Source organism: Zootoca vivipara, chromosome 11 (assembly GCF_965207765.1).
Source record: "Zootoca vivipara chromosome 11, rZooViv2.hap1.1, whole genome shotgun sequence".
NCBI classification, from domain to species: domain Eukaryota; kingdom Metazoa; phylum Chordata; class Lepidosauria; order Squamata; family Lacertidae; genus Zootoca; species Zootoca vivipara.
Genome location: NC_142594.1, coordinates 39,683,767 through 39,755,855, shown reverse-complemented (window position 1 = coordinate 39,755,855; position 72,089 = coordinate 39,683,767). Strand labels below are relative to the sequence as shown.

At 44.7% G+C, this 72,089-nt stretch overlaps 1 protein-coding gene and 1 long non-coding RNA gene across 3 annotated transcripts; one reads left to right on the top strand and one right to left on the bottom strand.

Moving 5' to 3' along the window:
* Positions 1-35,120: 35,120 nt before the first annotated feature.
* Positions 35,121-71,699, bottom strand: JCAD (junctional cadherin 5 associated). Of its 2 annotated transcripts, XM_035129234.3 has the most exons (4): positions 71,520-71,699; positions 47,933-48,290; positions 40,553-44,247; positions 35,121-37,235 (listed from the first exon to the last, which is right to left on the bottom strand). In XM_035129234.3, exons 2-4 carry the CDS (start codon positions 48,229-48,231, stop codon positions 37,201-37,203), a joined length of 4,029 nt encoding a protein of 1,342 aa, XP_034985125.3. In that variant the 5' UTR covers positions 48,232-48,290; positions 71,520-71,699; the 3' UTR covers positions 35,121-37,200. The 2 variants fall into 2 exon arrangements, with proteins under 2 accessions (XP_034985125.3, XP_088509541.1); XM_088653415.1 differs by lacking the exons at positions 47,933-48,290; positions 71,520-71,699 and adding an exon at positions 44,733-44,849.
* LOC148684273 (uncharacterized) lies at positions 46,480-50,443 on the top strand. Its single transcript, XR_015946264.1, has 2 exons — positions 46,480-46,630; positions 50,253-50,443. It is a non-coding gene; the product is annotated as an uncharacterized LOC148684273 (long non-coding RNA).
* Positions 71,700-72,089: the final 390 nt, after the last annotated feature.

Below are 72,089 nucleotides of genomic sequence, written 5' to 3'. Positions count from 1 at the left end.
CTGCTTGGGTTGGGGACTCTGGGATACAGTAATATAATTGGAGAAGGAACTAAGCAATCTCCAATGCAAGACTAATTTCCTCTGAAACTGAGTAATAAGGTGAGATGGTGACTTTCATGTGACTGCTTTTGTACATAATTACAGTACTAAAAAGATATGCCTCGGTCAAGTTCCATAACTGTTTTTCTGAGTTGTGCACTCATTTTACTAAGACGCCGTATTAACTCTCGATACTTTATTCTTATGTTTTCATCTATTCCTGATCCTTTTTGGATCCTCATAAGCTCAGGTTTTGATTAGTTTTCCTAGAAATTCCTTTCCTTTCCTTAAACAGAACAATAAACTCTACCTTCCCTTAGTTTTAAATGCTTGCTAAACAGAAAACCATGTGAGGGTGGTTTTTGAAAGATTTCCTGCTCTCCTGGCATTTTTTAAAAATGCCTCATCACAAGCAAAAATATTTGGCTCTGAAGTGAGACCTGAGGTCTAAGCACACACACTGTTTGGAAGTTCATTGGGGGATCTTGGCTTTGAACGTCATTGTCTGATGGTGGGATCTAACCTAGAGGACTATCACAGAATTATGTGTGTCCAGGTCCCCAGAGCTTCTTTGAGCAGAGGAAGGAACATGTGACACTGATTTATGTGATTGGAGCTTGGCATCCTGCACTTGCAACAGAGGTAACATTCTTTTTCCTGTGCTGCAGGTATTGTTCTTCACATACATGTCCATCTATGGCCTAGGCCTTGACATGAGGTCAAGCCCCACCTCCCTTCTGACTGAGATTCCTGGTTGCCTTGTACAAGATGAGAAGAGCTTTGATCCAGGCACTGTGCTTAGGGTATTGCTTTGGCTGTGCATGATTCAGCAACCAATTTCCCTGGACAAACCACATTTTCTAGTATCTCCCTCTAATAAAAATGCCTTTGGCTGTAGTGGAGTTGCAAGTTCATCTGATGGGGAGAGCCAGGACAAACAGGTCAGTGGGGAGGTCAGTGGAGAAATATTGTCCAAATTGACCCTAATTAAATCTCAGGAGAACACTGCATGCAAACGCATCCACACATGTGGACACAAAACAACATTGCAGTCTTTCCTTCCATACTAAAGGATGCCAAGTGCATCTGGGGTGCAGTTAAGTACATCCAAATCCATTGTGAGATTAAATGTCCTTTGAAACATGTTAAGGGGTTTGTTGTCGTTGTTTTAGTTAAGGAAATTGGTTATGGTAGATTTAACATACATCAGGCCTTTGAGCCATCATGAGGGGTTCCTTGATGTCAGAATCAGTCTGTTATAAGAACTCTGTTTTCATTTGTGAATTGTTGGAGGGTATGTTCCTGACTTAGGGACGTGGGTGGCGCTGTGGGTTAAACTAGAGCCTAGGGCTTGCTGATCAGAAGGTTGGTGGTTCGAATCCCCGTGACAGGGTGAGCTCCCGTTGCTCGGTCCCAGCTCCTGCCAACCTAGCAGCTTGAAAGCACGTCAAAGTGCAAGTAGATAAATAGGTACCACTCCGGTGGGAAGGTAAATGGCGTTTCCGTGTGCTGCTCTGGTTCGCCAGAAGCGGCTTTGTCATGCTGGCCACATGTCCTGGAAGCCGTATGCTGGCTCCAATAACACGAGATGAGCGCCGCAACCCAGAGTCAGTCACGACTGGACCTAATGGTCAGGGGTCCCTTTACCTTTACCTTTATGTTGCTGGCTTAGCCAAGAGCTCTGTTTTGGTTGGAGGAGTTGATACTTGCAGGTTTAGGATGAGATCTCCTGAGACCCTCTCTGAAAATTGCTGGAGCAGACCTGCCCATTTCTACATAGATGCAAGTGTCAGAAGTCCATTATTTTTAACAGCTTGTGTTACAATATAAAAGCTGATTTATTGTCAGAGCAGTTTTCCAACGTCATAAAGGAAATCATCAGGGATTGCTTGTTTTTTTTCTTTTTTGTTACCGCTACATAAATAACCTCGTGGGCAGATGCATATTTGTGTTCATTTACTTAAACATTACTATTTGTTATATCAAACCGTCCTAACACGCAGTCACGCAAAGAAGAGGGTGACTTGGTGTGTTGAGCAACGCCTGGCCTGAAGGCACCGAACAATCTATAATGTAACCAAACACCAAAGAACAATCGAACCCCCAGTGCGATTATAGAGTTACTATCAAAATAGAACCAGCTTGAACATAGAAAGGGAGGAGTATTTATAACAGTTTACATTTGGCCAGAATGGGATAGGAGTCTCTCCTAGATTCCATGTTTATGCAGAAAGGGAGGCCTTTGTTCCTGGTGGGCGATTCCAAAGCTTATATCCTACCGGTAATTAAAATTGATCGAAGTGTTGTGACTTTATGGAAGCCCCTGAATAAGTAGATATACAGAGAACTTCAGGGCATCACTTACCTTGGTACAAATTTTGAATCCAGCAAAAAAATGCTGGACTGGCTCAGTAGAGATGTATGAGATGAAGGTCTTGCAAAACTCTTGAAACCTTCCCTGCATCTTACTAGCTGATGAAAAGTCACATTGATTGATCTTAACAATTCATCAATTAAAACACTGTAGTCATACTACAAAGCCCATGATGCAGTCGGATAACAAGCAAATCACATGTCCAAGAATATATATGGAATAGATATGTATATGGAATGTATATGGAAACTTGAATTAAAGTGAATATTTCGAAGGACAGCATCCCACAAGTTACTAGCTGAACCTTGATTTGGCCAACAGATTTTCTTTGGAAATCTGGTGCCAGCATGGAAATGGAATGCCTCCAGGAGAAATTAACACATCCTTAGTCTGGAACGTTTAATAACTCCCAATGAATCCAATATTTAGCTGATGGTAACAGGGCACAATCTGGGCGCTGACATTTAATGTTTGTCAACATCTCATTTTGTTGTCGTTGGCTGCCTAAGGCAGAAACCAGAGGACATTTGGAAACAAGTGATGTGGAATTGCATTGCTGGTGACCTTTTGGATCCTCTGCTGGGCTGTGAGATAGAGAAACTATTAGCAGCACACTGAGCAGAATGTCCACCTCAGCCATGAAAGGTCTGCAGTGTATTAGTCTGACCTTCTCATCTGATGACGGAAAGGGCTCAGGTCATGTTCTCAAGAAATAAAGGACTAGATAAAAGACAGTCAGCTTCGTTGAAGTCATGATACTGGCAACACACTCCTGGTTACTCTGAAGACTTTTCTAATTAAGGCCATAAAATGTCACAAGGGATACTGGAAGTGCTGCTCAGTCATCCAGTCAGTCAGCTTGTTTGTAGCCAAAGGCTATTGCATTGAAAGGGCTGTTAAAGACGGACTTTATACATTTCAGATTGACATACTAATTCAAGGGTCTACCTGGGCTAAATTTCCTTTGCTAAGTGGTGTATGTTGTTTTATGTAAGAAGAGCAAAGATCTCAAAGCAAGGTAGGGAGCCAGCCATTTCTACAGGCTCTGATAAAGGGTATCTCGCAGGTATATTTAATAAATCCCATTGGGTATATTTAATAAATCAATGGGTAGCATCCAATGAAGTTACATTCAGAGGAGGCCCATTGAAATGGACGGACTTAGTTATGACTAGGGGTGTATGGGGTGTTAGGGGAGGGGTAGTATCTCTGGTGGTTGGAGGATATGGGTGGTGCTGTGGTGTAAACCACTGAGCCTCTTGGGCTTGCCGATGAGAAGGTCGGCAGTTCGAATCCCTGCAACAGGGTGAGCTCCTGTTGCTCTGTCCCAGCCAACCTAGCAGTTTGAAAGCACGCCAATGCAAGTAGATAAATAGATACCGCTGCAGCGGGAAGGTAAACGGCATTTCTGTGCACTCTAGTTTCTCTCACAGTGTTCCGTTGTGCCAGAAGCGGTTTAGTCATGCTGGCCAAATGACCTGGAAAGCTGTCTGCGGACAAACGCCAGCTCTCTCAGCCTGAAAGCGAGATAAGCACCACACCCCATATTCACCTTTGACTGGACTTGATCATCCAGGGGAGCTTTACCTTTTTAATATCTCTGATGGGGTACATGTTTTGCTCCTACTGGGGTAGTTTGTCCACGTTTGGTCCCTCCACCCTGCACTCAGCTCTCACCTGTAACTCTTAGAAACTATCAGCATGTGATAGCAGACACAGGGCCGTCTTAAGCATATCTGGTGCCGTGGTGTGAAGATCCCTCCAGTGCCCCCCCCCGCCCTGTTTCCCAGCGCGGCTGTTTGGTGGGCGCAACGTGCATCACAGCTGCCACAGGCGTCGCAGTGGCCCTGCACCACCCAGCCTTGTCGTAGGGCCGGCCCTGAGCAGACACACACCCTTGGAAATGGCTTCAACCTTTGGTGAGTTAGGGACTTCTCCTGCATGCGAAGACAGGCTCCGGAGGATTGAGCAGACAAGACCAATAGTGGGTCCCATGGTCAAGAAAGTGATTTCTGCACATGCTGTAGAGAAAAGTGAGGGGCAGCTGGGGCTCATTGACCTGGGAAGGTAGCCCATCTGGCAAAAGGAAAACTCTGATCCTAAACCTCTGCTGCCTTGCAGGATATCTTCGGGAGAAGAAAAGGCTAAGGAGTAAACGCAAATGGAGTCCCTAAGGCAGAGTCCCTAAGGCGGCTGGATGGTGTCTTGTACACCTCCTTCTGGAATCTCCTGCAGCCAAGCTGGTGCCAAACATATTGCTCTGTTTTCCTTTGGACCACGTCAGCGAGGCTGAGAGGAGGGTCTTGTCATCCGGGCAGCCCAGGACCTCCAACACACTGCCCAAGCTTGTGCCCCAGGGAGGCGCTTCAGAGCTGCTCCAAACCCCAAACCCCAGAGGCACACTCCATTGTCTCACGAGACAGACGGGTGCCAACAACAGTTAGCTTCCTTGCTTTCAACTGGTCTAATGCAAATAGGATTTAATCAGGTGCTTCCAATGGTGCTAAATTAAAAGTATTTAACTTTGGTTAGATTATACTAATTATGTTGCCCTAGCCAAAAAACTACAGTTGGCAGGTAAATGCTAGCACAAGGTACAGATTCACTACCCAGCAGCAGCAAGGTGAATCTTGACACAAGCAAACCAAATCTTTTTTGGGAAGAGCTTGCATCCCATAAGTTTGCATGCAAAGGGTCACAGTTTTTACCACTGGCATCTCTGAATAGGGCTGGGAAAGGTACTGGCTGCATCTGAAAGCCTGGAGAACTGTTATCAGGCAGTCTGGAGAACTGTTATCAGGCAGTTATCTGGAGAACTGTTATCTGGAGAACTGTTATCCTGGAGAACTGTTATCAGGCAGTCTAAGCCAGGGGTAGTCAATATGGTGTCCTCAATGCTGTGGAATCTAACTTCCACCACGGTCACCTGGGGCTGATGAAGATTGCAAGCTATGACATTTAGGGGGCACTGCATAGGCTACCCAGCGGTGCTGGAGGAGACTCTTGAGAGTCCCATGGACTGCAAGAAGATCAAACCTATCCATTCTTAAGGAAATCAGCCCTGAGTGCTCCCTGGAAGGACAGATCGTGAAGCTCAGGCTCCAATACTTTGGCCACCTCATGAGAAGAGAAGAATCCTTGGAAAAGACCCTGATGTTGGGAAAGATTGAGGACACTAGGAGAAGGGGACGACAGAGGACAAGATGGTTGGACAGTGTTCTCGAAGCTACGAACATGAGTTTGACCAAATTGCGGGAGGCAGTGCAAGACAGGAGTGCCTGGCGTGCTATGGTCCATGGGGTCACGAAGAGTCGGACACGACTAAACGACGACGACGCATAGGCTACCACCCTGATGTAAACAGTGCTGAGCCAGATGGACACATGGCATGATTTGGTTCAGGGGTCTGCAATTTTTTTTTAGCCGTGGGCTGGTCCACTGTCCCTCAGACCTTGTGGTGGGCTGGAGAAGCGGCACCGGGGGGGGGGGGAGCTGGAAGAAGCAGTGAGGGGGGCAAGTAGTCCTCCTCCCCAGCCCCAGCCGCTGTGTTTACCTTCCCAGGGGCTGCCACCACTGCTTCTTCTTCTCATGGGTAGGCAGAGGGAGCTCGTCTGCTCTGCTCTCTGGCCCACAGGAACACCAGAGCAGCAGCGGCAGCGGAGGGAAGATGAGTGGCGTGAAAGGGCTGGCTCCAGAGAGGGGCTGCTTAAAATGGCGCTCAGCCAGCTCAGCCCAGCCTCCTTCCTCCTCTAGGCAGGGCGGGGGAGAAGCCAGGAGGAGGGAGGGAGGAGGCGCCGCCACCGTGTGTGTGTGAGGGAGACGGGGGGGGGGATGGAATGGCTCAGCAAAAAAAATGGCGCAGCCCGAACAAACAAAATCTCCACGCCAATCCATGGACCATCCGCAGGCCAGATACTGAAGGCAATTGGGCCTGATTAGGCCCCCGGGCCTTAATTTGCCGACCCCTGGTTTGGTTCAGTATGTACTGCATTGGCTCCCAGTACGTTTCCGAGCACAATTCAAAGTGTTGGTGCTGATCTTTAAAGCCCTAAACGGCCTCGGTCCAGTATACCTGAAGGAGCGTCTCCATCCCCATCATTCTGCCCGGACACTGAGGTCCAGCACCGAGGGCCTTCTGGCAGTTCCCTTGTTGCAAGAAGCCAAGTTGCAGGGAACCAGGCAGAGGGCCTTCTCGGTAGTGGCACCCACCCTGTGGAACGCCCTCCCACCAGATGTCAAAAAGAAAAATAATTACCAGACTTTTAGAGGACATCTGAAGGCAGTCCTGTTTAGGGAAGCTTTTAATCTTTAAGAAATTAGTGTATTCTAATATTTCTGTTGGAAGCCGCCCAGAGTGGCTGGGGAAACCCAGCCAGATGGGCGGGGTATAAATTGTTGTTGTTGTTGTTGTTGTTGTTAATTATTATTCAGGGCAACTTCCTATGTATGCAGGAGGAGAAGACAGGCAGAGTGGTTTTGGAGACAGTCATACTGCTAAGGAAAAGTTTCAATCCCCCCCCCCCCGGGTTTCACATGATAAAAGAAGGGTACGTGCATTCATTTTTACATCTGTTCAGCTTCACATCAGGTGCTTTGGGGTTTTCTTCATCTTTAAAGAAGCCAATATTAAGCCTCAGGGCAAAGCAAAGTTTAGTTCTGAATTTGCTTAAATAAGAAAAAAAGGAAAAGAAAGCAGACAAGTGCAAATGGGCCAAGACTCAGGGGAGACTTATGTTAATTGAACCACACACAACTGTGGCTCTGCATTCTTTTATATTTTCTCACACAGCCCTGCAAAACCAGGGAGGAAATCCTGACCAAACCAGCAGGGTGTTGCAAGTGCACTGCTGTTTTCAGTGGTCTGTGACTTATCAGCCTCACCAGAGATGCAAATTCCGTATTTGGAGCAAAACCTAGGGCCAAAAGTATACATGACTTTAAATGTGTCTTTGCACTGAACCTGGAGTGAAAGGTCCTAGAATGGATAATTAAACAGCCAGTCTGTGAGCACTTAGCCCTAGTTATGGCATATTCATCCAGTGTGAATTGACTGGCAAAATCTTTCTATTTCTGTTTCATCGTACCCTCTGAAATTTATTTTTCACCCAATCTACCAAAAGAAGCACTAAATACACAGTGAGCTGCCCTTTCTCCTTTCCCATCTCTGTTTCTGCCCACCTGCTGCAAAATCTCATGGCCCTCCTCCTGAGCCAGATAAAAACAAGGCAAGAAGGAGAAGAGAGAAAGTGACAGGCTGAGACAGAGGGGCCACTTAAATGGAGATTAGCAAAAATAACAGACAATCATGAACATCTGCTTCTGCCATTATCCCATTATGGGAATAATTACAACATGGGGCTTCTACTGCAGGAAGAACAGTTCAAGGTAATACACTTTCCACTAACATTTGCTAAAGAAAAGACAAGGGTTTTCAGGGCCTGAACTTATTCTGTGCAGACTGTTTCAAATCTGTCTGTTCTCTAAGTGCATTGATCAGATCTTTTACAATAACCAGTTGCAACATCCGAGGCTGGCACGATGCTGCATTTCGATGCAAACTTGCTTTCAGCCCTTATGCAAACCTGATCATTTCCCCCATTCCATACCAATCTCTGTAATTTGGAGGAAGGAGCAGGTGTCCCTTAGGTGTCAAAAATTAAGATGATAATAATAATAATAATAATAATAATAATAATAATAATAATAATAATAATAATAATAATTTATTATTTATACCTCGCCCATCTGGCCGGGTTCCCCCAGCCACTCTGGTTGGCTTCCAACAAAATATTAAAATATTAAAATACAGAAATCCATCAAACATTAAAAGCTTCCCTAAACAGGGCTGCCTGATGTTAAATAGAGCAATCCTCAAGGAATTCTCTTGACAATCATTGCTGAAAACAGAACTGGAACACAAAGGTAAAGAGGTGAAGGCAAGACCTTGCATCTGCGTTCATCAATAAGCCTAGAAGTTCTGGGTTTTGTATTATTTTACGAAAGGGGTGTCAGAAAATCTTTCATAATGTCTGACTCCCCTTTCCCCTTTTGAACAGATTGTTATGACGCCATACATTTTCCGGATATGCAGCAGCTCCGTGTTCAAGGGTGCCAACTTGAATAAAACATTTGGGGGGGGGCAAGGTAAGCCCTGCCACGCATAATCAATCACAAGACATGGTGTGCGCACACACTATTTGAATGGAAATGCCCGTCAACTTTGGGGACCCAGCCCCTCAAACATTTTATGGGGAGGGCGAAGGGACCTTGGCTTCTAGGAGTTGGATCCTATGTCCATGTCAACAAGCGAAGAGACCCAGGTGCCCTGCACCTCAGCACAGGCTGCGCATGCTGGATGTCAACTCCCAAGTGGAACTTATAAGAAATGTGTGCTGGGTGCTGTGCTTCAATTTCCCTGCTGCCATGCTAAACAAAAATCAGCATACAGGGTACCAGTACCATGAATGTCCACACAATATTTATGTCACAAGGTTTATATACAGTGGTACCTCGCAAGACGAATACCCTGCAAGACGAATTTTTCGCAAGACGAATGCGTCTTGCGATCTGATGGTGACTCGCAAGACGAATTTGTTTTGCGAAAAATTTGTCTTGCAAATCACGGTTTCCCATAGGAATGCATTGAAATTTAATTAATGCGTTCCTATGGGCAAAAAAAGAAATTTCAATGCATTCCTATGGGAAACCGCAATTCGCAAGACGAATTTTTCGCAAAACAAATTGACTCGCGGAACGAATTAAATTCGTCTTGTGAGGCACCACTGTATTGCGCAATTTAAAATGACACACACACACACACACATGGTTTACATAAAACATTCATAAGAAAATACTGGAAAATCCAGCAAACTATTCTGAGCATGATCCTATAGTCGTGTGGTATAGAGGCAAAAGTGTTGAACTACTGTCCTGGGAGACCAGGGCTCGAATCCCCACTTCGCCATAAAACTCAAGGGGTGACCTTGGGCCAGTCACTGCGTCTCAGTCTAATCTAGGCTTGTTGCAGGGATTAAAAGCAATAAATAAGCTTGCACATATAAACCAGCCCTATTTTTCTGTTGCATGTGCAAGAAATAACCGCTAAACAGTTCATTCTATACTATCACACCCCTGTCAGCTGCCAGTTCTGCTAAAGCACACCTGGGCTGCCTTCTCCTCCCCTGCACTGAGCATGCATTAAGCAGAAGAGGGAGAGAGATCATGGATTGGGTCTGGGTGCCTTGTAGCAACGGATCCATGCCACCAGGAAGCCAGCCGGCTGTTTTCCCTTCCTGGGATGACTAACATCATGATCATGAAGATGTCAAACAGACTTTGGAAACAGTCCAGTTGGGTTCAGAGAACCACCATTTGCACACACCTCTCTAGTTTCAAACAACAACAACCTTCTCTGCAGAGAGAAGGATCTGCAAAAGTTCCTTTACTCTTAAATTTTAAAAGAAACAGCATCAATACCCGTTTCCAGTTCCCCCAGCCCTACTCCCAACAGCAATAAGCCACCGTGCTGCAGAAAGCTTTCCAACTGTGCAACCCCACAGGCAGGATGGCAGGCCCAGCCATGGACAGATTTCGGCTGCTGGCATGGAGGTTGATATGAGTCCCTTTAGTGCAACGCCATAATTCAATATCTAACTCTGGAAATATGTCAGCACAAATGAATTCAGTATGACGGCATTGCCTCATGAGGTCTCTTCTAAAATAAACAAATGCCAAAATAAATGAGGTAGTCCGTGAAGATAGCACAAGAACCCTTTTTTGTTTTGTTTTGTTTTAAACAGACTGGCTCATTCTGTCAGAAAGACTTGGGGATGAATCAGCATCGTAGCAAAAAAAAACGCAGAACAGACAGGAGCATCTCTGGTTGAAGGAATCTGGACAGGACACCTCACCATCTGAACTTAATAGAATCGAAGGTCCGTAAAGGAAACCATCCCTGAACCACACCAGTTCCAACAACACATCCACTGCCATCGTTGTTCCAACTGCTTTCTGGACCCTTTAACTATTAAGATCCTTCTACCTGCCATCATCTTCTTTTGTAGTTACAGGTAGGTAGCCGTGTTGGTCTGGATCGAAGTAAAATAAAAAAATTCCTTCAGTAGCACCTTAAAGACCAACTAAGTTTTTATTTTGGTATGAGCTTTCGTGTGCATGCACACTTCTTCAGATACAGTGAAATGGAAGTTTCCAGGCACTTATGTAGAGAAGTGGTGGGGAGGGGTGGGGATGGGGAGGGGGGATCACTCAGAAGGGTGGTGGAAATGGGTGATTGACTGACTGATAGCTGTTGATGACCGCAAACGACTGCAAATGGTTTTGCATGAAAAAGCAAGGGTTGAGATGGCTGAAGATCGCTTATCATGTATAATGAGATAAGAACCCGATATCTCTGTTCAAACCAGGTCCCTCCATGGTTTTGAGCTTGGTGATAAGTTGCAATTCAGCAACTTCTCTTTCCAGTCTATTTCTGAAATTCTTTTGTAGTAAGACAGCTACTTTGAGATCTTGTATAGAATGTCCTGGGAGATTGAAGTGTTCTCCTACTGGTTTTTCTGTCTTCTGGTTCCTGATGTCAGATTTATGTCCATTTATCCTTTGGCGTAGGGTTTGGCCTGTTTGTCCAATATAGAGAGCTGAAGGGCACTGTTGGCATTTGATGGCATACACAATGTTAGAGGATGAGCAATTAAATAGTCCTGAGATGGTATGTTGGATGTTGTTGGGGCCAGTAATGGTGTTGTCTGGGTGTATGTGGCAGCAAAGTTGGCATCTGGGTTTATTGCAGGCTCTGGTACCAGTGTCCATGTTAAGTCTGGTGGTTGTATTATTGTGGGTGAGGAGTTGTTTAAGATTGGGTGGCTGTCTGTAGGCAATGAAAGGTCTTCCTCCCAGAGCTTGAGAAAGGGAGCGGTCATTGTCCAGGAGAGGCTGTAGATCTCTGATGATGCGTTGTACTGTTTTAGCTTGGGAGCTGTATGTGATGACTAGACAGACCCAAAAAAGAAAATAACAGAACACCACTAGTCATCACATACAGCTCCCAAGCTAAAACAGTACAACGCATCATCAGAGATCTACAGCCTCTCCTGGACAATGACCGCTCCCTTTCTCAAGCTCTGGGAGGAAGACCTTTCATTGCCTACAGACAGCCACCCAATCTTAAACAACTCCTCACCCACAATAATACAACCACCAGACTTAACATGGACACTGGTACCAGAGCCTGCAATAAACCCAGATGCCAACTTTGCTGCCACATACACCCAGACAACACCATTACTGGCCCCAACAACATCCAACATACCATCTCAGGACTATTTAATTGCTCATCCTCTAACATTGTGTATGCCATCAAATGCCAACAGTGCCCTTCAGCTCTCTATATTGGACAAACAGGCCAAACCCTACGCCAAAGGATAAATGGACATAAATCTGACATCAGGAACCAGAAGACAGAAAAACCAGTAGGAGAACACTTCAATCTCCCAGGACATTCTATACAAGATCTCAAAGTAGCTGTCTTACTACAAAAGAATTTCAGAAATAGACTGGAAAGAGAAGTTGCTGAATTGCAACTTATCACCAAGCTCAAAACCATGGAGGGACCTGGTTTGAACAGAGATATCGGGTTCTTATCTCATTATACATGATAAGCGATCTTCAGCCATCTCAACCCTTGCTTTTTCATGCAAAACCATTTGCAGTCGTTTGCGGTCATCAACAGCTATCAGTCAGTCAATCACCCATTTCCACCACCCTTCTGAGTGATCCCCCCTCCCCATCCCCACCCCTCCCCACCCCTTCTCTACATAAGTGCCTGGAAACTTCCATTTCACTGTATCTGAAGAAGTGTGCATGCACACGAAAGCTCATACCAAAATAAAAACTTAGTTGGTCTTTAAGGTGCTACTGAAGGAATTTTTTTATTTTACTTCTTTTGTAGGACACTTTGGCATTAATCCAGGACAGAGGCAGTCAACACTATCACTTCCAGATGTTGTGGACCACAATTCTCATCGTCCCTGAACATTGGCCCTGGAAGTTGTAGTCTGCAACATTTGGGGGGCATCCGATTGCCAACCCTTGAGGTAGGAGCTTAGATGCTGGTGCTTAGAAGTCTCAGCTGCTTCTTGTGACTAAATTGCAAATTCATCTGTGTTCAAGACCCTTCTGACTTCTTACGCTTTGATGGTGCTAGAATGCACCCTACTCGGATTTATTTATCTATGATATCGCTTGCACTTTCTAGGCTATTTCATGTATATAATGAATAAGGCTGTGTGAATTTATCCATTTCACTTCTCAGTTTCTCGTTATTCCAGTTCTAAGCTCCATTCGGCACATTATCACCCCAAAATGCCCACATTTTAGCATGCATTTCTCCCCATATACAAATGTTTGTATGCAAATTTGCCTAACATAATGCATTCTTGTATGTTATTTTCACAAAGATGGGCATGTTTATGCACACTTTCTCCAGTACAGTATATGCTTTTTTTGTTGTTACACATTTTATGGCTGGAGAGGTACATCGCAAAATTCAGAAGTGTGATTTTCATAGGATAGCTGCATTTCAGTACATGCATCATTTGGAGAAGTGTGAAGTAAACAAAACTGAATTCCTCCCCATCCCTTGCTTAGGGTTGCCAGACTCAATAGAGGAGAGGACTTCTGTGCCTTTAATTGCCCTGCTCTCTTTTGAGTCTGGAAACCTTAAAGAGAAACCAGCAGACCCTTTGTTTAATTTCCAAGCAAAGGGTCTGCTGGTTTCTCTTTAAGGGTTCCAGACTCAAAAGAGAGCAGGCCAATTAAAGGCACAGAAGTCCTGTCCTCTATTGAGTCTGGCAACCCTACCCTTGCCGTGTCCAATGAAAGAAACATAAGAAAACCCACTGCTGGATGAGATCAGTGATCCCTCTCTAGTACAATATCCTGCCTCTTCTCATAGCAACTGCACCAGCCAGCAATGATATGGCTGTTTGCATGCTAATAGATGTGAGACGTTCGCTGGGGGAGATCTGCTTCTGCAGGGCACATGGGCCCTTGCTTTCCAAATTAGCCTTTGGTACAACACCTTGTTTCAGGTGGTGTTATTGCTAAGGATCAGGCAAATGTACTATAAAACAAATGACTATTTAAACAACTCGGACACACCTGCTCTCTTCTCTATACTTTTTGTGCTGAATCACTTCCTGGTAGCTGTTCCTTTAACCAGGGATAGGCAACCAAAGGCTCGGGGGCCGGATGCAGCCAAATCGCCTTCTCAATCTGGCCCGCTGGACGGTCCAGGAATTAGCATGTTTTGAGTAGAATGTGTGCTTTTATTTAAAAATGCATCTCTGGGTTATTTGTGGGGCATAGGAATCCATTCATTATTATTTTTTTCAAAATATAGTCTGGCCCACCACAAGGTCTGAGGGATGGTGGACTGGCCCACGGCTGAAAAATCTTGCTGACCCCTGCTTTAACCTGTGCTTTCCCCCTGTGTCACAAAGTTTCTCTCCCTACCTGATGTCCTAATCCTCTTACTTAGTTCCACATACATTGTTACACTATTTCCTTTTATTACTTTAACAAAAGAAAACTATTATCAGAGTTAACTATATACCGGTAGTTCCAAAGGTCCATGTGCCCCCTTGAATTTAGACATGGTCTTTTAGGTGATGGGGTGTCTGCACTAGCCAATCTGCTCAAGTCTTTGTCTGTTTTGCCAAAAGAGATGCATTTCTTACCTGGTGGTGACTGAAATATGTGGTATCCCAACAGGACTGAGATGAGTTTGAGCTCTCTTTCACTAGCGCAGGAGAAACTGGTTCCTCACCTAGCAAGGATTTTGAAAAAAAGGATGAGACATTGCCCCCTCATCATGCTGACACATTTCCTCAATTTATGGAGTAAATGAGCAAAGAGACTTCTTACCACACTAGGATAGTTTGAAAATGGCACAGTTTCTACATAGTGATTCACAAGATAAGCAGGGAAATCATGTGAGGCCCTGTGATTCAGGCCTGTGCTACAAGGGCCACCAGTGTGTTGTGTGGAAGCTCCAATGAAGATGGTTGTTTGACTCTTCGAGCATATGGTTACCGTAATATGACAGATTCAGGATTTCAAGGGATAGCACTCTTCTTTGTGCAGAGCCTATTGAAAAAACAGATGGCCGCTTCCCCTGTACAGTCATACCTCGGTTTAAGTACACTTCGGTTTGAGTACTTTCAGTTTAAGTACTCTGTGGACCTGTCTGGAACGGATTAATCCACTTTCCATTACTTTCAATGGGAAAGTTCGCTTCAGGTTAAGTACGCTTCAGGTTAAGTACAGACTTCTGGAACCAATTGTGTACTTAAACCGAGGTACCACTGTAGTTGTATGAAAACCTTCTGTAGCCACAGAGGGCGCTGATTGTCACAGTGTTTCCCAATTAGCTAATTATCACGAATCCCTGGTTTTTCAAAAAGCCAAGCCATGGACCTCCTACTTTTGAAAACGTTGTTATCTCTTTGGTAGTTTTTGTTATGTGAATGGTGCCACAGACCCTCTGGGTGGGTTACACAAACTCCGTGGGGTCTGTAGACCACAGCTGGGAACCACTGGTCTATAACATTCGGACAGGTAACAAGCCAAGGGTTAGCCTGGTCGCACAAACATAGTGAAACTTTGTAGATGAGGAGTGAGGAACCTTTTCAGCCTGAGGGTCACATTGTTTCATGGGCAACTTTCTGGTGGACATGTACCAGTGGTGGGTGGGACAGAAATGGGTGTAGCACACTCTCCAACCTCTGTCCAGGCCAGCAAGTGGTATTAGCACAGTTCAAGGAACACATTCCAGCCAAGTAAAATCACCAGAGTGCAGAATACAGCCACTGAGTGGTGCAGTCTAGGAGGACATAAGTTGAGCAGGGTCCTGAGGACCACATTCAGACCTGCCATAGATAGGGCACATATACCTATCTTATGTAGTTTGAGCAACCAACTAGAGCATTTTCAGCTTATAATTTTATGAGCCTAAGAAGAACTCTGCTGGATCAGACCAACAGCTTATTTAGCCAGCATCCAAGTTTGCACAGTGGCCAAGCAGACACTTCCAGGAAGCCCGCAAACAAAGCATGAAGGTCACTGCCTTCTCTATTCAGCCCCAGCAGAACACTGCCTCTGAACCTGCCTGTTACACCTGTCAGTAGTCTTTGCTTCCATGCATTGGTCTAATCCACTTTTAAAGCCCTATAAACTAAAGGCGTTCAGTACTTCTTGTGACAGCAAATTCCATACGTAAATGAAATATGTGTTGCGTGAAGAAAGTAGGAAATGGCTTTCTGCAAAGTTTGCGGCCTGTGAACAGAGCAGATGGAGGCTGGAATTTCTTGCTAATTCACTCGTACAAGTATGTGTACATGAGCAAAACCAGGATTTTTGTTGTTGTTGACTGTCTTCTGAACTTTATGACCTTAAATTGCTGAACTCCATCCTCCATTATCAGTCTCCATCCTGATAAACTACTGCATAGAGTTCACACAACAATGGCTCCTTTCATTTTAAGCTGCCGACCCATGAATGAATTGTCAGTAGCTTGCCAGATAAACAAGAGGATTCAACATCCCTTCAGAATGCGTGTGGAGAGGGAGAGAGAACAACAGAATAAGACATTAATAAGCCTTTGAGGAAGTTTTGTGCTTGTCAGATACAGAATCACAAGACTGAACGTTTGATAAAGAAACCATCTTTCTTCAGTAAAAGTTGAACAGTTCATTATCAGCATTTTCTCACATGATAACTCTTTTTAAACAAGCAGAGGACAGCCAATATGGAGGACGAATGGTATTTTTTCAAGTGACCCTAAACTGATGTTTTAAAAGAGAAAAGAAACCCACTTGATTTTAAAAATTGATAAAATCAAATTATAGAGTAATATCAATCAAGCAGATGCTCCTACAAAACACCTTGGGGCATACTTGACATCAACTAACGAGGAATAGTTTCGAATAAACCATATCAACATTTTCAAAAACTTAGAAGAAAAACTGGAAAAATTGACAAAATTAGATTTTGTCATTCTGGCTTGGAAGATTATGGATGGATGCAATTCCCTGTTTCTGTTTCAGAGTATTGTAATATCAGTCAAATTAACAGATGTGGCTAAAAATGTTTAATTCCTTTCTGCAGAATATGGGAGGGGGCAGGATATCTTTATTTCATATCATATTGCTACACAATTTACAATCCCGACTCAAAATTAGAATTGAATCTTCTGTATTCAACCATTAATTCAAAGTTATAGTAAAATGCTTATTGGAAGCTTTTGTCCATGTTCCCAAGTGATTTCCCCCCCCCCAAGCTTTACCTGGGCATTCAGAATTTTATACTTCAAGCTGGCAATGCAGGTAAAGAAACAGGGTTTTCTAATGGAGGCAGCTTCCACACGCAGCTGTCTACCGTCAACAGCTAACTTAATAAGGCAAATGCAGCTCGTTAGTGGCACCTGGCTCTGCTTCTCCTTGTTGTGGAGTTTTGTCTCCTCCTGCCTCTTTCTGAGGGGAGCAGCAATGTTACCACGAGGGGACAACAGCACCTGGAAAATTTGAAACGGCTACAATCCTGCTTTGATTCCTCAGTAGTCAGGAGTAGACTATGGGAAAACGACAAAGCCCTCGAGTTTCTCACTATTACAGAGATGCTTGGACAAACAAGGTGACTCCAAGCAGGGGAGTAGGAAGCAATGGGCGGTGGGGGTGGTGTGACCCAGGTGCTGTCACTGAGGGGAGTCACATTCGGCGTGCCGCCCGCCTGCGACTTCCAAGCCTACCCTGAGCCGTCAGGGTAAGAGGGGAGCTGCAACGCTTGGCTGCCGTCATTCCTGCCTTCCCCCTTCGTTTTGACACCTTGAGAGAGGTTTGGGAGTCGAGGGCAGCATGCTGAATGTACGCCATGGATGACTGGCTCCGCCCCCGGCTGCAGGCCACACGCGCTGCTCTGGGCACCCAAGCGGCTATCCCACACCTGGGAGGGCACCCTCCACGCCACGCACCCCCTTGGGAGTACACCCCACTTGGGAGCGCGCTTGCCCTGGGCAGTGCGGGCATATGCTCTGCTGCTGACTCCAAGGGTGCTTCTGCTCTTAATTGCTCCTCTGGGAGGATTGTTTGCGTCTTCCTGACAGGTAGGGATGTTGGAAAATTCCAACGAAAATAGAAACAGGAGCAGAAATTGTTGATGCTTGCTCATTTGGCCCGTGTCCAGAACATAAATCAACCCAATGAATACAAGTGGAATTTGCTGCTGTTGAGCCTACAAATGATATGCAACTAATTACATTTCCCCTCCATTTGCGTTGTGCTTCCTTTGCGCTGTACTGAATGGCAAAGCAGCCAACCCTCCCTTTTTTGGCTCCCTTGTTCCAAGCCACAGCTGTCAACTTTCCCTTTTTTTGCTGGAGATTCACTTATTCCAGCGCAGTTTCCCACTGCTATCCTGGATTGTTAGATATACCGTAGACCAGGCATGTCAAACCTGCGGCCCTCCAGATGTTTTGGCCTACAACTCCCATGATCCCTAGCTAGCAGGACCAGTGGTTGGGGAAGATGGGAATTGTAGTCCAAAACATCTGGAGAGCTGCAGGTTTGACATGCCTGCCGTAGACTGTCCCCAGGACAGGTGAGGCTGCTGATCCCTTATTTTCAAATCCATAAGTTGACAGCTATGGTGAATGGAGTGAAATGATGTAATGGCAAGGTAATTTCTATAATTAACTACAGTACATAAGCCACACCATTTCACCACAGTGGACAGCGAGATGAATAACATGGTTTGGGGTGGAAGATTAAATGCAGAGGAACAGAAACACAGCTGCAGCTAGCATCTACAAGGTGAAATGGAAAAGAATGCCTAATAATAATAATAATAATAATAATAATTTATTATTTATACCCCACCCATCTGGCTGGGTTTCCCCAGCCACTCTGGGCGGATTCCAACAGAAAAATAAAATACAATAATTTATTAAACATTAAAAGCCTCCCTAAACAGGCTGCCTTCAGATATCTTCTAAAAATCTGGTAGATGTTTTTCTCTTTGACATCTGATGGGAGGGCGTTCCACAGGGCGGGCGCCACTACTGAGAAGGCCCTCTGCCTCATTCCCTGCAACTTGGCTTCTCGCAATGAAGGAATCGCCAGAAGGCCCTCGGTGCTGGACCTCAGTGTCCGGGCAGAACTATGGGGGTGGAGACTTCTTACATCCCTACTGACATTGCCCAAGGCCTCAAACAATAACTGCCCTCAATGCAGTTTGATACAGCAAAGCAAACTCAACTTTCATTGGATGAAGAGGAAGAGACATCCTGGAGTTTGGATGCAGGCCATCAGGATCCAAGTTCAACTCGCCCTCCGTGGGAATGTTAGGGCTCTTTAAATAAAAGCCAAGCCTTGCAGCCATTGGGCATCCTCTAACAAAGCCCAAATTCCAAAACACTGAGGAACAAAAACCAAATGGGCTTCCAAAGTCCAACATAAACAAAACATCTCACAGTTTTGGCTCACGGTGCACAATGCGCATGGCATTGCTCTCTGCTGCTGGAGGACAAGGAAGGAAGGAAGAAGCTGCCAGCAGAGAGGGGAGAGAATGTGAGCTGTGTCTCCATTATAAACAACAGCCTGTTTGAGTGCAGGCACATTTCCCAGGAAGAGGACTCCACTTTTCTGGGAATGAGGAGAACTGTTTTGTGAGAACATGAAGGAATTGAATGTCAAAAGTAATCAAATCAGCTTTTGAGATGCAGGGCAAGCTTCTTTTCTTTGTCATCCTTTTCTGAACGTGAGGATTGATCAGAGGTGGGGAACGTCAGCCTGAGGGCCACATTGCTTCTGGGCAACCTTCCTAGGGCCACATCATGGCAGTGGTCAACAGGGCCAGAGGCATAAGTGAGCAAAGCAACAGGCTTTTATAGCTTATACAGACACTCATGACTCTTGCTTGTCTGGATGAAGGGCTGCATTATCAGAGATCAAGGACACACTGGGAATGCAAAGCAGGGCTGGGGGGGGGAGTTGTCCTGGGAGAGTAGGGCCACACAGTGAGGCCTGGAAAGCCATATTTGCCCCCCACTCCACACCCTGGCCAGTCTGAGGCTCCCCATCCCTGCAGTAGAAGCTGTTTGCTCTTAGTTTTGTTCATATGTGCACAGGAAGATATTAAAATCTTTCCACCATTAAAACACCAAACACAAATACCAGTTGCTAAAGAGAGGCAAAAACACATCCTGTTTAACTGGGGAATGCATGACAAAGCCAGAGAAATATAGATGCTGAATAAAATAATAATAATACTGAATTGCTTTTTAAACACACACAGACACACACTTTCTCATTTTCTGTCCATTTGCAGAAGAGCAAGCACATTTTCCAGCAAGTGTTTGGTTACTTATATGCTTGAGTGATAGAAGGTAGAGAGAGTTTTGATATACATATGATAAATTTGTTTCCCATCCAGACACAGTCTCAATCTGTCACCTAGATATGAATTTAATTTGCAACACAGATGTGCTAACATCGTCTCTCATATGGCAAATCAGACGGCAAGGAGCAGAGAATTATCAACCAAAGCCCAAGGATGCTTGCTAGAGTCCGTTTAGGTTGTAAATGAAGTGAAGAGTTTTTAGTTGCCTAATCATCTGCCTCTTAATCAATGACAGATAGATGTGCCTTGTAGTTTGGGCAGCAATTCATTTAAAGCTTTTTTTGTTTGCTCTTATCATAAATGAAATGACAGGTATAGATAGCTTATCATTGGTGATATGATTGCAAGAGTTTGCTATTCATCATACACATTTTTGTTTAATATATAAACTGAACATATCTGTTTAAAATAATGTACTGTATAGCACTTATATCCATATCCCCCAAAATATAAAAATATTACACACATACACACACACACACACACACTTACCAATGTAAAATTCCAGGACCCACTGGTCATGAGCTGTTCCTATGAACTCCTGTAAAAGAATGTGCTGTTAGATTACTAACCAATATATATTGCTCATGTGATCTTACAGTGTTAATTAGGCACCTCACCCCATTTCACAGAAATCCCATGCATTCTGCAAAGACTTACAGTGGCAGCAATAACTAATAATCCACACACACGTATTTTAATACAGTGTAATAACCACAATGAGAAGAAGTTTGGCATAACTTCCTGTAAGACTATACCTTCAAATTCTTACATAACAAATATCCATTCCATGTCCTCATTAAGTCCATTAGGTGCTCCTGTATTTAATCTATACATCCACCTGAACACCTTCACTTTTTATTTCCTGGTACCACATACTTTCTCAATGCACCATTAAAAAAAAACAACTCTTAATACAACTTTTGTGTTCTTTCGTCTTGATTTTAATCTTTCTTCTTTAGACTATTTTTCAAATTAAAAACAACAACATTTTAGTACTGATGTGTTTGCTGCCCTGGGCTTCTTCAGGAGGAAGAGTGAAAAAGAATTATTATTATTATTATTCATGTTTCTTATGAATGGGGGGGGGATATCATATACATACTGCCGAGGGAAGCAGACAAAGGTTGCTTGTCTTTTGCTCAGTACTGTAATTCAAGATGAGATTTGAACCCATGACTTTCTTATTCAGACTCATCGACATACTGCCCAATGCTGATACAGTAAATAGAGCCTAAATGGGCTTACTGATCCCACAGAACATAAAATGCAGAGCAAATGAGGCTCCAAATAGGGCTGAAAATGCTGAAAACAAGCTTTCAGGTTACACTGGCTTTTTCAGGTTTAGGATTAAAAAAAAATCAAAACAAATTATACAAGTCCAGTGTATGCGCAGGCTGATATCGTTAATTCTACAAAGGAAAGTTTAAGCAGGAACTATGTTAATCAGGTGATTACTTGGCACTGACATTATGGGTACTATCCAATAGGTGCTTCATGCCAATACAAATACATATGCAGTTGTCATGCTTGCTGGAGCAGGGATACCTGTAATGGATTCCCAGCAGCTTCAGTGAGTAGAGTTCCAGGAGGCGGTGATTTCACAATAAAGGCAGCGCTTACTGAGAAAAGGCCTGTGTCTGGAATCACATGGAGTCACCAAGGGCAAAGAAGGAAAGGGCTCCTGTATTTTTAAGATGCCCTTCTCAGGTAGGGGTAAGAAAAAAACATGCCAGCTGAAATCTCCTCTTCTAGAAATATTAGTAGTACTAGAGAACCCAATGTGAAGAGGTAACTAATGTCAAATGTGATGATTTCATTACTCTCCATGTTTTTGCTTTTAAGAATATGAAAGCTGTTATCCCCATCATAGCTGCCAAGTTATCCCTTTTTTAAAGGGAAATTCCCTTATGCTGAATAGGCTTCCTCGTGAGAAAAGGGAAAACTTGGCAGCTATGATCCCCATACATTTCCCCTAGGCTTAAAATATCCAGTTTCTCTGCCCTTACTGCATCTAATGCACCTTGGAGACCCATCAATATCACCTTAGCTCTCCACTGCATCCTTCCTACATCCCATTATTGGCAAACCTACTAAAATGTGGTGCTCAGAACCAGACACATTATCAGTTTCCAAGAATGCTCCAAGAGGCAGGAGCTTTCACCTCATTCAGGTTCTCCAAAATGCTTTTCCCTTAAGAAAGTTAGGGAGATTAGTTTCCTGCTTGGGGGTCTACAAGTTATGTAACAAATTGAAATAGCATTTGCTTCACATGTTCCCAGGTTGAATTCTTCCTGACTTAGAAATGGATGCTTCTCTACATCAAAGTGGCCTATATATTAAGTTGAACCTTACACCTATACCACCACCTGCTAGTCCTCCTCGTATGAATTCATCTGGGTCTCTACAATTTCCACAATATTTTTCCAGCCTCGCTCCTAAGCATTTTAGCAGCAACATCTCAGCGAATTTCTCAAAAGCCTCTCTGCAATGAAGTGGGTCGTTTTTCTTTCTTTCTTTCTTTCTTTCACTACTTAATATACTCTGCAGCTGCAGTCAAAAGTAATAAAGGGTTATTTCCTTCTCTACTAAATATTGAAAAAGTAGACATTAAGGATTGGCCTTCACTGTGCAATGATCCCCTCCTCCTCCTAATAATACACCAGTTATTGGATCTCTCTGTTTCTGAAACTCTTCCTGTGAATCACCAGCCTGCACTCATAACTTAGTCCTGCACTAGTCCTTCATCTGTCCCCACTGACCACTCCAAACTGCTAGTGGTGGAGACTACAAGGTCAACAGAGCAGTTTGAAGGAAATGATGAAAAAATCAATATTAAAAAATGCAGAGATGCATGTACCTGTTAGGTTTGATAAATGAAGAAATACCAAAAGGAAATGAAAAAGTTTTTTTATATGCCAGCACAGCAGCAAGGATGGTAATTGCATCCAATTGGAAAACATCAAAGGTACCAACAAAGGAGGATTGGATTTCTAAATTTAGTGAATATTTGTTAATGGCAAAGTTAACAGCAGCAGTAAGAAATCAATCAAAAGAAGAATTGAAAAAAGAATGGAAATGCTATGAGGATTATATGAAGAAACATTGTTCCAAAGATGATATGCTAACATGCTTAGAATAAGAGATATGAAGGAAAATAAAAAGAAATAGAATTAGAAATAAATTGAACATAGAATTGTACAGAAAACAGAATGCACAAATGGTAACAAAGATATAACAGAAGTCGGAAAAGCGACGGGGGGGGGGAGTTGAGGGGGGAGGGGAGGAAATAGGGGAAAGGGTGACAGGAAATTGAGATGGGAAAAATGATGTAATGAATTGAATTCCCCCCCCCTGTTATCTTCGTTATTCTTTTTCTGTTGTTTTTCCCTTTTTTGTTGTTGGTGATATTGCAGAAATGGAATTGTATTGAATGTATTATATAAATTACAATAAATAAATAAATAATAAAAACAGAACAGTTTGCATGATGGCAGCTGTGTGGAAAACATCCTCTCTACCCCTGCACTACATAAACAATAGCATGCATTTTCCCATTTCATTTGCTTTTTTCACCTCCAGAGCATGAGGACATGGGCTGGGCTAGAGAGACCCAGTTTCAAATCCCCACTCAGCCATGCAGTGGCGAAGGAAGGCTCTCCGGCACCTGGTGCAGGGTGTCGAGGGATGGGGCGAACTGCCCACAGGGGTGGGGCAAAGCGCCCAGCAGCGCATGTGCAGTGCTGATATGGACAGCGCATGCGCAGTGCCCATACAGAGGGCGCGTGTGTGCCCTTGGCCACCCTACAGTAAGTGGCCATTTTGTCACCTCGGCTGGCCATTGCTGGCCTATGCCTCTGCAGCCATGAACCTTCCTGGGATCAGTCACCGTCTCTCAGCCTCCCCAACCTCACAGGGTTGTTGTGACAGTAAATTAGGGAGAGAGGAGAACCATGTGTTTGCTGAGTTTGCTGGAGGAAAGGAGGAAAGGCAGGATATAAATGTAATCAAGAAATAAGATCTCTGGGATAAAATAGGCAGGTAGTCCTGATTTACATGTTTATGTACTATGGGGTTTTGATTTAAGATTTCAACCCTAAAGTGATGGACTACAGAAAAGCAGCATTTGGAAAGAGAAATGGCTCAGTGGCAGAAAATAGAAGGTCCTAGGTTCAAATCCCACCCAATGAAGTACTTCAGAGTCTGAACATATGCTCTCCTCCGTAGATGGTAATGTAAACAAATTAACTCACCAACCCTGCAATATGAGAATCCCTTGCATTTTATTGCAGTGCCTGGAGATAGACAGTCAGGTTGTGTATCCGCAGGAGTGACCAGAGGAAGAATGATTGCTGGAAGGAGCGCAGAGAAAAGAAATGCCATGGTGCATCTGCAGCATCACCACCAGATGCCTTCATCTGCCCCACCTGCAATACAGCATGTCTCTTTTGTATTGGTCTCTACAGCCGCTGTAACTCTTCAGCATGTCAGGAACAAGCCAGCAGTAAATCACACTGTGCAAGTTGGAGTTAACTCTTTATTGGCAAAAACATGAGTGTCAGGCCTAACGAGCACAGCAATTCGTATTTGGTAGGTCTTGCTCCTATGAAGCAGTTGCTGAGACTGAAGGTCCCCACCCTCCTCTCCAGGGTTTTCCCCAAGCAATCAGAGACTGCATCTGGGCACAACCAACCTATCCTCCTCTCTTTTCATGTCTCTTCTGGTTCTGGAAGACTGTTCTTCTGCAACCAACCAGTGCGTAATGCAACGGTTTGACTTTACCCTCAAAGGTGCACTCTTTGATGGTCTCCTGAGACAAGATGATGATGATAATAATAATTAATAATAATAATAATAATAATAATAATAATACAAATTATTATTGTTGTTATTGTTGTTGTTGTTGTTGTTGTTGTTGTTGTTGTTGTTATTAATACCCCGTCCATCTGGCTGGGTTTCCCCAGCCACTCTGGGCGGCTTCCAACTGAATATTAAAAACAGTACAGCATCAAACATTAAAAACTTCCCTAAACAGGGCCGCCTTCAGTTGTCTTCTAAAAGTAAAATAATTGTTTATTGCCTTGACATCTGCTGGGATGGCGTTCCACAGGGTGGGTGCCACTACCGGGAAGGCCCTCTGTCTGGTTCCCTGTAACCTCACTTCTCGCAATGAGGGAACCGCCAGAAGGCCCTTGGTGCTGGATCTCAGTGTCCGGGCTGAATGATGGGGGTGAAGATGCTCCTTCAGGTTTATAGGACCGGGGCCGTTTAGGGCTTTAAAGGTCAGTACCAACACTTTGAATTGTGCTCGAAAATGTACTGGGAGCCAGTGCAGATCTCTCAGGACCAATGTTATGTGGTCCTGGCGGCCACTCCCAGTCACTAGTCTAGCTGCCGCATTCTGGATTAATCACAGTTTCCGGGTCACCTTCAAAGGTAGAGTGCATTGCAGTTGTCCAAACAGGAGATAACCAGAGCATGCACCACTATGGTGAGACAGTCTGCAGGCAGGTAGGGTCTCAGCCTGCGTACCTGATGGAGCTGGTAGACAGCTGCCCTGGGCACAGAATTAACCTGTGCCTCCATGGACAGCTGCGAGTCCAAAATGACTCCCAGGCTGCGCACCTGGTCCTTCAGGGGCACAGTTACCCCATTCAGGACCAGGGAGTCCCCGACACCCGCCCACCCCGTCCCCCTCCCCAAAACAGTGCTTCTGCCTTGTCAGGATTAAACCTCAATCTGTTAGCCGCCAACAACTCACTTCAAAATGGGGTGTCTGGGGATCTTTCGCTTCATTCTGCTGAGAAGGGCCCTGGACTTCTGCCACAAGGTCCAGTCCTGGTGGCCCCACTGTCCCTGCCATCTCCAGTAAAAGGATCTCATGTGGCAGAGGCGGGAAAGGCATGACTGAGACATGACTGTACAAGAATTGATAGACCCAATGCCAATGGGGTGATGGACTCAGGTGAAGGCAGTGCCATAGATTCATATTCCTGCGGGTGTCAAGAGACGTTCAGGGAAAACAGGGAAGTGAACGCATCCATTCAAAGAGGTCAACTTTGATATGCATTGCAAAAACTAAAAATCCAGCTGAAGCAGGGGGGGGGGGGAAACACTCCAAAAAGTGTCGGGCGGGGTAAATAACATGAGGCGTTTCACACAGGGGATCTCAATCAATTTATACCAAAGACTGAGCAAATAAATTAGCAGTGCCTTGTCTGATAAAGTAAATATGCCCCGAAAACACTGCTGATTGTAGCAAAAATGGCTGGTAATCCAATGCAGATGTGAAATTGTGTGAGAGGAACCCCAGCCTTTCCCAAAACTCCCCCGGTATTCTCATGACAATGATTAGCTGGAGTATTGTTGTTGGCCTGGACCAGACAGCAGACGGCCGAGCTCAGCTTCAAAATTCAGGCCTGTTTCATTAAAAGAAGATTTATTGGTGTTAGCGGGTTTTTCTTACAGAGCTTGTTTTCGTGAGATGTGCTGCGTACAGTGCTGGTTCCTGCATGTGCACAGTGGGAAGCAAAAGTAAGAGCAGAAGCTGAAGACAGCAAGGAAGGATCATACTATAATGTTGCACAGGCCCTACAGAGCAGTGAAAAGCTTCTAGCACCACCCTCTGTGCAGCGGAGCACGTGATAGAGTCACGCATCAAACTGTCTCGTGCCACCTTTGAGACTAACAGGTCGATTTCCCCTTATGCTTTCATGGATGACAGCCACGAAAAGCACCACTTCATTTTATGTCAGAATGTCCCTTTTTAGTTTTGCTACAGCAGCCTAACATGGCTGACCTTCAGGAATTTGCCACCATCAAACTGTGTCCCACTTCGGCCTCCTCTAGCCAACCACTTTGTTCGGCACAGTGCACTCATCCTGATTTGCTTACGCAAAGCTTAAAGATAAAGGGACCGCCGACCATTAGGTCCAGTTGTGACCGACTCTGGGGTTGCGGTGCTCATCTCGCATTATTGGCCGAGGGAGCCGGCGTACAGCTTCCGGGTCAGGTGGCCAGGATGACAAAGCACCACATCATTTTATGTGAGAATGTCCCTTTTTAGTTTTGCTACAGCAAACCAGAGCAGCGCACGGAAACTCTGTTTACCTTCCCGCTGTAGCGGTACCTATTTATCTACTTGCACTTTGATGTGCTTTCGAACTGCTAGGTTGGCAGGGGCTGGGACCAAGCAACGGGAGCTCACCCCGTCGTGGGGATTCGAACAGCGGACCTTCTGATCAGCAAGCCCTAGGCCAGGCATCCCCAAACTGCGGCCCTCCAGATGTTTTGGCCTACAACTCCCATGATCCCTAGCTAAGAGGACCAGTGGTCAGGGATGATGGGAATTGTAGTCCAAAACATCTGGAGGGCCAAAGTTTGGGGATGCCTGCCCTAGGCTCTGTGGTTCAACCCACAGCGCCACCCACATCCAAAGCTTACACAGTGCTTAAATTATATCTGGACTTTATTGAGACTTTCTTCTAATTGGTTTACGTGGTAGTTATAGGACAATGAGCATTCAACCTGATTCGCTGACAAGGTACAGTATTTAGGTGCCTTCCTGTAAATCGCTTGTCTGCCCCAAACTGCGAAAAGTCAGGTGTTGTTATTATTTTTTAAGTGGATTTGTTGCACTAGGGTGAAAGGGAACTTTAATCCACTTTAAACATGAAAATGTAAAGTTCTGCTCTGTGCATGAATCCCTCCCACAGAATACTGACAATCTGGAGGTGCTCTTCACTCTAACTTCTCAACAAGAACACAAAAAAGAAATGGGGGGGGGGAGATCCACCCCAGTACACATAATACTACCTTCCTCCTACTTCTGTATCTGGAAAATTTCTCTGCCCCTCTTTGGCAGCTGTACAGACCTTGCGTCCTGAACATGTCCATTGTTAAGCATTTATTAAAACCCTGAAGCAGAGCAATCGCACACAGTACTGAACATCAAAACAGATTCCAGATATCTCTGGGTGCTACAGTAAATTCTGGACATGCTTCATACCTTGGGGGGGGGGGTTTCCTTTGGAGGGAGGGGGGAGTTGCCTAGGGTTGCTATATTTCAAACAGTAAAAATCCAGAGAGAAAAAGTTGTTGAGGTTTTTTGGTTTGTTTGTTTTTTGCAAAATCGCTCCCGGACGTATGGCAACCCTTGCCCAGCCTAGCATTTTCCTGGATTTTAACAATTGGATGCATATTGTAACTTAGTCAGGGCACTCCAGGTGCTTTTAATTGCTACCTTGGCAGCATCTTTAAAATATCCCTCCATGGGGCAAGAAACAAAGGTGCCTTGTTTGTTCACCGCAACATCTGTAGGTTGTGGGATTATCCCAGCTCCTGTTAGTCATGCGAGTTTATTGGCAAAAAAATCTCTCCTAGAATAAATGAAAGGTATTGAGTAATGACAAGTAGGATAAGGTTTTGAAACCCTGTGCATTTTTCCATCACACCCTGGATTCTGTCTTTTTATCCCCCTTTGAAGTGGTTTGTCTGCAACTCAATTACAGAACAGAACAAACACAGTTCCTACAGGATTTACAGTGAAAACGTTTAGGAAATAGCTACACCGTTAAACGCAATAGGAGCTTATGCTTGAATGTTTCTATTAACCATCCAGTAGGTGGTGCTATTGCAAAACCTTTACTCCACCGGAATAATTCCCCACATTTTAAAGGAACCAACCACAGAATGGAAATAGGATGTAAGCTCCACCATTTGCTTGAGAGAGCAGACATCCCCAAACTTTGGCCCTCCAGATATTTTGGACTACAATTCCCATCTTCCCTGACCACTGGTCCTGTTAGCTAGGGATCATGGGAGTTGTAGGCCAAAACATCTGGAGGGCCGCAGTTTGGGGATGCCTGTGAGAGAGAGACACTATCCTCGTTTGCACATAACGCTAAGCCACATTTTAGTGGCTTTGGGGTGCATGTGTATTGGAGGTTTGCTAATGCTTGTGCACATAGCACTAAGCGACAGGTTTGGCGTTCTGTGCAATCTCAGCTGCTGGAGAAGCAATAAGGTGGCAGCTCTCCATGTTTTTGTAAAATCTCGAGTCCTTTTTGCATGACCAGTGGGATACTGGATGAATGGAAAAGGAAGGGGGTGAGATTGCATTGGCAGGCTCCACCTCTAACAACCACATGCCAATTGGCTACACCACATGGCACCTCCACATACCTAAATAATCAATAAATGTGGCAGAGCCTGAGATCCTGCTCCTACCCAGAAAGGCATTCAGTGTGTGACCTGCAGTCAAGATTCAAGAACCACACAGACACTGGCAATGTGTTTATTAAACAGGGTTACACACATCTCACTGGCAGGGCTCTAAACACAGGCTTGCAGCACGGTTTCTCCTAGTGCAGAGAAGGAGGGTGGGGAGGAGTCTGGCCTGTGTTTGGGGGAACAATACACAGTTAACACAACCCCTGAATATGTACAACACACTTGACATCCCATTTGGCCACATGAACAGGATTCTTGCTCTTCCTCAGCTCTGAAGCTCACAGGGCACTGGCAAGTTTCCGTCCCTCTTATCTACCACACAGGAGTTTTGCAAGTCTAAAATGTTATCATAAACTCATAGAATCAGAGTTGGAAAGGACCCCCAAGGGTCATCTTCTAGTTCAACCCCCTGCAATACAGGAATCTCAGCTAAAGCATCCAACCTCTGCTTAAAAACCTCCAAGGAAGGAGAGTCTACCACCTTCCGAGGGAATCTGTTCCCTTCTCAAACAGCTCTTACTGTCATAAAGTTTTTCCGTATGTTTAGGAAGAATCTCCTTTCTTATCATTCCACCCATGACACCCTGAGCTCCTTGGAAAACAGGCAGGGTATGATAAATAATCCATGAATCTTTTAAGTCTCTTTATCTCTTTTTCCTACCACTCACCACTATGCCTGACCAATCGGACATAGCATGTCATTCGAAAAATGCTCAGTCTCAGCAAAACACACACAGAGAGAACTGCTTGTGATGTCTCTTCTCTTCCACTGAATGATGCATCAACTATAATATTTTAATTGGAATTTCGGAACTTACGAAGGCCCTTTAAAAGTACAGTTGGTGTTTGCTTGCTTGCCTTATCTATGCTCGTCTTGCATATTTTGTAAAGCTAAATGTTATTATACCATTGTATATAATCCATCTTCTCTAAACAGTTATAAAGCTGAGCTATGCTATTTATGTTCTCCTTAATCGTAGTTTAGAGAAAGTTCATATAAACATGACTCCCTGGCCTAGAGTGAAGAGAAAGACAAATATCTAAGTGAATAATCTTGAGGTTACACCCAGTGTTAGTTCTATGCAGAATAGATCCTCTCTGAACAGAACCTAAATTAGCCATACCCATTAATTCCAATGGGCCTGCTCTAAATAGAACTAGCACAAAATTAGGGCACAATTCAAGCTGCAACTTGAGCTCAGAATCACCTGACATAATATGATGCCAGGTGATTGACAGATGGGCGCCAATGGGTGGTCCAATTCCCCATCCCATGTCATGTTTGGACAAGAACAAGTATCTTCACTGAATAGCTCACGGCCTTCCCAGATAGCAGGAAAATTATTCTTTGTTATCAATAGCTCTATCTATGCTGGCGTCAGCCCAAGCCTAGTCAATGTGATATGCCACTCCCATGTACTGTATGGATGGCAGGGTGGGTGTCTGCTTTGCTGCAAGGGAAGCATGAATGAAATTGGAATGAAAAGGGGGAATAAATTACTTTCTGTACTGGAGAGGGGGGAGCACACAGTGGCCAAAAAAACACCCGGCAGCTCTCTCGTAATGCTGTAAGGGGCTTTGTGGTGGAGCTGGTGAAAATCTTGGAAGCGATGGTTGCAGTGATCCCAATTTACAGAGGACAGGTCCAGCAGGGAAGCAATAGGAATGGGCCAAGTGTTTATGAGATTTCAGAGAACTCTATAAAAAGAAGAAAAGAAGCCTGGCTTGAAAACTAGCGCTGTTGCATTGCTACTTCTAAGTGATATACAGAACGGCAAGTCCTCTGCTGCATCAAAGTCATAGAATCACAGAATTGTAGAGCTGGAAGGGAATCAAAGGATCATCTAGTCCAGGCATCCCCAAACTTCGGCCCTCCAGATGTTTTGGACTACAATTCCCATCATCCCTGACCACTGGTCCTGTTAGCTAGGGATCATGGGAGTTGTAGGCTAAAACATCTGGAGGGCCGCAGTTTGGGGATGCCTGATCTAGTCCTACAATGTAGGAATCCCATGACAGATGGCTACTCAACATCTGTTTAAAATCCTCCAATGAAGGAGAGCCTGCCACCTTCCAAGGTAGCCTGTTCAACTGACTAACACCTCCCACCATCAGATAAACCATAAACACATACAAAGAAAGAAAAAGAAAATCATATTGGAACGCTGAAACTTGCTTGTGAGTAAGGATGGGTGACTGTTTCTCTCTCTTTTTACAACCTGAAGTTCTGTTCTCCACATTTCTACATGATTTTGCAATATTTTAAAAAGTCTTTGTGAAAATTCATCAGCATTTCGGTATGGATTTATCCTAATGTACAAATCTTTGTATGCATTTTGGGCTGATATCATAGAATAGAATCATAGAGTTGGAAGAGACCACAAGGGCCATCTAGTCCAACCCCCTGCCAAGCAGGAAACGATGTTATGTTCACTAATATATGCATTTTGTTGCCTGGTGCACTCTAGTAAATGCATTTTTTGCACACATTACCTGGCTAGAGAACTGTACAGTATCGCAAAATTCAGAGCTGTGAATGGTAAAGGATGGCTGTGTTTCAGATTACAGATTATTTGGGGAAGTGCAAATCAGTTCACCTTTACATGCAAACTGAATTGTGTTTCTCCTGCATCCCTACCTGCAGGTCTTCTGTCTCCAGCAGGTGAGAGCAGCATTTTCTCCATGGTCAATAGGAGGCAGGTCTCCACGACCAAATGTTGTGCTTGGGGGTCACCCTGTTTTCACAGACAAGCCACGAGCAAATTCAGCGAACGAGTCTGGCTTTATCAGAGCAGAGACCAAAAAATCTATTCTCTTGACAAATGGATCTCTTCTCTCTCGCCCCCTTTTGTGGGTTGTAGTTGGGGACTATTTGTTACTGTGCCACTACTTGCCACATCGACTTGGGCTTGGGCTTTGCCATGAGCCTGCAGTTTCCCCAGCTAGACAGTCAGTGTGGTGTAATGGTTATAGTGTCGGACTAGGACCTGGGAGACCAGGGTTCAAATCCCCACATGGCCATGAAACTTAATGAGTGACCTTGGGGCAGTCACTGTCTCTTAGCCGCAGCTACCTCATAGGGTTGTTGTGAGAATGAAGTGGGGAAAGGGAAAACCTGTGGATGCCACCTTGAGCTCCTTGGAGGAAAAGTGGTTTGTAAATCAAGAAACAAATCAAATGCATCTTTCATGACAATATCCCCACCACGCCTTATTTTCTGAAGGAGTTTTTAAGACTTCTCTCCTAGCCGTTCCTGCTTGCACGAATTGCAGTTGGACCTCAAACCTCAAATCTGCCAAGCCAGCCTCCATAGTGCAGGACCTAGTCTGCCATGAGTTGCAGAGCCACTAAGCTATCCTCACCCTCCAGAGCAGAGAACCAAACAACCACCACTTGCTGCTTTTAACTCCTGGCATTGGAAGGAGCTAGTTCACTGAGAAGGGGCGGGGATGAAGTGTCAGCTTGGAAGGAAGGGAAACAGAGCTGTTGCCACTTCTAACGTTACCCCAGCAAAGATCGTCCTTTTCAGATATTGCCTGACCATGAAAGGAGGCTTGCAAAGCATCAATTTTATGGCATTATCCATAGGCCTGTGTGATTGCTTAGCCTTTCTTCCTTTCTCTTCTAGCTCTGAAACCTCCCTGGGTTGGTCTGCCTGGAATGAAAACCTTTTGATTTATTTCTGGCAGTAGAAATCAGTCACAGGGTCTCTCTAGAAAAACCACCTGCTTTGGTGAACTATATCATCTTGGGGACTTGTCAAGATGCTAGCTGGTGTTTCCATGCTCTTGTCTCCTCCGAGCTCAGCCGTTGCTCCTGGGATGGGTCTGGTTATTCTCACCAACAGGCTTCCAGCACAAAGGCAGAGTTTTCTGCTGTCTAGGATGGAAATTTCTTCGTTTGTTTCATAAGCAGCATGTTATTGTGGTTTCCTTGGCTGGAGGATTTCATTTTTTATTTCTAATCTCCGCCATGTGTTGGTCAACACGAGTGTGGAATTTGCCTAATCTCCTTCCCCCTTCGCCCATGTGCTCACATGTAATTCTCCAAGCTGCGTTGCCAACACATTGCTCAAACTGGGTGGGAGACGGGACTCTCCTGGCAATCTGAAAATGAACAATTGTGGTATGCAGCATTTGTTCCACTCGCATGAATAACAGCAATTAGCAATAAGTATCTGCTTTTCCTCAACTGCTCCATAAATTTAGCCAATATCTGTGGACTAAACAGGCATTAACTTGTCATTCTCTCTCCTACTGACATATGGTTTGTGCTGTCACGCATGAATCTATGGCTATGCAAACACTATACATTAAAAATACACACACCTAAGAATGTTGGGAACTGTAGTTTACCCCAAGGGTTAAAATTCTCAGCAAGTTTAGCAAACTAGTTTCCAGGATTCAAAGGGGGTGGGGAGCTTTTGATGTGTGCTATTGTGAATGTCATAAAGCCCAAATTTTGTGAATGTCTGAAAATTCAGAGATATGCCAGCAAATGTTGGTAAGTTGCCTCAATATGGTAGATGACATTTGCTAGTATATGTTGCCAAAATGATTAAATATATATCTGTCAGGGGACCAACAGGGGTCAGTGGAGAGTCCAGGAAGTTGGGACCAGGAATCTCCGATGGAGACGGAGCCCGGGATGCTAGCGTCTCGCAGCATCCTTCGGAGGGTGGTGCTGAGGCTCAGACAGCAGTGCAGACCCTTGGGGATGCTGAGAGTGCTAGGTTTCCAGAGGGAAGGCTGGAGGGGTCGGACCACAGTGCTCAAGAGGGGGAGGCTCCAGGGGAGACAGTACCGGCTGAGGAGAGGGCGCTCACCCCAACATACCCCCAACAGCAAAGGGGGGGGGAGAGTAGGGAGCAGAGGAGGAGATTCAAGGTGCCAAGGGCATTCTGTTGGCAAAAGTCCTGAAGGGTGGTGCTTCTGGATTCTGATTCGGAATAGAACAGTCATGGATTCTGTTGCTCTGTCTTGTACATATGTATATAATAAAACTCTGTAAAAGCCAGCCACGGAATTTGGAGCTTCTTACTCATGAGGAAGCAACCAGCAGCATTACAATATCATACCCAACTGCACTGGGGGAAAAATGGGACATCTCTTCTTCTTCTTCTTTTTTTGTGAGAGCACGGCAACCATTTGGGGTACCTTGCTTTCACACAATATCAAGCTGAGTTTTTGCCTTGAAAGAGTGTTTAATTTGGGTCTGCAATATCGCACCATGCCTGAAAAAGTGCTTTCTTCAAAACCGCAATCTCATGCAGGTCACATGACTAGCATGGGATTTCAGACCTGGAAGATGGTTTCCCCAGATTTGGGCTGCATCACGTTTCAAGTCATGATATATGCACTTTTGAATGACCTTAATTTTCCTTAAGGACCGCTTTCACCCATATGAACCCACCTGAGGCATATAACCGGCTTTAGAAGCTCTGTTCCACCACCATGGGAAATACAGCTGGGGGACGCTCCAGTATTAGTGTCACAGTTGTGGACTGTTCTTCCTGACAAGACCTGACAGGTTCCCTGTCTTCCTGTGCCTCATTTTACTGTTCTGTTCTATAACAGTTTATACTGTCCACTGCAGTTGCTTTTTTACAGAGGCTGGACTCCTATGTGCACTTACCTGCGAATAAGTCCCATTGATTTATTTCTGAATAGATATGTGGAAAATTCTATTGCTTTTTTTTTTAAAAAAAGATTTTGTTGCTGAGCTTTTATTACTTATTTTGCTAACCATTCTTGCACAATTATTTTACATAGCAGAGCAGCTTCTAAAGAATATGATATTTTGTAAATTAAATCGGCTACCTGACAATATTTATTCATTTGTTTCAGGAACCACTAGCTTGCTGCTGCTGAACAGATTGTTCTCTTTTGCTAAGGAACTATTATATCGAAGTTTTTAAAGGACCCAAAGGGTGAAGAGCTGCAGTCCACCCACAACTATAGAAGAAAGAAAATCCACATGTTCCAGTAAAGGAAACCGTACAACCATCTTGTTTAGATGTATAACAAACTTTAAATATTTAATAAAGATTCTATGTAATAGAATCAGGCGTTACAGATAAGCAATTGTGGTTGCCAAAGCACAAGAGGTGGGTCATTTGTATATTTGGTCAAATAGGACCGTTCTCCCAAAAATAAGATACTAGGAATTTGAAATGCTTAACAGATAACATGGCTTTAGGAGGTGGGGAGGGGCAAAAGCATATAAAACGCCCAATACAAACAGAAAGAAAAAACAAACTGAGAAGTGTGTTAGCAAACAAAAACAGATAAAGTATATCTATATATAAATAAATGTTGTACAGGTTAAATCAGCTGTAATCCCAGGGGAATGTACAAGGTCCTTTTAAAATACACTTGGAATATTTTGAGAAGGGAATGCTTTCAAAGATTGGCAACAATAGGTCTATGTGTGGTCACAAGAACTATAATTTTTAAAAAATGAGTGGGAAATATAAAAATCCAGATGCATATAGTGTAACAGCCCAGTGCTATGAGTTGCTTATAAGATCTGGTCTTGACCCCAGACCCCAGCATGGACTTGACCCTGGACACACAGGCTGGTGCTCCCCTTAACACCTTTGCAGCACCTCAATACCAGCCAAAGCCCAAATGGGTAAAGTTTCATCTTCTTGTGTGGCTTCCTATGTGCCACGGGCAACTTGAAGACAGGTGTCAAGCAGCACCCTCCATATCCTGAAGTTAAAGGATGAGACAGGACCCTCCCAACAACTAAGGAAGACACAACAGACTGACTCATTCCATTAATAAATGTGCACTTCAAGTCTGCAATATTGGTGCCACTGTTGGGTCCTTAGAAGCAGTGATCTAACCAATAAGAAAATAAAAACTTTGGCCTTTCTAAAAACATACATATTTGATTTATGGGATATATATATATCCTATATAATATATACATACACACATACCTCTTTTTTTACAACAGAGAGAGTTGCAGCTGTGAACAGGATGATGTGGAATGTGCACTAGATATAAAAAGTAAACGCTTCTTGGCTAGCTCCTCTGAACAGCCTGTCAGCTTAAGAAGGGGGGGGGGTTACACACCCATCTTAACTTGCTCGCCAACGGTTAGCAAATTGCTTAATACTGTAGAAAAATAGAGATCACATTCTGTTAAAAAGTTGCTTTGTTACAAGGGTCTGCTCTATCAAACCAGCAATTGGGTCATATGAAGAGTTTCTAGTTTCTACAAAAACATAACCATGGGAGGGGGGGGGGGAATAGAACTAACTTCATAATAGTGAGTGCAAAACAGTAGCCAGGGTTGTTATAGTGTTGGTTTTGTTGCACAACAGTTTGAAACAGTAAATTGGGGGCAGAGGTTGCACAGGTTGTAATTACATGTAAAACAATGTTTTGTTTTAGATTTGTGTGAGAGAGGGGAATGAGCATTTTTTGTTTGTTTGCAGATGCCAGGTAAGAAACTTAAAAAGCAAAGCCCCTTTCAAATGGTAGAAGTCCAAGCTGATTTCACAGCCAGTCAATCAGTCTTCATCCTCTTCGGCACTCACCCCCCCCCCCCCCGAGCTGGAAATGCAGCGTCTCTCGCTCGCTGCCTGCTTTACGAAGACCGAAGTTAAACAAAGCTGAGGGTGCAGAGGTTCGGAGGTTTAAGCTCAGAAAATTCACATTCTTTCAAAAATCATTTTGCTAATCTCCCCTGTTTACATTTTACACAGAGCAAAAGCCAGCTTCCCCTCACACCCCTCCCATCTTCATCCTGTTTACCATCCTGCCTGAACACGGCTCAGCAGAGTTTAAAAAATGACCAACCCATGCCAAGTAGAGGCATTAAGGCCTAATGCTACAAAAAACAGATGGTTCCAAAGTGAGAGATTTTTTGTGCACTCTCTCTCACTCACTTTCATGCAAGCTCCGTAAAGCTGTGGAATATGAACTACTTATTTCCCCCACTGGCAGAGATGAGGGCTTTGTCAGTACACTCTGAAGTCACTGCTTGTAGGAAGCTTAAAGCTATTTCCCTGTGTTGGAAACCAGCAAAACGTTTGCGGAAGGCAGACATCTCCCGAGACTCGTGTCTTTTTCACATCACACCCTTTCAACTCTGGTGGGATCGTAGGCATCTGCAAAATAGGAAAGGCAGCCATGATTATTACCAGCAATTTATAATAGTCCCCCTTTTCCATTAATGCAGGTCCCTCAGGCTTCAACTGGAATGCTGTATGGTCAACTCATTTAAGACACCAAAGCCCACCGCAGTTAGGTAAGATGGTCCTAATGTGGTGAGCTTTTGAGTTCTCCGGGACTCTTCAGCAGGCAAAGAGGTCACACAGGTTCGGGCAGGTAAGGGGAACATTTGGTCCTCCAGATGTCGCTGAACTACAACTCCCATCAGCCCCAGCAAGCGTGGCCAGCTATGACTGCAGTTGTAGTTCAGGCGCATCTGGAGAGCTAAAGGCTCCCTGCACCTGAGTTCAGGGGTGGTGGGATGAGGAGAAATGATAAACAAACAGGGGGAGGAAAATTAGGCTGCATGTTAGAGCCACGAGCTCCACTCACAGCTTGAGCCTAAGATGGAGATTGCAGGCTAATTCCCTCCCAGGTGGTGACAAATCAGGTCACACACAAAGGATTCCAGGAAGAAGAAGAAGGGCTCCTCCCCCCCCCCTTTTCATTCAAAATAGACAATCTGACCATTTTTACACTGCTTGTTCTATCAGCAATACCTTATGGTGGCCATCACATTTCACAGGCTAAATCGCAGAGGTCACATATTGTCCAGGGATACCTACTGAGTTAAATGGTACAGTAGGACTTGAAACTCCAACCACTGGACCACCTCAGCTCTCGGTATTATTAAATATGGGCTGTGGTGCTCTATTCACTGGGTCTTGTGAAAGCCTTTCACTGGCTGGACCTTGGAAAGCAAATCCAAAAGCTACTGGTCACCCCATGCAATGGAGATGCTGAGACTTGCAGTGAGTCAAAGGCAAACCGAAGTCTCACTGGAGTAGGTGCAGGAAAACACTACCAGTGCAATAACTCCATGTTTCTTGTGCATAGGAAGCTTTAAGAAGAGACATGTCAATAGCACAGTGCATTAAAGAGAATATAGATATGTTTGCCATGTCGTTCCCAAGGCTTCAAAATTGTTCCAAGAGATAGCTTTTGTTGACAGTGTATCACTTATTGGCTATAACATAGGCAAAATGATGTGAAAAGCGAAAAGGGAAAACACATAAATAATAATAATAAACGTAGGAAGCTTTCAAAGTTGCACATAATTCTCCATGAATCAGGGAGTCAGTTGTCTGAACCTGGCTTAAGGATGGAAGAATCAGTCAGTCAGTCAGTTTTGGTTTTCTCCATCTCTCATTTTCCCATTCTTAATTTCAGTTTTATTTATTTTTTATTTTTAAATGTCCTGAGAATGTATTAGATATACATACCGTTGTATGCCAAAAATGTACACATTTGCAAGCAATTTCTCTTCACCAAAGATGCATCTTATTTACACTTTCCCCTATGAATTTTTTGTACACATTACTTGGGTGAAAAACAGCACTGTGAAATTCAGGGCAGTGTGAATCTAAAAGGAAAACTGTGTTTAGGTTCATGTATTGTTGGGGGATTGAGAATTAGGTTCTTCTGTATTAAAATGAGTATTGAAATGAGCTTCTCCTCCATTTCTAGTTTGGCTTTAATCCATGCACCTGCCTATTTTAATACCATGAGATTTTTTTTTAAAATAAAAAAATTAAAAAATGAACAGAAAGCTAACATTTCTTTCATTTAAATCAGAATTCACTACTCCATATCTACACAGCTGCCCATCAAAATGTAACTCAAGAAATGTAAACAGATAAATGAGACTATACAGAATACTTTATGTTTTGGAGGATAATGACTTCCATATCCTTGAAGATACAGAAAGCCTTACAAGGAATAATTTACCCAAGTAAAGATTTCCAGATCCACTTGTTATTTGGGTATTGAGTTTTGACAGAGGGCAAGCAGCAGCTTTCATAAGCAGCTCGGATACATTTTCTCTCTGTTTCTCACTACCATGAAATAATTTTGTCCTGAGCTCCAACCACTACAAAGAAAGGAACTTCACAAATTCATCATGTTTTAGAAACAGTGGGGGGAGGCACAGCCTACCTTCCATGATGTTGATATTTTCAGCATTTTCTACATACTGATGCAGAATGCCAACAGTCACATAAATGCAGACAGCTAATACAGTCACACCTTGGAAGTAGAAAGGAATCCGTTCCAGAAGTCCATTCAACTTCCAAAATGTTTGGAAACCAAAGCGCGGCTTCCAATTGGCTGCAGGAGCTTCGGCAGTCGCGGAAGCCCCGTTGGATGTTTGGCTTCCAAAAATAGTTCACAAACCAGAACAGTCACTTCCAGGTTTGCGGCGTTCAGGAGCCAAAACGTTCAAGAACTAAGCTGTTCGAAAACCACGGTACGACTGTAGACAGAAAAGCAAAGTTGAACTGCGTGTGCCCTGCAGACTGATTGTAGCAGGGCATTCCAGCCCGACTGGAGCCCTGCCACTGCAAAAGGGGTGCTCTCTAATGGCACAGCCAGGTTGACTTCAGGATTCCAAGCATGGAAAATGAAAATGAGGGAAACTGAGATAACTGGTCCATGTGAACTGTTTAACACAAATTAGGAATGGTGCAGGATATATAGCTTTGGAGGAGGAAAGAGGACGACTTCTCCTGGGGACAGAATAGGAAGAACTTTACTGGATCAGGCTAAAGGCCCATGTAGCCTAGCATCATGTTCTCAGAGTGGACTCGTGAACTTTTAAGCTGCACACCCTACCTAAAATTCAAGAGGAGGAATAAAGTGTTTTGTTGAATAAAAATGTACTTCATGTGAGCCTTCCTAAGGGAGCTGTTTCCAGAGGAAAAACTGTAAGGGGAATGGGACTTTCATTTTAAAAATTATAGGTGCTATGTATAGTCACCTTAGAAGTTATGCAGTAACATGATTAAGTGTCTTCTGAAGTGGGGAGACCACTTGGGGAGGGAGGAGACTAAGCCCATATTTCAGATCACATGTGATTATTCCTCTGCAGTACCTATGTATCTGGTTATCTATTCACTTAAAATATACAGCCCCCCGCCCCCCAGATCTTTGAAGTTCAATGTGAATCTTCCCTCCCTTTGGGCAGCGTCAAAAGTGTCTTATTTTTCCCAACAGTGCATATCAAATGACATGCCAGGCATGGATTTTACTAGGCACCGACTGGCAGATTTTTCTGCATATACACTTGCTTGCAATTAAATGGCAGCTGCAAAGTTTATATTTGAGATGGAACAGGAAAATGCCCTTTCTTTTCAAAGAGGCTTCAGAGGAAGTGTATAGCCATCATCACCCAGCAAAACTGCTGACCACAAAAACCCTGGAGGAATTTTGGTCTTACCTAAAGAAACTAAATCCCTTCCAGCTTTCTTCTCACTCGTGTTGTCCCAGAGCCCATTTTCAGCCAATGAGATGATGCGCTTGGAAACGGAACTCCCGTGGGACAGTTTGCGGGGCAATTCATTGCGGCCAAAGGAAATGTCACTTCCTCTTTCCTCCGGGCCTTTTAGCTGCTTATCCTCATCTCCATCCTCCGCCGAATCTGCATTTTTTATGCTTAGACGTCTCATACGAGAGACCGAGTCAACTTCTTTCATCCTCACCAAACGGTCCATGGCAGCTCGGCTGGGGGCTGATGCAAGTTTGCCTTGCAAGGTCTCAATCACCTTTGAAGTGCATCTAGCTCTCTTTTCCACACCAGGTGGAACCATATTTCTTTCAGCAAATGGAAGCACAACAGACTCGGGAGAGGGAGTCTGGTCAGCTTTGGGTCTACTAAGACCTCTATGGTGCTCAAAACATTGTTCAGCTATCAAAATTGCTTGACCAGAACGCTGGTCTTCAATACACCCCAATGAGATGTTTCTGTCTCCAACAAAGAGGGAGCTTTCTGTCCAGCCACACTTTCGTCTTCCTTCGTAAGAAGATACTTTTGCTTCCACCTTGCCCTCTGACACACTTTCTTCTGGCAATTCAAGGCTCTGGGGGACATTGTCAGAGTGAGAGTCTTCATCTTGAAGAGTGCTCTTGTCAGGAATGAGGGACTCCACAGCTACCTCTATACCCAATATTCGAGCTGCTCTTGCCTGAAGCGATTCATCTGGGGGGATCTCACTGGTGATAGGTTTCCCATGACTATCTAGTTCAGGCCCTTGACCGTCATCAAACCCCACAGATCTCAGATCTGGCTCAGAGAGACCTTGGTTCCTATTTGTTAAAGACAATCGCCCTACAGACCCTCTGTCCAAAGCCAAGTTATCCCATGGCACTGCATTTTTTGTCAGCCTACCAAAGTTGATGTTATCTCTGTGATTCTTAACTTGTATTTCCTCACTGAAGTTAATGCTTTTGAATGGATTGTAGTGGTCCTCATCATCATAGCTGCCTGGCAGAACTTTTTTGATTGGGTGTGGACTCACAACCTGTTTTATTGTCCTTTTCCCAGCTTCCTGATTCCTTGATTCTGCAACCACATATTCATTTGTGGCCTTAACTGAACCACCCACCTCTTTTGCCTGCAAGCAGCTTTGGGACCTAGCACAAGATACGACCCTTGCACTTGAACTTTCAGATGCACTTAAACTTTCAGCTTTGGCTTTATCCCTCTCCTGTTTAAATATAGGAGTGACTGATATAACCATTTCTGACTGCATGCCAGGTCTATGGTCCTGGGTTGGCCCATCAGTCCTAGAGATCCCACTGCTATCTGTCCTCTCCCCTTTCTCCTTAGAAAAGGACAACTCCTGGTTGTCCTCATTCTCTATACTCTCATTCTCTACCCCATCTTCACTCTGCTCTTCCTGCTCTTGAAGCTCCTTGTTAAAACTTTCCAGCTCACTTATTATATCCCAAGGACGGCGGCTAACAGGTTTCAAGAGGAATTGCCCAAACAGCTCCGTACTACTACAAGCGGAGCTTCCTTCCTCCCCGATGAGATAACTAGTTTCTCTTTCCTGCCCAGGGGGAGGGGTGCACGAAGCACAAGGCAGGTTCTGGCATGCCTTCGGGCTAAGGACTACAGTCCGAGAACACAAATTATTGCTAGCTTTGTCAAGATACCCCGGAGCTTTTGCACTGAGTCCAACCTGCCTACATTTTCTGTCATCGGCTGGTAACACAGATAGATGTTCCGCTTCCGCAGTGGATGCCCCGCATTGTGACAACTGTGGAGCTGTCGCTGTATTTGAGCCGCTGGGTTCTAAGGGTTGGAGACGATGACACAAGATTTTGGGTTCCTCTGTGAAGCTGGTCTGCGTTTGCTGGTCTTTGTACTGATTGCCTGGCCATGAGCCAGAGTACTGGAGCTCCTTGTGCTTTGCAGGCTGCAGGAATCTGAGGTCATTCGTTTGTTTGAACTCTGGTCTCCACCACAACTCCTGTTTTTGTAGCTCATTCTTATTGGTCATGCTTCCTGTAAGGGCTTGGAGCTCCAAGTCAGTGGAAGAGGTACTGAGGAGACTTTGTTCCTGCAGACCCCCGCTATCGTCAAACCCATTCTTCTCCTCGGCTCCCTGGGTTAAGTTGTTGTTCCTATCAGTATCAGGCAGGTTCAGTTCAGATTTAACTGGGACGGAGACCAAGCAAAATATTGTCTCATTGGTTTTTTTCTTTGAACTCCTCTTGCTCTGGATCTCAGTCCCAGGTTCAAATGTTTTCACTTTAGTGATGGTCTCGCAGGGGGTTTCCATCTGTGAGCTTTGGACAGACAGCCTGCCTTTCGGGTATCTGTGATCCAAGCCATTACCTGCGTCATAACCGTCTCTTTGGATAGGCAAGGCACTACTGTCTTGATCGACGCTGGACTCAGCTAGCCACCTGCTGCCATGTGCAGAACTGCCAGGGACCTGGTCACATTTCACAGCAGTATTTAGCGAGTCGAAAAAGGCACTGTGGTACTCTCGTTCCAGAGAGCTCCCTTGGAAGGCATGGGAGCCTGTCCTATTTGTATCCACAGGGTATTTCTCATCCTGCTGGAGATTGTCTTGGTGCGCTACTTTAATATGCCGGATTCGAGGGTCATCAAAAGGAATGTACTGGATGGAAGACAGGTAGCCCTCCCCATGCCTCAGGTGGCTTTTCTTGTCACGAGGAACCTGCTCACCTTTGCAGTAGGTACTAGCAGAGGGATGGTAACCAAGCATGGCTCTCGTTCTCTCCACTGGACTCTGCATACCATTATTAAAGCACATATCATAGTCAGGCACTTCACCAGGCAAATGCCGGCTCATACTTTGCTGAGCTGGAGATTTGTAACAGGGAGGGGGTATGTACAAAGGGGGCTCCAGACCAGCGTCTTGGCTGCAAGCATCCGGGATCTGATCGTTTGCTTTGGTCAAAGAGGAGATTGCTTCATCTTTCCGTTGGTCATCCTGGAGTGAGCCGGCTTCTAGGTTTCCCCTGGTTTGCTGATGCAGCTCGTATGACGGGGGCTTCAGGGGTCTGCCGTACTTAGGCTTGGGCAAGGGATGGAAGTGGGCCACTGGCTCAGGATGCTTGGAGGTCTCCAAGCCAAACCCAGTTGGGGGGCAAGATGTCGCTTTAGTTCCACGGAGCGAATGCTTGCTGTTGACCAAGGAAGGCATTTCAACACACCGCAGGCTCTCTGGTGAAAGAACTCTTGGCAAAGATTGCGATTTCCCCTTCGCATGGGAGGCAATGGCAGTACCTCCTGCTCTCACCGAATACATCTCTTGAAGCAGCCTTTCTCTGTCACCATCTGTCAAGAGTCCTCCAAAGTTGGTTGGTTGGTTCCAACCTTCTGTCCTTAGACTTTGCCACCTATAGTCCCCAGGGGCATTCCAGGTCTCCTGCATGCCAGTTCTCCTCACATTCTCCATTCCACCTCCTACCTTCCACTGACTTTCCTTATCAAGCCCATACAAGGCACAGGGCACTGCCATGCCTTTCATTTCAGAGTCTCCTCTGTCAGTATAACCCAACAGTACGCTAAAATCTTGGCCCCTTCTTCTCCAGTAGGCAATATCTTTATCCGTCTTGGGACGTGAAGGCCAGGCTAACTGCGGTCGGTCATAAAACCTGCAAAACAAAATGAAGTCTTACTAAAGAGGCCCATACAAAAACAAATAAACAAGCAAGCTTTCTTTTCCTCCATAATTAAATAAATAATCTCAGCCACCCAGAATCATGAGCTTGTTTCTAACCCCAACATCCCCACAGATATGATGCATGTGATCTTTCTATGAGGAACTACAATAGAGCTCTTTGCTTACAATACATTTTCTTTTACTGCAGTGCATACACGTTGCAAAACTGCATGCATAACATTCCTTTGCATAATCACAGTTCCTAAACTTCATGGTATTTCTTAACATGGAAGTGATTTCTGCACTGGAAGTGTGAAACGTATGAGTTGTCTCTTAGTCAGAAATCCATACAAATTCCTAAAACTGTCAACTCTCAATAGCACATAAAGATGCACTGTTAGTATTCCTGCAAATTGGAGGATCAGACATGTCACTGCCATTGAGTATAAGCCAAAAGAAACATCAAACTTCACTGACAGGGTAAGAATGTAGCTCAGATAGGATCATTTTCTTCCATTCCTGTCAATCCAAATGTGTGGAGGTTGTTCGTGAGTGAGAGGAAGAATTGTCCATGGATGGGGAACCCAAGGACTCCTTTCCTCTTAAAAACAGAAATATTCAAAAATGAAAATGTAATGCATCCAATAAAAATGATTTAAAAATAATAATGAAATGCACACATACACATCTGGCTGCCAATAATCCTCATTCTAAGCACTGTTCAATCACTTTTGTTACGTGCATAGATTCATCCTATCAAGCAAAACTGTTCATAGACTAAACTGAGATAATATATATTTTTCATCAGAAAGATTAAATGAAATCATCTTGGCAAAATGTTCAGGATGGAAAATTGCATCCTTCAAGGGGCCGGAAATGAGAGCACAATCATGTCAACAACACATATTATTAGTCCAGACTATATAAATAAAATCACACCATGCACAAGAATGCTTAATATGGTTTGGATTAGAGCCAGGATCTCTCACTTAAATGAAGTGTGCAATTGACCACCATCGGCATTTAGAAATTATCACATTTATGTCAATTTCATTAAAAGTCAGAGGATGTTCTAATACAGTTCATCAAAAGGTGTAGAAAAGTGTTTACATGACCTGCTAAATAATACTCTAAGACTGGAGAGCTCTATCCATGGAAGCAAGAAGGTCAAACAAAGAGAGGAATGATTAATACAAGATGCATTTGTTATATTAGTTATTCCGCCTTTCCTCAGTTGAGCTCAAGGTGGCACACAGAGAATTCTCAGGTGTTCCTCCAACTGCTGACTGGATCCTCATGTGCCTTCAGATCATTCTGCATCTTAAGGTTTCGTGTACGACATGGGAAGCGGAGTCAGAACACTGATCCATCTAGCTCAGCACTGTCTACACAGATTGGCAGGGGCTCTCTCCCAGGCCCACGTGGATTGAACTCAGGACCTTCTGTGTGCACTAGCTCTACTAGTGAGCTAAGAATAAAAGAGCCTGCTGGATCAAGCCCATCTAGTCCAGCATCCTTTTCTCACAGCAGCCAACAAGATGCCTGTGGGAAACCCACAAGCAGGAACCAAGCGCAAGAGCCCTCTCTTCTCCGGTGGTTTCCATGGTCTGCTATTTAGAGGCATTACTGCCTCTAGTGATGAAGGTGAAGCACAGCCATCACAGCTAGTAGCCATCACCTCCATGAATTTGTCCAATCCTTTTTTTAAAAAGCCATCTGAGTCGGTGGCCATCGCTGCCTCTGGTGGGAGTGAGTGCCATAGTTTAACTACGCACTGCAGCCTTTCTCCAGAATGACAACAGGAGACGGAAGACTTGAAAACAAGCTCTATCTATCTTGAGCTGTCACTCTTTTTGCAACAAGGTCATTTTGCACAAACTGTTTTCCACATAAAAGAAAGAAAGAAAGAAAACAGTGATGGAAAACACTGCACTGAAACCTAGAGATGGGTTCCATTTACTTAACCAGGATCGAAACACTTTTAAAGTCCTGCACTAGCAGAAGGAGTGACAGTGTGGGGGTGGGTGGAAGAAAGCATTTGTTCAGGAGTCCTCGTTTCCGTTTTTGTCTGAGCACAACCTGTATTTTCAGCATTTGTCTCTTAAAATAATCTCTGTCTTTCCTTTTGTTCAAAATTTTGTTGCTGGCAGACGGCTGCCAGAGCGGAGTTGCTATGTGTCTCCTGCCAAACACAAACACACACCCCTTCCAGGACGATTTGTCCCAGTTCAAAAGTGCATGGACAGTCGGCTGCAGGGAAGCGCAACTGTAGCGGCGCCATTTTCTGAAGTGGTGACAAAGCTATCCACAGTCCGCAAATGCTCCTGAGAAAAGATGGCCCTCTTTGGACAGAACACACACAGCTGACTTCACTGGTATGAAACTAATTTAAAAGGAATGTCTGCGCCCTAAAAGGGGTAACATGTAAGGGCTGAGTTTGGGTTGAAGCTACCTGTACTGAGGTAAAATATGTACTGAGAAAAAGCCACCCAGAGTGGCTGGGATAACCCAGTCAGATGGGTGGGGCACAAATATTATAATTAATAGTAATAGTAATAGTAATAGTAATAGTAATAGTAATAATAATAATAATAATAATAATAATAATAATAATAATAATAAAGGTTTCTTTCTTTACGTCAATATGGTTCCCCAAGCAATTTCTCTCTCTCTTATCTACCCATTAGGCTATACTCCTCAGTAGTGTAGGGAGATGGGGGCGGTAAGAGCGCGCTGCCCTGGGCAGCGCAATCCCTGGGGCGCTATTGCAGCTGCCCCCACAGATGGCGCCCCCCGCCCCCAAATGCGCGCCCCGCCCCCAGAACATGCGCCGCGCCCCCAGAACGCGCACCATGTGCCTGGGGGTAGAGCGCCTGCTCTCCACCCCTGGTGGCGAAGCATGAAGCTCCGCCACTGATACTCCTATAACATTTTTTAAAGCTCACTATGCAAAATGCATTAACTGATTAATGACACTGATCAAGTATTAATTTAAAAGAGGGCCCTCTGAAGATGGCCCAGAATTCAGCGGCCAGAATTCAGCGGCCAGGTTGCTCACGGTAGAAAGACGGTCTGAGCATACACCAATCCTGGCCCCACTGCACTGGTTCCTTTGCATACAGAAGATCTCAGGATTCAACCCCCTGCATTACAGGTAAGCATGGGGGCATCTTCTGCCTGACACCCATGGAGAGCATCTGCCAATCAGTTTAGATTAGAATTTTAGACAATACTGAGCTTGATGGACCAATGGAAAAAAGACAGCTGTTCATACCATCCTACATTCCCCAGTTCTTATTTTCCCCTGTCCTCCAAGCTTTTGACAAGCCAGTTCAGGAAAATCCAATCTCTGACTGGACATCCTCTGCATCACAATCTTACTGAGATACTCACTTAGAACCATCAACGGACTGATAGCATAATAAGCAAAGAAACTCACTTATTCAGAGATGCTTTGGATGTTTCCAAAGTCTCTCTCTGCCCTGTTCTGATTAAGGGCTAGACACAAAGAGGGTATTATTAGCAAAAACAACCACTGGTTGTCAAGGCTGGAGGTGGTCACAAGCAGAACAAATTAATAGTTGCTCTTAACAAAATCAAGGCTGTTGAAAAGCTAAACTGAGACTTTTGCTTGGCTTTGCACATGTCTAAGAAAACCTGGGAAGGGGGGAACTTACCGTCCTTCTGAAGCATGAGTATTAGCCAAACTCGAGAAGTCTTTATGGTAACTGGGACCCAGTTGCTTCCCTTGGATGACATGCCTAGCTTCATTGTCATTCAGGTAGCTTTTAGCTACTGTCTTCTTGCTGCCAAGACTGGCTCCAGAGTTTGTTGGGAACCCATTCACAGTTCTATGACCAACTCTCCTATCTGTGATCTCTTGCTGGAATCCATCAGTTCTGTTCTCATATGAATTGGTGGGGGTTTTAGACAATTTGTATCCATGAGAAATCAGGAGATCTTCTACGCTGAACATGTTGCACTGGCTTCATTCACCTTGGTACCCCTGGAAGTTCTCTCGAACTGGGCCCATCACTAAAAAAAGAGAACGCAAAGGACTTGTGTGAGTATAGAAAGGCATACTCCAAAGCAGACAACCAACCTCAATTTATATATACATATATAAAAGATCTAACTGCATGCAGAGAGATTTCATTAAATCGCCATTAAATCTATAATAATTTATAGAATTCTGTTAACATAAGGTGTACTTTACCATCTTTATTTGGTTACTTCTTGCAATCTCCATGCAAGGTACGCTGCTACTGTTACATACTTAGGGAATTGAGGCTGGGTGCCAATGAATTGTGATCCCTGAATTTCTATTACTTGTCTACCAAGTCTATGACTGAGGTGGGATTTTAACCCAGAGCGTCTGGATAGGTATTTCATGGCAAAGAGATAAAAGCTGTCTTGAATGGTCTTGGACCAAAAGGCTGAGATTTAATACATTTTGTAGCTCTTCCTTATGTACATTTAATACATTTTGTAGCTCTTCCTTATGTAAGAACACTGGTAGTACATTTCAAAGGCAAAAGCCCAGCACTGATACACTTGAATAACTCAAAGAGTCGACCACATCAAATGCCTCTGCTAGCATGACCAACCTGAAGGTCCATGCATAAGTCATGTGTCTTTCCTGGCTGCATGTGGCTGGGTCTACCCACTTGGTTTGCTATACTGTTTCCTGAATCCTCTGCAGCTCTGGGGAGAAAATTACTAAATGCCTAGATGCCAACCTGAACTTCATAGACACCCAGGTGCATAGCATTTCTCAGCCCAGGTATAAGCCAACCATACAAAAATGAAAAGGAAAGACAGGACTTTGGAAGTTGAAAAGCATAAAAGGGCAATTCCAAGACCACAAAGCCAACTCCAATGTTACTTTCCCCACAGCCGCTTTTTAAAAGGAGATTTACATGTGCATGGGCATGCCTTAGCTCTTGCACCTGGAAATGAAACATCCTTTGCAAAAAGTTGCCATTGAGGCAATGCCAGACACTAGGAGGTAAGCTTTGCCTAGAGAGTCTGATCTATGATGGCCATTTCACCATGCTGGACATCACAGCCAATTGGTGATAGATATGCATCCTAAAGGAAAAAACTTATTTGGGGAATGAGGAGAGACAAAACTGCAAAGAGTAACATCTCCTTCATGTCTGAATTCATAGGTGTTTTTACACAGCCTCTGCTGTCTGAAGCTGAAGGGAATTGCAGCCCAGAACATCTGGAGGGCACCAGGTTGGCAAGGGAAAAGAATCATTCCCATCATCTAGTCCAGTGTTTCCCAAACCTGGGTCTCCGGCTGCTTTTGGACTACAATTCCCACCTTCCCAGACCACTGGTCTTGCTAGGTAGGGGTGATGGGAATTGTAGTCCCAAAACAGCTAGAGACCCAAATTTGGGAAGCACTAATCTAAGCCAGAAGCAGGAAGCCATCTTCATTTCAAGGGCCACATTCCTTTCTGGGCAACCTTTGTGGGGCCACATGTCAGAACAGGAGGGGGCCAGAGACAAAAGTGCGTGGAGCAACAAATGGAAAACTCCACCCTTTTCACATTAGGGTACTTTCAACACTCCCTTCTCTGTACTCCATCCAGGCAAACAAGATGCGTTATTTGAATTCAAGGATATGTGCCAGCCAAGCAAAAACATCTGAGGAGGCTGTTAAGCAGGGACTGTCCAGGGGGCAGCCTGGAGAGAGGGGTTGTGGCTAAGAAGAGGGCTGGGGACCAGCTAGAGAGACCCAGAAGGATAAGCTGAACTAGTTCCAAGTAGTCCTCAGAGGCACAGCAGAAGTTTAAAAGCAGCCAAATCCACACAGGAGCAAGTCATTGTCAGTTGCGGCAGACGTTGCAAATGCAAGGAGTCCCATTCTTGAAGGGAGGTGGCAAAGAGAAGAAAGAGCTGCCAATTCTGGAGCAGCCTTCTAACAGATGGAGAGGTTGGTTCAGGGCAACTTGCAATTATTTCTCCATCCCTAATTGTTTTTTCAAGCATAAACACCTGGGACTGTGTGAGGAACTCCTAAGCAGAGAACATGGACGAACAGCTGGCTGCTAGAACAATTCACCCTCCAAGAGGAAGATCCACTTTGAACACCGTAAACAACAGCATGGCGTTGACAGGTCACAAGTGCGAGGAAGAAATGTGCTTTTCCTGGTAGTATATAAATTAACAGGAATGGTTTTGTGTGCAGCGTCCATTTTCCGGCTATTGACACATTGTTGCCTGGGCAGAAAATAGAATCTAAGAAGCTCTTGAGAGACCCCCAAGAATTGGCAGTGGAAGTAAATCATTAGCGGCAAAATTGCAAGGTGATGAAAACCATCCCACGATAACTATGCAGACTTTCAAGAAACCTGGCTAGCTAGCTGTGAAGAGTGATAAACAAATATTTTTTGAAAGACACAAACTACAGTACTCCAAGATGGTCTCTTTGGGAGCAGGATTCTCATCTTGGAAGTTGGAAATGGTACCTTGGGTTTCATATTGCCAAGGGAAAAGAGGTCACCCCAGTGTGAAGAACAAACAGACCCAAACTTGAGCTGTAAATCTAAACTTAAGAACTGATGTAGTAAAGCAGGTAAATCTCACTTCTGCCCCTAATTCAATGGATGACCTTAAGCAAACCATTCTCTCTCAGCCTCCCCACCTGCAGCATAGCGACCCACTTTATAGGGATACTGTGAGGATAATTTATGCAAAGCACCCCGATTAGTGCTGTATAAATAAGTACAGCATCACCATCATTTTTGCAGCTCACCACAAGAAGCCATTGGGAACTGTAGTTCAGTGGGGATGCAGACATTTCTCTGTTAGATACCTTAAACTCCCTGAATTATGACCCCCAGGGTTCTTAGGGAAGGGGTGGAACCAGGGATATGTGAAACAATTAATGTTGGAAATAGAGAACTGAAATATGTGCCGAAATGGAATTCAATGAGAAGGGCTACATAGCACATGCTTGGCATGCAGAAGTTCCCCGCTTCAATCATGGGCAAGTCTGGGTACAGCTAGGAAAGACTCACTGCCTAAAACCCTGGAGAGCTGCTGCCAGTCAGTGCAGACAATATGGAGATAGATGGACTAATGGGCTGCCTCTGCATAACTCCTAATTTTCATTCGCCCATTTGTACACAAGAAAAACAAAGACAGCAGAAAAGGAAGTACTGTAAGAACATTATTTTTTAAATGTCATTCTTTGTGTTAGGTTCTGAAATAACAAAAATGTGTTAGGTTCTGAAATAACAAAAACAACAAAAAACAATGATGATGATTATGATGGTTACATTTGTTAGTCATTTATCTTGCGCAAGGCTACCCAAAATGACTTACAACCAATACGATCTCATGCAGTCTTATAATCTGCTATGTGTTTTGTAATCAAGCTTGGCAGGCATGTTATTTGCTTTCATTGTCCTCTCTCTCTCCACCCCACTCTGTTTCTTTTTCCATATAGTAGAACTATATGAAAACTAAATATTATACAATGTCCCTGTACATTTCCCCACCCCCACCCCTCCCCTAAGCCATAGTTTGTATGAGCACTACAAGTAAACTGTGGCCATTGTATCAGATATTCAACCTTTTATTCCCTCCCTACTCCCCCAGATTGGTTATATTGAGCCCAAATCTAGCTACATAATTTACAAATAAATATAATTGCATCATGGATCTCTATATTACCATACACAGCAAGCTGGTTCTGGCTCATACTGCTATGTAGCCATTCTCTAAACATGGCAGACACACAGGAAGGTGCTGTCTCACCCAACACACATTCACAAACCCAATAGCAGGGACAGTATGAGTGTGTGCTAATACCTGGCTGAATTTCTACTCTGGTCTGAAATGCCAAAGCAGCAGGGGGGTTGATTGCAGTATCAGTACTTCTAGATGTGTATTGCTGGCTTTGGAAGTTCACGAAATGAAAAAAAAAACAAGCCCTGTCAAAAATATCTTTCTCCCCCAGCCTGCCCCAGTGGAGCTTTGTGGAATAAACGCTGTGGAATTAAGCCTGAATATGAGATGAGAAACACACAAATACGTACACAGGATAAGAAACAATGAAACAAGTAACAGACAACCCAGACTCATGCATTTCTGATCTGATTCCCAAGTCCATCTGGCTAGACTTCAATCTCTTAAATATTTGCAGAACTCTGTATTGGCACAAGAACTCTTGTCCTGCACATGCCCAACAGGTCCTTTGTGCTCCAGAAAATGATATTCAAAGTGTTAAACAGGAAACTTGTTAAACATCGCTTCCCAAATAACATGGAAAGGCAACTCGTTTGCAGCTCTCCAAATGATGGTGAAACAAAAGGACTGTTTGGACTGTGTCAAAGCTATGAGAGAAGATAATCTTTTTGAACGGTGGACTGTTTGCTAATGGCTGGTGGCCTTTTCTAGAGCCAGCTGCAGATGTTCTGCTCAACAGCTTTTGCTAGCCAGAAAGCATTGCTCGGGTAAGTATTTATGGCAGGAGGTAATTTTTGTGGCACACCACACACATACGGGTGGAGGCTAGAAGAGTTGGAATGTATCTCTGGCAAGGGAGATATGAGCTAGCAGGAAGAACCATACACATACACATTATGCTTTGCTTCTGGAGAACTGAACTGATGCTGCATTCAAGATTAGTACCATCAGTCTGCATACTTGCCTACTCTCCTACTCAACCTGTATTTTTGGAAACAAGCAGCTATCACAAAAATGTCCACAGTCACCGCTACTCTCTCTTCAAGCAGAAATAAAGCTGATGTCCCTAAAACTTCCCACAGTTTACAGAAGCAGGGAGCAGCACATGGAAACAATGTTGTCCTCCTGATCTCATTTGCTCCCTTTATACCATTTGACATAGATTCCCCACCCTCAAATGGTGTGATTTTATTTATTTATTTTGCAAGTGTTTTCTGCAGCATCTCTTTATAACCGTGATGGATTTATGTTGGCCCATGTACACATCATTCTGCTGTATTCATTGTTCTGCAATGCTTCCCCAGTGTATAACACAGCAAAAGTGGGGCAAAAATAAACAAAACCCCTAATTTTTTGTGGTATGAAAAATTACAGGATTTCAACATGGAGCTATGGGACATGCAATGATTAGGAATAAGTCGAATGCATGCCAAAAAAATCTTTACAAACTGTATTGAAAGCAGGATTGCCTTGATACTATCCTGTGATAATTTTATTTAAATTTAAATTTGCAAATTTAACAAAGAAAAGACAAAAATAAAAATAAAAAGGATGCAGTAACTGTTAGTACATCCATTAAATATCTCAATTAATGTAAGACCTCCAGATGTCCACGTGAAATTGATGTCTATAGGAAATAACGTTCACATGTAGCCAGGGCAGTAAGATCCTCAGATCACTGTATGACAGTGGATATTTTCCCATCCAGGCTCAAAGTCTCCTAGCAGCTTTAAGGGCTTTTGTTGTCCTGCTGCTAATCCCCATTTTATAGGAATGAAATTTAAAAGTACATGAACATCTGTAAACATTTAGGATTTCGCCAATACTTTACACAATTGATACGGATGAGTTCAGACCAAAAAGAATATGTCACTGGACAAGCCCACATCAAATGCCTCAAAGAGGCATTTTCAGTATTACACCTCCCATCTCTGTCTCCACAAATGTTGTGGAGTCTAATATACCCAAAACATTAAATTTTGCTGGATCAAATCTCAAATCTAAAGGAACATTCCATACAAATTACAAGGCCACTTTCCATTGTTTAAGCTATATTAAACATTCTAATTCCCTATTCTGCACCTCTCTTAAGGTCTTGAACTTCCTACCTTACAAAGATCCATTAAGCATCTATTGACAGCAGTTATGGGGTTAGCTTTCTGTAACACATATAACTGCCCCAATACCACCATGGGTGCAAATCATCATGAATGCACAATAAGAGGGACATCTGAAGGGGCTCATAATTATAATCTCAAGCAGGCAATGTAGTGTGCATTAAAAGCAATGTCCAATGAGCAGCAAACAAAGCAAGAAAACTAACAGTGTGGACCCCTGGTCTTTCCCATCAGAAACTGGCTGAGATTGAACATGCAACCTTCCTAATCTGATGCAAGAGTTAAAAAGTCTGGGAAAACATTGTACCTTCCTGGGGTTCCTTTGTTTTGCTTGCCAATGACATCACAGATTTCAGAGCCGATTTCGCTTCCTCAGGATGCTGGCTATCTCCCCAGAGTTTCCGACTTGTCAAACTTTAAGCCAGAGCAGTTTTGTGGAAACATGAGCCAGACCCTCTTTAGCTATCTCCAAGCTACACTGGACATGCTTATATTTTAAGAAGGACTTCCTTACCCAGCCCTTGCAGAAAAGAGAGGAAGCAATGAGATCACCATCGTCCTACTGATTTTTCCCCTTCTCCTGCAACTCACTAGGATGGCTTGTTTCAAAGAGGAGGAATCATTCTGGAGCAACATTCATGCCTTCCCCCGGATTAAGGCCATAATGAGGGCTAACAGGAATGTCACTTGATGCAGAAGTGCGACATGCAGGCACTCAGCTCAGGCCATTCTCCTAAGTTCCTATCTCTCTAATAAGTGAGCAAAAAGGAAAAAAAAAAGATGCCTGGAGGAGAATGTCAAAGAAAACAACACGTCATTCTCCAATGCCAAATTTATTTGCTTGCCTGTTCATCTCAACACATTGCTGTTTCTCTCAAGGCGGTTTTCGCACAACAAAAAATGTCTGAACATTTATTATCTGAATCAAGCATGGTGGGGAACTTGTAGCCCAGGCATAGGCAAACTCTGCCCTCCAGATGTTTTGGGACTACAACTCCCATCATCCCTAGCTAACAGGACCAGTGGTCAGGGATGATGGGAACTGTAGTCTCAAAACATCTGGAGGGCAGAGTTTGCCTATGCCTGCTGTAGCCCACCAGACAGTGATGGACTCCAGGTTCCACTAACCCCGCCCACTGGCTATGCTGGCTGGGCTGATGGGAGCTGGGAGTTCAGCAATGTCTGTAAAAGCCACACATTCACACACTAAATGGAAGTTGCTAATCCACAGAAGAGATTTCAGGGGGCAGGGGGAAGAGGACATTTTGTAACACATAACTAGAAAAATAAATTTAGTATTGTATATACATACAACAGCAGCAAGAGACATCAGTACTGACATCAGCAGAGATGTTAGGGTAGGTGCTGAGTGCTGCTGGGTGGTGTCCTTCCGACCCACAATGCTAAGAAGAATGGGATTGCCTATATTTTGAGAACTGAAAGAGCACAACCTTTATAATTTGGCATTTTGAGACCCTCAGCATTTACTTTAGGAAAAAAAAATGGCCCAAATCCAGGTAAAAGTTAGTCATATTTGTCTCACAGAGATCAATATGACAAGTTAGCAGTGACTTTGGAAGAGCCGTATATAAATTTAATAAATAAATAAAATTACATCTTGTTTATGCACTTAATTTTTTTTCCGAGAAAAGGCAAACAAAACAAATGTGCTTCTACTCTCCAGAACGATAGAACAACACTTTTAATTTATTAGGCACCACCCGTGGATGTTCCTTGCTGATGTGCCCCTGGAGTTGCATAAATAACTGAAAATATAATGAAAACAATGCAGCATCTATCCCCCAAGCCCCACCCTCCCATTTTTCACAGATAACAAAAATAATATTTAAAGGATGGGGGTGGAGGAGAAGACGTGGGAGAAAAACAAAACACACGTTCAATTGTGGCCAGAAGTACAATTTAACAACAAAAGGAACACAGTTTGAGGTGTGTGATTGGGGTCTCCTTAAAGAAAAAGCCAAAAAGCCATGGTCTGTGGTTGTTACAATGATGAATGAGGGGTGCTACACACACACACACACACACAGAGAGAGAGAGAGAGAGAGAGAGAGAGAGAGAGAGAGAGAGAGAGAGAGAGAGAGAGAGTAGTAACAAGCACAGTCAGAGGAAGTCAACCTGAGGTGAACACAGTGGATTCTTGAGTAGATGGGTGGTGCTGAATCACAGATAGCCATCAGGACACAGCCCTGGCAAAGACCAGCTCGCAGCTGCCAAGATAACTACTGAAGCTCCTTTGATGCCGATAGAAAGCACATCAGTCTCCAACATTACAGAACATGGTGTGTGTTTTTTTTGGGGGGGGGGTCCCTCCATCTTTCTTTCTTTTATCCCTGGATTCTGTGCTAAAAAAAGCCCTTCTGTACAACAGTATGTATCCAAGAACTCTCTCCTCCCAAGCACCAAATGTCTATTTAAATACATTTCACTTTTAAGTCATTTCAACTTTTAAAGTAAAGTTTCATTCCACAAGTTGCCCTGTGTTCCCAGAGGCCTTTAACCAGTGCTTTTTTTCTGGAGGGACGCATACCCCTAAAATTTTTGTGAATCTAAGTTTGGCCTCACTGAGGGGCAGTATTTCAATGAGAGTAGGAAAATGAGAGTACACCTAAACATTTTTTAAGAAAAAAAGCACTGCCTATAACCATGTGTTCTATGGATGTTGAATACTAAGTAAAACTATGCCAGGTTGATTCAAAAGTAGACTTTATTGTCTGTTCGGCTCTCTTGTACACGAGCTGTCAGTTTCTCCCTTAATGTTAAGTCCCGGCATCTCAAATCTCAAACAGGTCTGCATTTAGAGTCTTGCCAATAGTAAGCCATGCAACAGTCATGAGGTGAGTAATAAGATCCATCAGGAAGAGAGAGAGAAACCAAGGGCTTTTTCATTGGTGTGATGTAGTGGTTAGAGTGTCAGAATAGGAGCTTGGAGACCAGGGTTCAAATCTCCACTCAGCCACAAAGCTCATTGGACAACTCTGGGCAAGTCTTGGTCTCTCAACCCAAGCTACCTCACAGGGTTGTTATGTGGATGTAATGGAGGGAGAGAACCAGGGTTGCCACCTTGAGATCCTTGGAGAAAAGATAAAGATGAGATTTTAAAAGAAATCAAGAGTTCCTGAGCAGATATCCTTTTGGAAATCCTTCAGCAGTTCTACCCTACACTGCTACTCCTCCTCTCCTTGAAATATTTCAATTCCAGCTAGCCATTGCAAGAATGCAGTAACTAAGAAACATTGCTCATTTCCTCCTCCCTCCCAATACCTTCTCCTTTTATGACATGCATTTTATATTGTAAGCATGAGAACAGGACTGTCATATTATTTGCATTTGTAAGCAAAGCATTCCAGACGCTGCAGAGATGGCACAGTTCACACAAGGAAAGTAGCGCCAAATCTGCCTCCTTGCAAAGCTGGACCTTTTCCCAGTTATTCCACATCCAGTTCAGACGTTGGCTTTGTTTCATTATCTTCATAATAATCCCTGCCTTGAGTAAATGCCGTTAAGAAAAGTAAGGCTGGGGACAGGGTTGTGTACATGTGGGGTTTTATGAGTTTCACAAGAGTGTTGTGAACTTCATCACAGAAAGATGTGGCTCGTGTGGTGTGAACACTCATTTTGTTTTCCCTACTGGTAAAACAGGTTTTCAGATTGCTTTTTAAACCTGCAAAAAACAGTTTGGCCATTGCTCTGTCCATTTTGGTCTCTGGCATTTAGACCCCACCTTTTCCCCCAAGAAGCTCAAGGTGGCATACAGGGTTCTCTCCCTCCACATTTAATCCCCACAACCACCTGTAAAGTAGGCTGAGAGGCAGTGACCGGCCCAAGGTCACCCCAAGAGCTTCAGGGCCGAGTAGGGATTTGAACTCAGGTCTCCCAGCTCCTAGTCTGTCACTCTAACCACTGCACCGCACTGGCTCCCACCGTAGCACTAAGGAGATCATTCACTCAGCACAAGGATTTGTGCTTGCACAACAGAATGATCCCCCCCTCTCTATCCCCTGTGCACCCCCTAATTCATCTTTCTCTGGAGCCCCAAGGCTCATTTTTCTTGATAGCCTTCTCCTTCCTGGCCCATCCCTCCGTATCATCTCATTAATTAAACCTATCTTTCCCTGCTCGAAGAATCAACTCAAGAAAGAACTTCAGACAGAAATATTTTATTCCTTCTGATCCACCTCTACCAGTTCTGAAAACAAAAGAACACCAGCATCAAAATAAATTCTGCTGGTTTTTAATGACACCTATCACTGGACAAAGTTCTCCAAAGAGAACATGCCAAGTTCGTTCTTGTGGGGGGGGGGAGAGAGAGCAGGGAGGCTTAAGCAGTGCTCACTGGCATTCCAGAGAGATGTCACAGCCTCCTTTAGTTATCTGGCACAGCAGAGTGTATATTTCCTCCAGGCGCAACTCCTATTTCGCAGTCTTCAATGAACACGTTTGAGGTGTATGTTGGTGTGGAAATATAGAGTCAATACCTCCCACCCACCCCAAGAAAATCCACTAACCCAAATAGGCTGTTCTTTCATATTGATTACAATTGCCACCTAACTTATAAGATCTTGGGAATTAAGAGGAAGACTACATCAAGCCACCCCTTCTCTCCCCCACCTCTCCCCAAAAATCCTTCACATGAACTGCTACAAGGTCACAATACCTGCATTTGGTCATTGAGTGAGAGGAAATGTTTTAATGAAGAATCCATCAAGATGTTTGTATGGCAAGCAACACGAGTCATAAAACTTGGGCTCCACGATCAAAAGGATCAAAACGCAAAATAGTACATTCATTGTGGGAATTAAATGGGGAGTGTTTCCCAACCTTTGGTCTCCAGCTGTTTTTGGACTACAACTCCCACCATCCCTAGCTAGCAAGATCAGTAGTCAGGGGTGATGGGAATTGTAGTCCAAAAACAGATAGAGTCCAAAGGTTGGGAAACACTTGTTTAAAAAGGGTTTGTTGATTGGGATACAGACAGAGACTACACATTGAGCCGCCAAGAGATAAAGATCCAAATGCTCTGCCTGCTTACTTGTCCTGTCTTCTGGGACAATTTACAAGACGTTTGGGGGATTTTTTTTGTCAAGCTGATTTAAATTACGGTAATGCCACAAAGCTATCAAAATGAATTTGTTTGTGACACGTTTGTATCAGCAACAGAAATGATCACAGGTTTATGGTTAGAAAGTTACCAAAATACTTATTTGATGTACAGTGGTACCTTGGGTTATGAACTTAACCTGTTCCGGAAGTTTGTTCTTAAACCAAAACCATTCTTAAACCGAGGCGCGCTTTCCCTAATGAGGCCTCCCGCCACTGGTGCCCTTCCACCATTCGGATTCCATTCTTAGACCGAGGGAAAGTTCTCAAACCAAGATACTATTTCCGGTTTTGCGAAGTTTGTAAACCAAATTGTTCTTAAACCAGACTGTTCTTAAACCAAGGTAAAGGTAAAGGTAAAGGGACCCCTGACTGTTAAGTCCAGTCGTGGGCGACTCTGGGGTTGTGGAGCTCATCTCGCTTTACTGGCCAAGGGAGCCGGCGTTTGTCCGCAGACAGCTTCCGGGTCATGTGGCTAGCATGACTAAGCCACTTCTGGAGAACCAGAGCAGCGCATGGAAATGCCGTTTACCTTCCCGCCAGAGCAGTACCTATTTATCTACTTGCACTTGACGTGCTTTCCAACTGCTAGGTTGGCAGGAGTAAACCGAGGTACCACTGTACTTATTTCAATGCTTACTTATGGCACACTTCAGAGTGCCTTGACCAAATATACAAAACATCAACCTGGCTCTAGGCAACGGTTGATGGACAATTTCACCATTCATTAGATTCCACCCCCCAAATGTTGGTTTCACGGCTGCCCACCTGCTATTGACCCATGAAATGCCCTACTCATTCTCGGTGGACATGTCCTCATTAACAACATTCAGGAAGAATTTTAACAATTCTGCTCACTTGATGGCTGAAAGATAGATACCGTTCCTAGCAACTGTGAAATTATTAGCTATGAGGGTATGGGACCTTAAAAAAAAATAGATGTTCTTAATATTTTTAAATGTCCTAAATAAGTTTTCATTTTATTTTTAGCAGTATTGTTTTGCTACTTCGTTGTCTACCGCCCTTTGGATAGGAAGGGTGGGTCAGAAATTTAAGAAATAATAATGTTGCAATATTCATCTTTTCACCTCTGTAGTGAATTCCACATGTCTCTCCAGCTGTTTATCTTGTTACTGCAGAGAGATAGCCTTGTTAATTTGCATTTGAGGTGAGTGGATGGGGGACAGGATTGAACATGCTGTCCCCCATTCCACTCCAAACCTTCATGCATTTTGCTTAACATCTGCATGTAACCTGTGTGTGTACACAACAAAAGCTGGTAAGAACAATGTGCACACACAGCTGCATGCAGATGAGCTCATTTTGCTCTGAAAGGGAGCCTATGAATATTTCAAATAAATTAAAATACATGCTCAACTGAATGTGTGAATGTGGATAATTCTTCCACCCCAGTCACCTCTTTGTTCATCACAATGTGTGAATAGGACTGTTATTGTTTCAGGGTAACTCCATCATTCAGAGAAATTTCGGCTTACCCATAGTGAAGGCCTGGCTAATTTCAGAGTCCTATCCAAACTCTTCTCATGGGGCTCATGCCACGGCCAAGGGAGCAGGAATTTCAACTCATGAACTTCCAGATGTTGTTGAACCACAACTCCCATCACCCTTGTCCATTGGCTGTGCTGACTGGGGATGATGGGAATTGAAGTCAAACAACATCTGAAGGGCCACCAGTTCCCCACCCTAATCAACCGAGAGGCCAGGCCAACTATCAGAAGCTAGGGGTGATGGGAGCTGTAGTCCAACAACAGCTGGATACAAGTTTGGGAAACCCTGCATTAGAATATTTATACCTTGTTTTGCAAAAAAGAAGTTCCAAATAGTTGCCTATTAGATACCAATATTTCTCTACAGAGTTATAGAGGGAGCAATGAGGGAAGGAGTAAGGGAGGCTTACTGCCACCAGAGAGATAAGCAGTGCCCAGGTGTGCCTTACACAATGGGATGGAGAAGCACAAGTGTCCTTGGTTAAAACACTGAAGGTGAAAAAGAGGTGGAATGGAGAAGGAAGCAAGAAAACAATGTATAACTTGGAACTATAGTGAGACCCTACCCAAGAGACTCAAACTCTATTCAAAATTATAAGGAGTGCAACCCTGAATTGAGTATCCTGCTGCTTCTCCCTGCTGAATGACAAACCTCGGTTGCTTAAAGTATTTCTCATTGAGTTTAGGACAGAAAAGAATGGCATGTTCAGTATTCAAGTAGTTTTAAGTAAGGACATAAGCACAGGCTTATGCTAAAGAAAATCTGAATGTAGAGACTGGAATGGGACAATTGTAAAGTGGGGACAATATTTACTACCCTGGTGTTACAGATGTGCTTCAGAGAGCACTACTGTATGTGATCTACACTACAAGCAAAACACCCAGTCAGCCTCATCACTCTGGTAAGGCAGCTGATTTTTCAGTGTAGTGAAAGGGCAGAGAATTGCTGGTTATTTAATTTGCTAGCACCAGATTTAGGACAGTGCAGGCGGTTCCTCTGCCCAGGGTACCAATGCAAGGGGGCACAAAATAATGACATCATGTACTTGGGTGCAGGCGCAGAACGGAAAGTGAGAGAGGGAAGGGTGCCAAATTTTGTCCTCGCTCAGGGCTCAGTATTACCCAAGTCTGCCCCTGATGTTACTTTTTGTAGCAGCTATAGCATTTTTCAGGTGTTGGAGAAGCAGTTTGCCCTAGATCAGTGGTTCCCAACAGGTGGTCCGGGGACCCCCAGGGGTCCGCGAGCTATGCCAAAGGGGTCCGCAAGATGCTATTAGAATAAAAAATATATTAAATATATTTCGTATGATAACAGATTTTTTGTTTTGGCCGCTTCCTGCATGAGCAGAGTCTAGCGCAAAACTAGAATTAGATAGAGGCAGTAGTTCTGCTGTATGTCGTTAGGTGGCGCTTTACAAACACTACTGTTTTGCAAAGAGGCAGTGCGCGCATTCTAATAACGCTCACCTCCCCAAGATGCTTTGCGCGCGTCGGCTTCATTTGTGCGCTACTGCGCAGGTACCTTGTCTTCTCCATTCCCCTCCCTCCTCCCTGGCGCGCGCTGCCTCTTTGCAAAACAGTAGTGTTTGTAAACAAAGCGTTGTTTTTCGCGGAAGCTACAGTTCGCGTAGTTAAAAATGGACCGTTGGTTAAGAAGTGGTTCGTTAAAACGACAAAGGCCTACAGATGAAGAGGAAGAACTGTAAAAAACGTATAAATATAAAATATAAAAAGACTCTTAATTTGGCTCTCACTTTTTAATTTTAGGATTAGGAATTAATGGGGGTCCTTGTCACAATAGCGGCTCGATGAGGGGTCCTCGAGAAAATTTTGTTGGGAACCCCTGCCCTAGATGCTAGAATCACTTGGCTGGCCTTTGATAGAAGGCACCTTGACTTATACCAGCCCTACCATCATTGTGACAGGTGAAGAATGTGCAGAAGGCTTGCCTATTACATCTTGGCTCATTCTGTACATAGAGATAAATTGCAGTAACCTATGGGATCCCCATCAGTAGGAATGAGCTGCCCCCCCTCACCTTCCCAGTAACAAGAGTGGAGAGTGGTTTCTGCTCTTACCAACACAGTGCTCCAAAAGAGCAGTACCATAATGCCCCTTCCCAACTAGACTGAAAAGAAAACAAAGAGCTGCTGCGCCTACTGAAATTATGGTTGGAATTAAACCTGATTCCCCGACTGTTCTGGTGGAGGGTGAAATTCCCATCCCCGACAAATCGCAGTCATCAAGAACAAACCCTGGATAGCGAAAACCCCACAAAAAGAGGAAAGAAGTGTTTGCTCCATAATACAATCAAGGTGACAAGCTTCAAGCATCAACAGCTCTTTTCTGACAGCTCAAGTCACCTAGGATTTAGCTTTGTCTCCTTTCTTTTTTCTTTTTTAAAGAGAATTAGGAGAAAAAGAGGATGATCACAAATAAAGGAAGACAAGGACTCCTGCACCAGGCTGGTCTAGTTGGGAGGATTGCAATCCATGTTACTTTCCTTTCACCTGAATGGTTCCAGTTTGCATAGCTTTAAGGCATGAATTTCAGGCTATACTTTTCGCATTTCATTGCCAACTAATGGGGATGCATGCCATTTCTTTTCCTCTGCACCCATGAAGATATATGCCTGCCTTCCGAGGACAGCCCTTCATGCATCCAATAAAATGGAAACTATACCACATGCAAAAATTGTTAGGCTTGGATCAAGTTCAATTAAGCAAAGTCTGCTACCCTAGTCCTCCTCCCTTCAGCTATCCTGTGCTCCCCAAAATGATCAGCTGCAACTTTTGGAAAGCAACTATGATAGAAATCAAGGTGCCAAGCCATTAGCGAGAGACTGACCTGTAAGTGTATGCTAGGTGTGTGTGGATGCTGTAAACCACCAATTGCTCTAGAAGTCAAAAACTTATGTACCGTATGCAGCCATCTTTCAGCGTCTGTTATTATAATGATTACTGTTCCATTGCATTTTCTACAATGGTGCTCTCGAGACAAACTTGGCCAGGCCTCCCATGCATGTTAATAGATCCCATCAGCCTGCACAGTCATCTACAGTTAGATCCTACAGAGTTCACTGAGGCCGCTGAAGACTTGCACTTTCCTTTGTAGCTGGAAGCGAGCAAGCTTACCCCAGCATTCCACTGCCAAGCCATGGGCCCTTGAAACAATGCACAATAGCCAGCAAGATAACCTTTTCCACTAAAGGAGTGGAAAACAACATCTGTTAAAACCCAAATACATGGCTTTGCTACAAGGCCCAAAGGACTTTGGAGGTGCAGCTCTCGGTGAGTTGAGAGAGTTCAGAAAAGGAAAAGTTTAAACACAGCCATGATTGCATGCTGTGCTGTATTCCCCTCCATCAAACAGACATGCACTCCAGCTCAAAGTTAATTAGGGTGGACTCCAGCCAAATCTGTTAACGTGGAAGACTCAGGCCACGTTTCACAATGAGCAGGTCACCTCTCCCAAGAACTTCAGAAACCATCACCCCAAAGATAAATATACTCTGGCCAAAATGAGGCTTGCATTTGTGCAGGTGGCTGCTTTGACACAGTCCAAAAAAAGTATTTGTTCAACGATCTCACCATAATTAAGCACAGTTTTGCAAAGATTATTTGCTTTCCTCTTCATAAAACAAGAAGTCCTTTGTTTACTCCCCCCATTGTGTTCCTTAGATCATGAGAGACAAGTCTAATTGTGTACAATACAATATACCACTGTAATCTGTCAAAAATGGAGAGGATAAAGTGGTGATCCTCAAATTGCTTTCGTCTCATTGGCTACTCCGAAACAAGCAAGCAATTACGGAAGAGTGGTCTAACGGATCAAGGCCTTATTTGCACAGTTATTTCTGGAATGTGGAGTTATTTCCTCCTCACCCACTACTATCATTAGTAGCATGTCACATAGTATGCAAATCTAGGGGTTGATTGGCACACTGGGCGGCATGCAAATTGCATCCACTCTTGGATCAGTTTATCACAGACCATCTTGGGAGCAAATTAAGCACAGCACAACTAGAAGAGCTTCAGGTCCCATGCAAGGGCCTGTGCCCTCCGGATATTGTTGTATACAACTTCCACCAACCTTGACCATTGGCTTTTTTGCCTGAGTCTGATGTCCAGTTGCAGTCCAACAATATCTGAAGGGCAACAGCTGATGATGTGGTGTTGGGGCGGGGCTCAGCTTACCGCCTGACAGGCAAGTCACTAGGAAAAAGAGGGGGCGGGTAGGCAGGCATGGTGCAAATGCACCAGCAAAGCCCATCAGACGCTCTTACCAGTCTGTTTGCACTGCACTAACCTACCCCTGCCCCACCACTCCATCCACTATTGGCAACATTGGCACAATTGTCCTGTTTCCCCCAAAATAAGACATACTCATAAAATAAGCCGTAGCAGGATTTCTAAGCATTTGCGCAATTTAAGCCATACCCCGAAAATAAGACATAGTGATAGGCGCAGTTCTCGAGGGCACCAAAGAAGAGGCGAGGCTGGACACGTAATTAAAAAAATAAGACATCCCCTGAAAATAAGCCATAGTGTGTATTCTTGAGGAAATATAAATATAAGACAGTGTCTTATTTTCGGGAAACACGCTAGCAACTGCAACTAGCTTTTAAGCAACAAACTAAAAGCACAGGAAGGCTAGCAAGATTGGGATCTATGCCTGTGTGGCAGGGGGCTTGAACCCTTTTGCTCCCCACATTGTGGCCCATCTGCTTGCAATCTACATCGTGAAGAACCTCCCACTCATTCCCATCACCAGTCTCAAATCTTCCATTCTTGGGCAAGGTGATTGAGCGAGTGGTTGCTGAACAACTCCAGGCACGCCTAGAAGAAGCGGACCATTTGGATCCCTTCCAGTCGGGATTCAGGCCTCATCGTGGGACTGAAACTGCCCTGGTCGCACTGGTTGATGATCTCCGGTGGGCTAGGGACAAAGGTGAGAGCTGTTTCCTAGTCCTGTTGGATCTCTCAGCGGCTTTTGACACCATCGACCATAGCATCCTTCTGGACCGTCTAGAGGGGTTGGGAGGTGGGTGGTTCCGCTCCTTCCTCCTGGGCCGTGTTCAGAAAGTGGTGGTGGGGGATGAGTGTTCAGACCCCTGGACTCTCACTTGTGGGGTGCCTCAGAGTTCTGTCCTCTCCCCCATGCTTTTTAACATCTACATGCAGCCGCTGGGACAGATCATCGGGGGGTTTGGGCTGGGTGTTCATCAGTATGCGGATGATACCCAGCTCTACCTCTCTTTCAAATCAGAACCAGTGAAGGCAGGGAAGGTCCTGTGTGAGTGCCTGGAGGCGGTTGGAGGATGGATGGTGGCTAACAGATTGAGGTTGAATCCTGACAAGACAGAAGTACTGATCGTGGGGGACAGGAGGCGGGCAGGTGTGGAGGATTCCCTGGTTCTGAATGGGGTAACTGTGCCCCTGAAGGAGCAGGTACGCAGCCTGGGAGTCATTTTGGACTCACAGCTGTCCATGGAGGCGTAGCTCAAATCTGTGTCCAGGGCAGCTGTCTATCAGCTCCATCTGGTATGCAGGCTGACACCCTACCTACCTGCAGACTGTCTAGCCAGAGTGGTGCATGCTCTAGTTATCTCCCACTTGGACTACTGCAATGCGCTCTACGTGGGGCTACCTTTGAAGGTGACTCGGAAACTACAACTAATCCAGAATGCGGCAGCTAGACTGGTGTCTGGGAGCAGCTGCCGAGACCACATAACACCAGTCTTGAAAGATCTACATTGGCTCCCAGTACGTTTCTGAGCACAATTCAAAGTGTTGGTGCTGACTTTTAAAGCCCTAAATGGCCTCGGTCCAGTATACCTGAAGGAGTGTCTCCACCTCCATCATTCTGCCCGGACACTGAGGTCCAGCACCGAGGGCCTTCTGGCGGTTCCCTCGTTGCAAGAAGCCAAGTTGCAGGGAACTAGGCAGAGGGCCTTCTCGGTGGTGGCGCCTGCCCTGTGGAATGCCCTCCCAACAGATGTCAAAGAGGAAAACAACTACCAGACTTTTAGAAGACATCTGAAGGCAGCCCTGTTATAGGGAGGCTTTTAATGTTTAATAGATTACTGTGTTTTATTTTTCTGTTGGAAGCCGCCCAGAGTGGCTGGGGAAACCCAGCCAGATGGGCGGGGTATAAATATATTATTATTATTATTATTATTATTATTATTATTATTATTATTATTATTATTATCACAAAGTCTTGGGGTGGGATGAGATGTATCTTTCTGCACCAATTTGTCCAAGACTGACCCAGAAATGAACAGTCTTAAAGGGGGGTTATTAAATGATGATGAAACAACACCCCCCACAGTCCACCCCAAACCAACTTACAGCATTTACTGAAGGAACCATAAGTTTCATTAAACTCTTTCCGTAGGCTATGAAGTTTTAAAACCCTACCTATACTTGTTCAAAGCTGCATTATTTTTTTTCAGCTAAAGCTGACTGTGTCAACATTGCTGACTATTATAAACTAAATGTGCCTAAAATAGCAGACAAGTGTGCGGCATTTTATGGCTGAAATTGATTACATCTTGGAAGAGTGGTGCAGAGAATGGGAGAACTGGAGTTCACTGCAGTCTTCAACAAGCATTTAATTCAATATATTTATAGTGCATAGCTCTGGACAGAGCTTTAGCTGGGGAAACAATAAACACCCCAGGGATGCAAAGGCAGCAAGATCCCGGCATGGAGAATTTTGTATGCTTTAATTTAAGTGTTAGATCTCTAAGACTTGATGCCTATCACTCTGTGAGCACCAGAAGTATCACATGTCCCAGTTTAAGAGGATTTTAAGAGCACACGAACCAACCCAAAACTGTGAAAAAAAAGGAGCTGGAAATATTACATGTATCAATAAACTATATTAGTGATGGGAAAGAGGCTTAGCTCAGCGGAAGGTCCCAGGTTCAATCCCTGGTTTCTCCAGGTAGGGCTGGGAATTTCCCCTCTGAAACCTGGGAGAACTGCTGCCACCCAGTACAGACAACAAGATGGGCCAATGGTCTGAAGGCACAAGCAGACTGCGTGGCCAGGTGGATGGGGTACTTCATACGTTTATGTAATTTGCTAATGGAAAGCAATTGCATCTCACTTTTTTCTCCTTTCTCATTTTATTTCTTTACACTTAAAACAGTGTACAGAAAATGGTATCAGCATTCAACCAGATAAAAAGCTTTGCCCCCTTTTACCCGCTGCTTATGAGCTGGCTACACTCACTTGTAGATAAGAGTCCAGGAGAGGCCACTCTGCATATGGTCAGAGGCACTCTCCTTCATTCTGACTTTGCACTTTTCAATCTAAGCCCTTAATTAGGATCTAGAGGAGCCCTTACAAATTCTGACTCAAGTCCTCAATTTTAACAAGTATAACAAATATCTTAACCATTCAGATATAAACATTGAGAATCAAAACATTTTCACTGATATAAAAGCTCCCCTTTATATACTGTTTTTCACCATGGGTGAAAACATTTTGTTTCTGAATTGTACCAAGAATGACATTTGCTAGGTACTTGTTATTTGGGAGAGTGGACTGCATTCTTTCAGCACACCTGATCTCCATGGAAGATTCAACTTACCCATAAAACAAACAGGAGCAGGAAATCTCAAGAGTAGTGCTCAGAAACTGACATTCAATATGCATTTAGAAAACAATCTTCTTCAGAGCTCAACGATTCTCCATTTACCCAATTTTTTGGACTACAACCTCAGCCTGCAGGCTGGAGGGCACCAAGTTCAAGCTTGGAATACATTTTTCATTATTGCACTGATAGCCCATTTCATCACACAATTTGCAGACATGAATTTCCTCTTGTCCTGTAAGACAAGGAATGTCCATGCTCAGATCTGCAAATCTGCATTTCTTCAGACCATATAGAAATGCTATTGTTTCTGCTAGTGAGATACCGTGTTTCCCCTTTTTTAATACGTAGTCAGAAAGTAAGCCATGGCAGGGTTTTTAACCATTTGAGAGCTATAAGACATACCCCGAAAATAAGCCATACTTCCGCACCAGCTAGCAGGACCCAGCATGCCGGCCGCGACAGGAGGAGGAAGCCTGCCGGGTCGGGTCAGTGCCCGGAAGCGGCGGTGGCTGCTTTAGTGCCAATAAAGCGTGCAGCAGTGCCGCACGGAGCACCAGCCAGCAGGACCCAGCTCCTGCAATGCCGGCCGCGGCAGGAGGAGGAAGCCTGCGGGGTCGGGTGGGTGCCCAGAAGCGGTGGCGGCTGCAGCGCTGACAAAGCGTGAAGCAGCGCCGCACGAAGCACCAAGGGCACGAGCGGCAGGAGGAAAGAGAGAGAGGCTCGTTACTTGCGGCACTTTAAGAGAAGCAGCCAGAACCGATCTCCATATTCCGAGCCTCCCTTTTGCGCGTGCGGGCATGTTAAAGCCCCGATCACTTCACTCCCCACTTCTTCCTCGCCATCCCTCCCTTTCACGCATTGCCTTGACCCCGCAGCCCCCCTCCCTGGCCATCTTCCCCTAAGTGCAGCGCTGCTTCGTGAGCGCTGCAGCCGCACGCTCTCTGTGTGTGCTGCAGCCGCACGCTCTCTGTGTGTGCGCGTGTCTCTTTCTTTCTCTCCCTGTGCGTCCGTCTCTGTGTGTGTGTGTGTGTGTGCGCGCGCGCGCGTCTCTCTCTCTCCCCCCCCGTGCGTCTCTCTGTGTGTGTGTTTGTGCGCGTCTCTTTCTTTCTCTCCCCGTGCATCCGTCTCTCTCTGTGTGTGTGTTTGTGCGCGTCTCTTTCTTTCTCTCCCCGTGCATCCGTCTCTCTCTGTGTGTGTGTTTGTGCGCGTCTCTTTCTTTCTCTCCCCCGTGCGTCCGTCTCTCTCTGTGTGTGTGTTTGTGCGCGTCTCTTTCTTTCTCTCCCCGTGCATCCGTCTCTCTCTGTGTGTGTGTTTGTGCGCGTCTCTTTCTTTCTCTCCCCGTGCATCCATCTCTCTCTGTGTGTGTGTTTGTGCGCGTCTCTTTCTTTCTCTCCCCCGTGCGTCCGTCTCTCTCTGTGTGTGTGTGCGCGCGTCTCTTTCTCTCTCTCCCCCGTGCGTCTCTGTGTGTGTGTGTGTGTGTGTGTGTGTGTGCGCGCGTCTCTTTCTTTCTCTCCCTGTGCGTGTCTCTCTCTCAGTGTGTGTGTGTGTGTGTGTTTGCGCGCGCGCGCGCGCGCGCGTCTCCCCCCCCCACAGAGAAAAGGTTCCGCTTCGGCTCGTCATTCAGCCGCGCGCGCACGCCAGGGGCATGGGCCCAAGCCTCGTCCCCCTCGCGCTTCCCTCACAAGCATCTCAGAGCGGGACGGGTCACGGCCTCCCTCCTCATTCCTCGGCCGGCGTGAGAGAGCCCGGGGAGCAGAAGGATCCCAGGTTTAACCCCCAGGTACCCCCAAGTTTGAAATTCTGGAGAGCTGCTGCCAGCCTGGTTGACAGCAAAACCTGGATAGCACAGTAGGCTAGAGTGTGGTGTTTATAATGTGCGCGGAAGAGAGCACCGAGTGTCCTGAGCCAGTGGGACCCAGTTGTACCAGCACTTAAAAAAAAAGACACCCCCTGAAAATAAGCCACCGTGTGTTTTTTTGAGGAAAAAAAGTTATAAGACGGTGTCTTAAAAAAGGGGAAACACGGTACTACAGCCAAGCAGCTAGTCCGTGGCAGGCACTGCCTTCCAAGCAAGGCACCACAGGCGCCGGTCAGTTAAGTTGTCTAACCCTAAATCCAGCCCTGTGTAAAAAGGAAACTCACCAAAACTTCTCAGGGATTTCCTTTCATTCCACTGGTGTGGCTTAATGTTAAGTGTGGGATGTGCAGTGGGGACCCACTGTTCAAATCTCCACTCAGGCAAGAAGCTCCTTGGGTGACGCACACTGTTTACCTCACAGGGTTGTTGTGAGGATGAAATGGAGGGTGGAAGGAGGGAGTGAAGGGCAGCCCTGATTCCTGGAAGGGTGTGGGAGGTAAACTTAAAATCATCTAAGATTTTTATTTGCTTCTCTCACAAACTGAAGGAGGGGGAGCAGGTAGATAAGATGCAGAAGTACATTTCCTCCCCCCCCCCCAGAGAGATGCAAAGGCTTCAAAACCAGCCAGCAGACGGGCTCTTTGTGGTGAAAAGAACGGCACTCTGCACATGCTCAAACCAAGCCTCGTTACTTATCAGCTGAATAGTGAAAACCTGCTCCTGGGCTAAGACCTTCTCAGGTGCAACGCCACCGCTTTAATTCTACCCTCCTTCCCCCAAAAGTGGGGGGAGTGAAATGGAGCAACAATTAGATAATCTCCCTCACCAAACACACACACACATAAACTCTGAGTGAGACACTCCACCAACTACATTGCAGAGCGTGAGAAGAGAGTATCTGGCATCCAGATTTGGAGAGGAGTTGTTTTTACTATCCCTTCTACGCACCCTTCCAGCCCAGCCCTGGCAGCGCCGCGCCGAATCTGCCAGGCTACCACCGTCCGGGCTGCCGGCACGTGCAGTCGGCGACCGCACCCTCCGTCCATTTCCATAGAGGGATGGGTGAGAGATGGCGAGAAGGGAAAGGCAGGCGGAACCACCACCACCCCGTACAAACACAAAAATCGGTTGGGGAACGACGAGCGAAACTTTTGAGGCGCCCCAGTCTAGAATCGCACGGCTACGTGACAGCGAGGCCGGCTTGGAAAAGGAGGGCGGAGGTGGGGGAGAGAGAGAGAAGTCTCTTCTCTTCTCCCGAGGCAGATTTCCAGCACAAGGCACCGCGATCGTCAAGAGGAGGTGATGGACGGAAGGGGGGGGGAAGCAACCGCTCGGCCGGCCGGCGACTTACCCTGGGGCTCATCCGCCCCCATGGTGGCCTCGGTGCGCTCTGCGCTCGGGACGGAGCCCCGCAAGGAGGGAGCGGTGCGGAGGGAGCAGGCCGGGTGGAGAGAGAGAGAGAGAGATGCCTCGCCCCCCTCCCCTTCCCTTCCCTTCCCCTCCTCTCCAGCGCTCGGCTGGCTTTGAAGGGAGCGAGCAGCTCTCCCTGCAAGTTCTCCAAGCCGCCTCCGCCTCCGCCTCCTCCTTCCTGAACACCTTGTGGGCTTCCTTAAGTTCGCTTCGGCTTGAAAAAGGAAAGCAGCCTCTTTGGCAAACCTACAGAGCCGGGCGGTAGCATTCTCTCAGCGCACTGTTTGTCAACACACACAGAGAGAGCCACAAAGACATCACCGTGGCTTTTTAAAAAGAAACCCATGAAATCTTTGGAAAGTTGCATCCTTGTTCAGCAGGGATTTAAGACTTTGGGATAAGACAGTGACACACAAACTTTCAGTGACAGCATGATCAGGTTTTTGGTGGCCCAGCTAGAAGTGAGGAACGTGATTCAATTCGAGGGCCTCACTCTCTTCTTCTGGGCAAC

Coding starts and splice junctions, on each gene's coding strand:
- JCAD (XM_035129234.3), bottom strand. CDS start 48,231: ATGTTCAGCGTAGAAGATCTCCTGATTTCTCATGGATACAAATTGTCT. Junction 44,248..47,932: donor ACTCATGCTTCAGAAGGACG/GTAAGTTCCCCC, acceptor TTTGTTTTGCAG/GTTTTATGACCGACCGCAGT. Junction 37,236..40,552: donor AAGGGATTTAGTTTCTTTAG/GTAAGACCAAAA, acceptor CCTATTTTGCAG/ATGCCTACGATCCCACCAGA.